Below are 72089 nucleotides of genomic sequence, written 5' to 3' on the forward strand. Positions count from 1 at the left end.
CCCGAGAAGGATCGTCGCAACTTGGTCAACATAACATGGTGGGCGCATTTGGGTAAAAGGCCAATTAAGAGTGATGGGACAGAAAGCTGATGACAGTTGAATCCAAATTAAGTTGACAACCAATAACAGTCACAAAGTACATTCAGCTTTATCAGTAACAATCATTCGGCACGTCAATCAAGAATTAAAGTTGTCCCATCTATACAACCGGGAGAGAGAAGTCGCCTTTCACCATTAATGCCCTATAAATACCAAGTAGATTCTTCAGAAAAGGGGTTGATCGGTTGACGAGTTAACCAGTTGCTTTTGTTCATAGTTTTCTTTTCCATTTTACGGCGGAGCAAAAGAAGAGTGGTGGCACCGGAGATCGCCCAGGAAAACGAGAGAGAGAACCTTGGGGCGTAAGAGCAGAAAGCAGGTCAACTCTCGCGGGAGCGAGAATATCTTTAGAGCACGAGTAGAAACAGTGTAAACGCCTAGTAGCAAGAAATTGCTACCAGGCTCTTTATTATACTTGTGTTGTTATTTTGTACTTCATCTTCATATCTATTCAATGGAAGTTCTATTTCTACATCTGCTCACTCTCTTAATACGTATGAGTAGCTAAACTAGTTGAATGGGTTGAGAAGAACTAAGCTAACATGACCTAGGAAGTTCATTACTTGCGATTGTCTTGTTTTATGCTGTGCAAAATACCCTTTAGAGTTACTCGAGAGAGAGTCTAAAGAAAGAACCTAATGTCTCGAGAGAGCTAGGTTAGAATCTGGACTCGAAAGAGCAAGATTAGGCTTGCATAAACAAGAGATAGGGACTTGGAGATAAGCTCTATTTGTCAACTTGCATCGCATGCATCCTAGGAATGGGAATGATATTATGTGGTCACATATTTGTGTGAATGTCATGTTGTCATCGCATAAATAGAGATAGAGGTTTATGTGTAAACCCTGTAGACTTATTGCATGCATTCGAGCCTTAGAAGTCGTGGTATTCGCACCGAGAGGTGGTTTACTGTTGTATGCATGTTGCATGATCGCAAAGCATGAACACATTCTAGGGAGTGTTAATCAAAATCTTTCTCAACCCGTTTACTGCATATTCATCGCATTTCCCGTTTACCAACCCTTTTCAAACTCTGCCGCATTTGTTATTTATTTTTAATCAACGCAATCAACAACCAAACACTTTATTTATTTTCCCGATTACCGCAAAGTTTTCATCAAAAATTATCAACGCAATCTATTTTCACAAGTCCCTGTGTTCGACCCTAAACTTACTAGGAAACTCAGAGCTATTTACACTTGAATTTCGCTGGGAAAACTTGAGTGCACAACGCAATTCTATCAACGCATATCATCCATATTTTCATTCAATAAAATAACGCATCAGCATGTCACCTACACGGACACATTGAATCGTTGTGTTTGTATCAAATACAAAGTGGGTCATATCCATAGTGTCACCAAGATAAGGTACCCAACCTTATCTCTATACTGTAGACCCTTTAGTTGTATCTTGAACATTAATCCTTGTATGTCTCTACATACTGTTCAAGACTCATAACACAACCTAGGATGTTAATTTATTGGATTTAAAGTTATTAAGATAAAACTAATACGACCCAATCAATAACTTTTATTGAAATAACATCGATAATTCTTTATTGATAACAGTCGATTATCTACATTTACTATCTACAAGTTTTAGGACATAAACCCCAACATTTATAAACACTTAGAAATTTAATCCAAACGAGCCCTAAGAAAGTTGAAACAATGTGTTAATTTCCATGAAGAAAATCAAATAAAAAAAGGTATGAGTTACAGTAGAAGTACAAAAAAGAGTTTAGAGAGATCTTACTATTGAGGCTGATGCCCTAAATCTCGTAGGGTCTTATAGTTTGTAAATGTTTTGAGCAAACTCATTGTATATTTAATAAAATTTATGATATTTTATTCCATATTTTAGTTGCATTAACCACAAACCAATAAGCTAACATCCAAGGTTATCTTGTAGCTTAAACATGTATGTAGAGACATACAGATGGATCATGTTTAAGTGATAACCTAAATGGTCTGTAGTAGATAGATAAGGTTGGATACTTTAACCTTGTGACACTATGAGTATGGCCCGCTTTGTAGGTGTTAAATTGTTGTAAAGTGCTACAAATGATCTAATCCCGATCATTCGTGTATAAACGTGTTAACGGGGATATTCTATACAAATGAGTTTATATAAGACCGAACCACGAAATGTTTAGTCTCATTATATAATGTCGTTCATAATAGAGACTTACATTCACCAAGATGATCATAGGTAATATGACCTGAATTCTAAGTGAGTTGTGAACTCCTACTATGAGGGTGGTTCTTTGATTTGTATGGATGAGAGTGGCCAAATCGTCGACTCAATAAGTCTACCATTTTGGGGATTCGTCTGATTGAGGAGTTGGGAACACAACTACACAAGAAGGAATTCACTCCTTCCCAGAGGTCGAGGTAACTAGATAAATTGCTCCCTTAAAAGCTGATTCTGGGGGCTTGAACAATGTGGCGCCACCCTCTCCTGGCCCGAGAGGGGTTTAGTCATAGTTAGACTATGATCTATTGTTCATTAGAGGGATCAGTGGTACTTATAGAGTTAGAAGTAACTATAGGGACAAAACGGTAATTTTAGCCCAACTGTACTTACGAGCAATTTGTAAAGGGTCATCGTACTGTTGATTGGTTATATCCAATGGACACAAAAATATATCTATAGTGTGAAGAGTGCAGCTGTCGATCTTTAATGGAGTACCCGACAGTTAACGAATGATGAATAATTTAATTAAAGAGTTTGATTAATTATTCATGTACCATTAGAGCTTCAAGCTACAGGTCCATGAGGTCCCCTTAGTAGCTCAATAAGATTAAATGAGCTTTTGCAAAACCGACATTAAAGGACTTTAATAACACTATCTTTAAATTCGGTTTAAAATCGACATTAAAACCCGAAATTCTTCTAGTGAAATTAAACTACCCAAACATTGACAATTCAGCTTTTGCAAAATCCACAACTCAAAACGATCACTTCTTGACATGCAATCTTTACACAATATATAAACACATATGAACATAAAATAGATAAATTAAAATGCAAGCTTATAGGTCATGTGTTAGAAATCCCTAGGCCCGAAAATATTAGCTTCTTCAAGAAATGAAATCTCATAGACTCATATAGAGTGTGAAGTTCCTTGGCAACTACACAAGAAATCTGACTAAAATATAAAGAATAAAACAATGAAAAAGAAAACCGAAGCAGAAGTAATAAAACAAACGAACATTCTTGAGTTGCAACTCCATGGCTATGTGAGGCATTTCATCGAACAGTTTAGGAGCATAAACAGAACATCCACACTACTCATGACCCAACATCTTGGTTAATCATGAACATAATGAATGGTGAGTTTGAATGAGAAAGAAAGGGATAATATCATAAATCCATCCAAAATCTCAACCTAAACTCAACAAAGGAAACCTATGAAAGACAGACAAAAAAAAAAAAAAAAAAAAAAAAAAAAAAACCAAACTCCACGTAAGAACGCCATAAACATAGAAAAAAAGGTTAAAAAAAATCCTAGATGAATACCGAAACACAAATAGAAAAACAAGAAGCAAGAGGCGGCGGAGAAAAAATGTTTGCAATTCATATTAAATGGAAGAACAATCATCTTGGGTTTAAAAATTTGAAAAAAATGAAAGAAAAAAAAACTAATAATCATCGGTTGGCGGCGAGGAGCTACGGTGGAAGATGGGCGACGAAACTTGGGTGGCGGGAACAATGAAAAAAAAAGGAACATTGTGAAAGCAGAAGGGAGAAAATTGGGGCTGAACTCGAAATGGAGAAAGAAGGTGAATGGAGCTAGAACGATGGAGTGGAGGCGAGCGAGGTACTTTGCACACAGATTTGGAACCCAGATCTTGAATGGCGCAGCTTCGAATTTCTTCCTCGCCGTTTACGTATTTTCTTCTCTCTTGGTGTTATGCGACTGCTTTGTATGTTTGTTTCACGATGAAGCCGTAAAGATCGAAGATGCTCTTATTTTCAAAATTGCCACCGGAGCCTTTTCTGGATGGGCGGGGCACTGCCCATCAACATGTATATTTTTCTTGATGGGCATTACCCATCAAGAATGACCACATCCGCGCGAAAAATTCTAATAGCGCGCAAATTAAATATTTATTTTGGCGGGTAGATTCGTTGATATTCCTTGCACATCGAGTAAAGCTCTCTCTTGATGGTCTCTACCATCGAGAAATAAAAAAATGGAAATTCACCATTTTAACGAAACTTAATATTGAGTGAAAATTTAATTTTCAAAATAAAGAGGGAATCAATTTTTTTAGTTGGAGAATCCCACATTAGAAAATTTGGTATTTGAAGTCTCTTTTATGTATTCCAATCTTGTATTTTATGGGCTCCAAAGGGTACCCATGTTTTTTAGGGAGTGAGGAGATAGATCAATGTGGGTTCGTTGGACATCACACACACGTGCCGCCGTCCGGTCGGTATGGCAAGGCGAGTGATGATTATTGTTAATAAAAAATATTATTTTATTTCTTTATTATTATTATTATTATTTTAATTGGAAAAAAGGGGGAAACGATCCGTTCATCCTGTTCCGTTTCGTCCGCCCATCCGTAACGTTTCAGCAGTTCATAACACACAGAATTCATTTTCTTAATTCCCTACTTCATTTTCCTCTCCTCCTCCATCTTAGCTTTCCGAGCAGTGAGTTTAGAAAGGGAGGACAACGTAGCAATTTTCAAACCTGCTTGCACACTTGGGCAGAGTCGCGACACGTCTTAAAGAGTTGAGCTCCGTGACTCATCCTATAACGAGTTTCTGTTTTGTAGGAAAATATCAAACTATATTGTATCAAGAAAAGTATTTTTCTTGATGTTCGTTTGCCTTGACTATCAATAAAACAAAATTTCGTGCATCAAGAAAGGCCAAAATTGTAATCGTCCAATAACAAACTTCTAATGGTTCTCAAAAGCGTTTTTATGTACAAGTTTGTTTGGTTTGACTATATGTTGAAAGTGTTTATATTAATGTTAAATTACTATATAAGACGACTATTAAACATTTAAACTAATAATTTTAATTTTGTATTTAAAAATACTTTCATTAGCCAATTTTTTTTTATATAGAATATGATCGGCTGAGTTGATTTTTAGAGTTAGTCGTGTGGAGTTGAATGTCAGAAGCGGTCGCTAAAGATGATTGTCGATGGTGGTAGTCGTTGAAGGTGGTTGTCAGACTTTAGTCGTTTTGAGATGGTTGTCGAAGCAGGTCGCTAGAATGAGGTGACAGTAGTCGTTGACAGCGGTTGTTGTTGGAGTTGGGTGTCGAAGGTGGTCATCAGAGCATGTCGTCGGTGATGATTGTCACTAAAGTTGGTAATGGGCAGATGGAGTCATTTGAAATATTGGAGGGAGAAAAAAAGAAAAAGAGAGAAAGATAGAATTCCTCAATACATTTGCAAACTTCAATAGTAAACATTATTGAAAATAGTGGAGTTGAGATATTTAACCCTAACTAGTAAAGTTGATCGGCCAAACATCGAGTTGGGTTAATACTCTACTCAACTCAACTCAACCTAAGTTAATGCCTCAAACATCTCATTAAGTACTAAAAGTGTAACATTTTGAAACGTAAAAATCAAATATAAACTATATCCAAAATTTAATGACAAAAAAAAAAAATTATTATTTTATTATGGATCTACTATTGAATGAGGAAAAATACTTGGGTTCTCCCTGTGCTATACCTATCTCTATACATTCTAGAGAGTTTGCCTAATAAGAAACTGTCACATGGTAGTTTTATATTTTTTTCTCTAGAAAAATGATTTAAAATATTTTTGTTTTATGTATATAAAAATGCAAAATATGAAATTAGGAGCAACCTGCTCTTGAATTAGACTTTAACCTTGAATAAGTTAGTAATTACAGGTGAAGACCGTTTACAACAATTTATTTCCTATCATGTAAACTCCTTGTTAAAACTCAATGGAGTTTTATTTAAACATATACAGAACAATAAATAAATGATCAAATGTGCTTCTAAATTACATAAACTTAAACATAACAGAATAAAACTCGATACTTCAATTCAATAGAATTTGTTTACGATTGTGTAACTGATAAATTGTTACAAATTTTTAATCCCTTTAACTAAATTGTTACCTACTAAATTTTAGAGACTAAATCGTTATAAGTACATAGACTTATTGGAATAAATGGTATGTGACTCTTCGTTAAGGGTGCATCCTTTCAATTTCATAAGTTGTGTTTGTTTATTAAGAGATACATCTTTTTAATAAATAACCAAATTGAAGAAATGACACAATCATTTTGATGACCACAAATTAGTTTATATATATGGTATTATGGTATTTCTTCAAATTGATTGTTCATGTTTTCCATCAGCATTTTTCTTCCTTAAAAAAATTATCTCCATCTCAAAATTTATTGAAGTTCGATATCCACAAAGTATAGTTGTGGAAGTGGTCTTACTTTCATAGAAAAGGTAATGTGTTCTATCTTGGGAGATAATTACTCTCTAAAATCAAGCACTAAAGTGAGTAAATTTGTCTTAAAAGATGACCTAAATTCATTAGACTCAGATACTTTTTTTATACAACTTTTATGGTTTTGTGTGTGAATTCACATAACAAAACTAAGTTATTCCATACTAAAATTTAGTAGTTAAATTGTTGGGGCTACTGGACAAACGACTAAAATAAAATGGCATTTTAAAAAAATGGTCAAACAAGTTTTTCTTGGTAAAAATGATCAAACTACTAATTCTAATAGTATTTAAATAGAAAATACACCTACTACTAAATCCCTAAGATTATGATATATTTCAAAGAAAAATCTAACAAGAAGATCCAATAAACTCAACCACCCAAAATCTCATAAATTTGACATTCGAATATACATTTACTATGAAGAGATAAATTTAGTTATAAAAATAATAATAACATAAAAATTTCTTAGAGATACAAGAATCTAAAAAACATAATGATTTTGATCAACAAGTAATAGTTCAATATTTAGACATGAAATAAGCAAATATATGGTATTCAAAATAACTATCAAATGAAGTCTAATGAGCCTCATAAATACATTCTACTCATAAACAATTAAAATTTTGTAATATGTTGCCACACATACTAAAAGCAACTGAAATCTTATTGTATAATGCAAATACATTGTAATATCTAGAATCTTTTCCTATTTTGCCACATCCCTTATACTAAAAATAACTTAAACCTTGCATGCATGCCTTGTAATAACTAAATTATTTATGGAATTATGCAAATACAAATACTATGTACTAAAAGACCATCAATTGAATTTGAATCATGCAAATACAAATAATATGTACTAAAAGACCATCAATCGAATCTCATGAATACTCTCTACTAAAGACCTAAAATCTAAAGTCTAAATCAAAATTTAAGCAACTTATTGTCCTTCTTAACTTTTCATGGTGCCTACATTAGATTCACCTCCACCAAATTCACTCATTTCTCCATTACAACCTCTCATGTCGCCTATCCTACTACAAACTCTTCCTTAGAAATATCAATTCTTTTCAAATCTCCAACTCATCTTTCATTCCAATAGTCATAGATTTAGAAATCTCTCAAATTAATATGCAAAAATACCATGAACCAATCTATAAACGCTAATAAAAAAAATATATCATACATACCTTAATTTTGAATATATTTTGAGAATGTCAATTTAATGACAAATAATCAATCAATATCATTTACGTAGAACTGATCTTGAAAAACTACACATACAGAAATAAAAAGAGACTTTTTTTCATATAATCTATCATAAACAAGGATAGAATTGATCCTAACTTTTAAAGAAAAAGAGAAGTTGATAAACATAATCGGGAGAATAAAATGCATAGAAGTCACTGCATTGCTTTTAAAAATAAAAAAAAAAACAAAAAACAAAAACAAAAACAACACATAACTTTTTTATGTGTGTTTAAACCACCCTTAATATTTTAAAACAAAAAAAAATAAAGTAACTAAATCTACTTAACAAATGTAAAAATTATCTAAATTTATGGGGAGATATTCATCTTCCTTATTTTATGCCACCCTGAAATTGAAGGGTAAAATAGAAAAATTAAGTGCAAGGATAGGACCATCTACACACTGCAATGGCCATAAATTTGAAATTTTAAAAATTGGGCATTTATCCGAGTGAGGGTCTTCTTTTCGTCATTATGCACAATTTCTCTAAATTGTTTACCTAAAAAAAGTACAAAGACCACAAATTATTTTTAAGAAAAAAAAATATTTTTTTATCTCTAGATTTTGAGTATAGTTTCTATTTGGTCATTATATTTTCAAATGTTAAATATTTGGCCTTTAAGTTTTAAGTTTTGTTTCAATTTAGTTCCTAAATTTCAAAATGTTATAATTTATCCTTGACATTTGAGTTTTATTTCAATTTGGTCCCTAGGTTTCAAGATTTTATATTTTTAACCTTAATTTTTCATTAAATACTCATTTTCAATCATCGACGTCAATTTCTATTAATTAATTAAAAATAATTATGAAGTGAAATTTTGAATTTAATTCTAAAAGTGGTAAAAAAAAATAGTGAAATTCAATTAATTATAATTCTTTTAATGATTCTTAATTTATTAACATAAATTAATATTAAAGACGGAAAATGAGTATTTAGTGAATAATCGAGATTAAAAGTAGACATTTTAAAAAATAGGGATCAAATTGAAGCAAAACTCAAATGTCAAAAGTAAAATTGTAACATTTTGAAATTTATGAACGGAATTGAAACTAAACTCAAAATTTAAAGATTAAATATATAACATTTTGAAATTCAGTAACTAAATAGAAACTAGACCCAAAACCTAGGGACCAAAAAAATATTTTTTCTTTATTTTTAATAAAAATTAGTCAATGCAATTAGCTACTCTAAATATATACCCAAGTCGGAGTCGATTAGTTGTTGGGTCTACAATAAAGAGTTAATAAATTATAAAATTGATGTTTTTCAATCGTGGATGACACAAACTCGATTCTCGGACCAAACAAGTAGTTAGACATCTCCTTCAACTCGCTATTCATTGAAGCAAACATACCTAAAAGAACATGAGTAATTAGATTGTCACTTTTTGATTTATATCTCTTACAACTAAGAATATAAAATGGTGACAAATCCAATAAATTTTGCAAGGTAAAAAGGAGGAACATTGGGGCGTGGGCAGATGAGGAAGGAAAGGAGGGATATGTTGGGGGAAGGCAACAATGCGATAGGGCATATGGATGGACACATGGGGGCGTCGGCTTCCAAACGAGGCAAAATGAGATTCTATGCGTATTATCAGGACGACATGTCGTACCCCTTATAGATTTGACTTTATTCATCCCATTAACGACACAGCGTTGTTATGGAGTCACACCAATCAAAATTTTGTCTGCCCAAAAGAAAAAAAAAACGATTTTGGCTTTTGGATTAAGGCAAAGGGTCACATGAACCAACCAACTTTTTCTTTTTTTCTTTTTTTTCTTTTTTTTGCTCTATTGGTAAACTTGGTGGAGTTTTTGGCAATCTTAATTTGATGGGTTTTTTTTTTTTTGTGCGTTTAAGGAGACAAGAGATACGATTTTGTGGAGTATAGTGGGGGAGATGACTTTTTCACTTCAGGTTCAAAAGAAAATACAAGCAACTCATTTTAATCAACATAAAAAAACAATCAATTTATTTATATATATATATATATATTTATATATATTTTATATATATATATAATATATATATATATATATCATGTGATAACCATTAGATCCTCGAGATTGAGACACGTGGTTAGGCTTGATAGACCCTGCACGAGCCAAGTAACGTGATGTGTCAGACGATACATCAAGGGAATAAAAAGTCAAAATGAGCGGTATACTTGAGGGTTGTTCTGTAACTATGATTAAACAATAAAATGGATTACACAAAAGTAAATGCAATCCAAGATGCATCTATGTCTAATTATTTTAGGGCAAATATCAATGACACTCCAGAACTTTAGAGGTTGTATCAGTTTAAATCTCAAATTAATAATTGTGTCGATTTAAACTCTAAACTTTCATAAATGTAACAATTTGAAACTTGAAATTTATTATGTTTTATTTTGATACACCTATGGAAGTTTAGGAATTAAATTGTTATACTTATGGAAGTTCAGGTATTAGATTGATACAATTACTAATTTGATATTTAAATTATGCAATCTCAAAAGTTAAAGGTTTAAATTGATAAAATCCCAAAATTGAGAGATATAAATGCATATCCACCTATTTTTCATATTTATTCTCACTAATAAAGTTCTCAAAAAGGGAGAGAGAGAAGGTTCTTCTTGAGGTACACTTGAGAGAGAATCTAGGAAAATTTTATGTACGAAAACAATTCCCATGTAGGATGGGTAGACTCGAACTTATTTTATGGCTTCTTTGTTGGAGGTGCCTATACCAGATGGGTTTGCGACAATAATTTTTAAAATCCATAAAGTATGGATTTTGCATCTGAAATATTATTTTGGTCCTACATTTTTAAGAGTATTCTATTTTTTTTATTTTTATTTTTTTTTTTAGATTCACTTAAAAAGTGTTTTTATAAAATTCATTTTTATTTAAATATTTTTTATAAAAATGGATTAAAATACGCTTATAAAACTATTTTGACAGGTTGTCAAACACTCTAATTTCTTTTCAAATGATTTATTTTTTTAAATTAAACGTTTGAAAATGTATTCCAAATACACCTTTAGTCTATTTAGGTCTTACAATTTTATCAATTGGATATAATTCCATAGATAAAGGCACAAATTACCCTCCCAAAAGTTAATGGTTAAATTTTTCACTCATGTAATTGTCAAATTTACAAAAAAAAAAAAAAAAAAAAAAAAAAAAGGATCCGTTAAGTTTTAAATAGAGGTTTAAAAAAATACGTTTGAGTTTTAATACTTTCGTGGAAGTAACAATTCAATGCTTTAGTTCGTAACAATTTAGTTTTTATGTTTTCAAATTTGTAACAAAGTATCCTTATTGTTAAAATTTAATAAAATTTCTTCTATACGTACATGAATAAACTACTAAATAGTGACTAATTGTGTCATAAATTTACTACAATGACCCAATATATACTAAAGGTTTGACACCTAATTTTGATGAGTTTTTTTATGGTTGGTTTAAACTGATATTTAAATTGTTACAAATTAAAGTTTAATGACTCCATTTGGTAACTATTTTATTTTTTAAAATTAAGTTTATGGACACTACTTCCACCTCTAAATTTCTCCATTTGTTATCTACTTTTCACCTATTGTTTAAAAAATAAACCAAAATTTGAGAACTTAAAAAAAGAGCTTTCAGAAAGTTATTTTTGTTTTTGGAATTTGGCTAAGAATTCATCATTGTACTTAAGAAATATGCAAATTACTGTAAGAAATGTGGATGAAACAAACTTAATCTTTAAAAATGAAAACAAAAAGTCAAATGGTTACTAAACGAGACCTAAATTATTAGTTTTATGTGGTAAAAGACTACATACTTTGATATCGGTCGTTAGTTTACTTCTAATTAAGGGAGGTTGTGGCTTATAACGTGTGAATAAATTTTATAGCTATATTTGAATCACATCAAGTCAAGTTATGCCTAAAATGATATGCGATGAATAAGAATAACACAAGTTATTGATGATTTTGGACTAAAAGAGTAATAAAAGCGATTTGACCCATAAAGTAACAAAATTCGAGTCAAAAGTAGCATCCTAAGACCAACACGAGTCTAGGGGAGAAGATTAGTTTGGGCCTAGGAGATAAACAATTATCCTAATGTAGCTCCGAACTCTAGAGGATAACCTACGTTATCTCTTTATATAAATACATCATCACAATTTCAAAGAAAGTAAGACAATTCTCATTCTCAATTCCTAAAGCTTTTGCACCCTCTCACTATCTGTCTTAAGCATCCGTGTCACACATACCAATCTGCAGGTTTTCTTTTGTTTTACAAGTCACAATTCTTCTACCCCTAAACAAATTTACCATTGTAATTATCACAAGAATGTCAAAAAATTTCTGTGTCCATATTTTGACATTAATGATAGAGTTATAAGTAAACACGTAATGACTACTCGTTCATTTTTATTAATTAAAATAAAAGTATTGAGCCATATATTACATTGTAAAATGACCGTAAGAAGTCATAAATGATTCTATTTATAAGTTTAAAAAATTAATATATATATATATACTTTGAAAGTGAATTAATCAACATGATGTTATATACATATATAAAATTAATGATTAAATAGATGTACTAAAACTTTTTAACTATCAAAATGAAATAAAACTAGAAATTCAATGATTAAAGTAAAAAATTTAAACATAAAATTGTTTCCAAAATAAAATTTAAGCACATATACCTTTTCTGCTATTGGTAGAAGGAAAAATTATTAAGGAGGGATTAATCATTTTTTAAAATACAACAAATTTGAGGTGGAGATTTAAACGTTGAATGAAGAACTAAATATCTTTTAGCTTAGCATTTAGCGATTAATCTACGATTTAAATTTTGTTTTCACTCTTATATACTGCCATATTTTTTATGTTGTGCAAATAGTACTTAATACTATTTTGTCCAATATACCATTTTATTGTACAAGCTATATATATATATATATATATATATATATAATTACTCTAGAAGATGATTGTTTTGCTAAATAATAATAATTGTTAGGAGTAGATTTGGACTAAAGGGCATAATCAACTTCACGTAATTTGCTAACTATCTGATCAAGAAAATAGCGAAACTCGAACTAGAAAATCATACCCTAATACTCAATTATGCATGGAAAGTGAGGAGTCTGGTCCAAGACCCAAATTGACCTGCTTGGTCTCGGTCGCAACCTCATCTTTGGCCAAGAATGAGGTTGTGGCCGATCTTCCTTGTTTGATGAATGGGGCATGTTCCAACCTAGTTGGGTCTCAGGAAAATGATAGTTTGGGTCAAAGATCCAAACTAACCTCCTCAATCTCGACCTCGATCAAGGATGAGGTCGAGGCTTAGCTTTCCACTTGATGAACGGGACATGCTAAATGCATGTCATGATCCATTTGACTCAGGAATTGAATTAATCTAATATGTATATGGACGTCTTTGGTCAAAATTTCATTATAAATACATCATTAACTTCAAAAAAAGTAAGTTAATTCTCATCTAAAAACTCTTAAGTTAATTCTCATCTAAAAGCTCTTGTAACAACCAAAAGTCTTTTACTGTCTTAAGCATCAGAGACATTATGGTAAGTACCATACCGGTGTCTAAACTTTCCTTGTTTTGCAAGTTACATGTTTCCTAAATTATTATTTCATCATTGTCGTCACGTAAAGGTCAGATACATTTTTTTTTTTTGTCTAGATTTTGACATCAACCATAATAAAGTGGAATCTAATATCTTAACTTTCTTTTCAACGCAGGAAAATGCATATTTGATATTACCACATAGTCTCTTAAAAGTTAAAAATCAAATTCAATAAAAAAAAAAATATCAAAGAGGAGACATGACACAGGCATTTTAATAATGATGTTAGTGATAATTATTGTTTCTTTTTCCTTTAATACATAACAGATCCAAAAAAGATATTTTAGCCATCCATCACAATTAGTATACTAACATGTGTTACTTTAGTCCCTAGGCCACATGAGTATTGTTCATTAAATAAGCAAAAACTATATATATCTGTGAAATTTCTAATAAGAATTGTTATTTGACAGTAAAAAATAATTCATCATTGAACTTTTAAATTGATGTATATTTAGTATCAATATATTTAAAAGACTACTATGCCAAAAAAAAACTTTCAATTGAGTATCTATTTAATAAGTCATGGTCGTTAACTACATCAATTTAATGTTTATGCCTAAAATTAGTACACTACGTAATCTCTAAAATATTGTTGGCATGTCATATAAATGTTAAACTTTAGCATTAATAACAAGGATGTTCAATACAAATTGTAAGTTTATATCTCATTTGATAACAATTTCGTTTTTATTTTTTATTATTCAATTTTTGAAGAAGGTGTGTTTCCTTATTATTTATTAACTATGGCATTTAACCCTATTATGAGAGAGTAGTTTGAGACATTCCACCAAGCAAAGTTGGTACAAGCAAGCACGTCAACACGTCCGGAGCAAGCACGTTGACCTTAGATTTTAAAAACATTTTCATAAGTAGATAATAAAACAAAAAAGAAATCATAAAATATATTTATAAGCATAATTTTCAAACATTAAAAAATCAAATGATTATCAAACATGATCTTAGTGATCTAGTAATAAGTGATGAGAAGCACATGGAAAATGAACAAACACAATATCTAAAAGTTTATTAATCAAATAAAAACTATTTAAAGTAGGGTGATATTTTTTTAAAAATTCGTTTGGGTGCATATTATATAATTTTATGTTATATAACTATTTTATATTTAATCTTGAAAAAGAGAAAAAGAGAAACAAGAAACACAAAATAATTTTTCTAACAAATTTTTATTTTTGTTTCTTCTTCTAAAGAAAAAATAAACATAAATAATTATCAAACACATTCACGTTTCTAATTCTTACAAAACATGTAACAAAAAAATAAGATGAAACAAAAAACATAAATGTTATGAAATGGAGTCTTAATGACCAAATCTACAATTTAATTCAGACTTCTTCAACTTTGTAAATTAAAATGAAATACGTTTATTAGCCCATGTATAACTATTTCTATTATACATTTCTAATGTTTTTTTTTTTCTGAAAAATGATATATTCATAATGTTATCCTACAAAAAAAAATAATAATAAATGGAGCATAAACCAAAGAATGAAATTTTAGTATAGAGATAAACCTAATGTTTTTTAAATTTTGGTTGCAAATAAGTAATATACATTACATTTTTCCATAAAAAAATTCAAATTTGATAGAAAATTGATGTGATTGATTACGTGGAGAAGAAGAGGCAATTCAATTTTTATCGATGAAGTTGATGGTCTATCATACATTTGAAATGTGTGGAATAGGAAAAACTCTCTAGTAGTTGTGGAATCTAACTCGTTTAGGTTATCTAGCTCCTAAACCATTTAGAATATGATTTATATTGAGATTATCTCTTTTGTTGAGGGGGTTCTTGCTATTATTATTCGGGTCCATGTTTCTTTTTTTCGTTATATCTCTAGAGAAGAGAACAAAACTGCTCATAACCTAGTAGCTTTGACATCTTCTTTTAGATTGTTCGGGTTTTAAAAAGAAGTCTTTCTTCCTACCATTTTGTCCCTTCTTGAGAGGGTTTGATGTTTTGGTCTTGTTGATGGTTTTTTCTTTTTTAGAAAATCCAAAAAAATAAATAAATAAATAAAAGATTGATCGATGAAGTTTGAATAGTAAGACATAAATGGAATCTAAGTCTATGAATAGCCCCAAAGTCCAAAGACATGGAGGCGAAGGCCCACCCACAATCCCAACAAGGCCAACCAAAACGGAGTTTTCCCAATCCTCTTCCCGATTGGGGATATCTTTCCGCCTTATGAAATTACCATTTTAACCCAATGTAATGATCATTTCTTTAAAGTTTAAATACTAATTTAATCTTTTATACTATTGACGTTTGTTCATTCTGATACTTATACTTTCGACTTTAGTTCGTTTTGAACTCTATATTTTTAAAATATTTATTTTGGTCTTTGTACTTTCAGCTTTGGTTTATTTTTGTCTTTCAAAATGAATCAAAGTGAAAAATATAGAGATCAAAATAGTATTTAAACATTCTTTTTATCATTAATGTTAGGGAAAGGTTTGGAGCACTTGAGGCATTAAACTGGTTATTATAATCATATCCTTACGTGACATTTTAGTCTATGAATCATATCATTATGCATCAATTTAGTTAATGAACTTTAATAAGTTGATAATTTAGTTCTTGTAGTTTACAATTTATAATGATATAGTGTTTATCATGAACAAGACTATTCAAATGTTATGAAATTTAACTTTAAAAAATGTTATGAAATTTATTACATATGTAAATTGATAAACTGATTAAGGGTAAGTTCGTTTGTCAATTATAAAGATTAAGGTCTCATCAGGATTGTGTTTGTTGGAATAAAAAATGATTGGGAGAGAATATTAAATGTTTTAGATCATTTGGTAAATTTAATTATTTATTAGTTTATCTAAAATCACTTTTCAAATTATGGTTAGGTTCAAAATCACACTACTAATAACTTTTGAATTTAACTTATCCCTCATTTTTCTAAATTACGGATATATCATTTTGTGGTCTTTTCTTCACAACATTTAAATTGATTCAATTTTTTTATAACAATTTTTTGTTTAACTTTTATAAAATAATTTAGATGGAAGTAACTTTATTTTTAATTTAAAGCATGTCAAATTTTAAAAATAATTTACTTACAGTAAATTTGATATAAAGTATCAAAATAAAATAATATGTCTACTTCAGTCATTATAACTAAATCACAACTATTAATTTATCAAACACTATAATATACTTTTTTCAAATTTAAATTGAAATTTATCAAATAATATTTTTACTTCACGATAGAGTTAATTTTTCTCAAAGCACTATTGCGATAAATTATTTTGAAAACTACAACAATTCCAAACTAATCGTAAGTCTATAGGTAATCAAGATTGACAATTAAATTTGATGAGATTTTCATTATAGAAACTAAACTGTTACAAATTTGAAAATATAAAAATGCTCTAAATTATTACATGCTAAAGATCAATGACTAAGTGATTACTGACTTTTACAATGACAAATTCATTAAAAAACAAATTTCGGAAACTAAGGTTATGTTCTATAACTATTTTGTTTTTTTTGTTTTTTTTTAAATTAAGCTTCATTTTCAATTTTCTTCCTTTGTTATCCATATTTTATCAATGATTTAAAAAATCAAGTCAAAATTTGAAAACTAAAAGTACTTTTTAAAAGTTGTTTTTGTTTTTTGACTTTGGCTCATAATTAAATTATTGTATTTAAAAAAAATGCAAATCACATTAAGTAATTGAAGAGAAAATAGGCTTGATTTTCAAAAACCAAAATTAAAAAAAAAAAAAAAAAAAAAAACAAAATGGTTACCAATTAGGGTCTAAATAGTTGTTTTTATGAAATTTTAGGAATCAAAAGTGATTTGTTATCATAATTTTATGTTAAGTTACAAATTTAACCCCTAAAATTTGAGGTGTGTATTTGATCCCTAAATTTTTAAAATTACAAATTTTGTCCTTTGAATTTTTCAAAATTTACTGACCTACTTAATACAAAATTGAAAGTTTAGAGTTTACTAAAAATTCAAATATACAATTGAATTAATTTTTAAGATTTCGAAGAAGGTAATTAGTTTTTTTTTAAAAAAATTCTTTTGTATATAATTAGGCACGGTACTGGGTTGTGATTATTTTGTTTTCCTCGGTTCTAACTTGATATATACAAAAACTAAAAATAAAAAATAAAAAAACAAGAAGAGTACATCTTGATTTTGAAGGTTCGACGTTGGCTTTGTTCTTCTCTCTCTCTCTCTCTCTATATATATATATATATATATATTAATTAATAGTCTCTTAATATTGTTTATAATTTGTAGGTTTTATATGAATGAATATATACATAACAAATAATCGAAATAATATTTATGTATTTATTACAAAATCGATAATTTAAAAACATAAAAAGGAACGTAGAGATAAAGAAAATCAATACATAGATATACGTGATTCACTAACGGTGTGTTACCTACGTCTACGAATAGAGAAAAAACAATATTATTAAGGAGAATGTTTTCAGAAAATTGCATCAAACGGTGCCTCTAGGATTACCCGTACTTGATTGTTTGAAGTGTCAACAAATAAATTCAAGACATTCCAATAATATTATTGATGAGACTATAAAATAATTTAGCATTTTTTTTAAAAAAAAATTATAAACAATATTACTTTTTACTAAATGAGATTAAATGACAAAACATTGATTATTAATTTGATGGTACATTGAGGTCGGGTAAATAAGTACACGAGTGAACAACAGTTAAATTTGGACCATTTTAACTATTTCAAATCATTACTTGATAATATTTAAATTAAATGTATAAAATGATGCCTAACTTTATAGGTAATTATTAAGTCCGTCTTAAATAAATTTTTTATTTTTAAAACTATCCTTCATGTATTAGAAATTTTTAATTAAAAAATTTGTTAAAATTTATAAATGAAATGTGTTGATATAGAACCAACTCAATTTTCCATTAATGTATTTGAAATATGAATATATTACTTTAGTGACATGTTCATCACCCCTTAACCTTAATATTTTAAGTTATTTGTTTTATGGGCAATTTAAATTCTCATGGAGTGGCGATCTAAATTATTGTGTTTATTTTACGATATTGTAAGATGTCCTAACATTTTGAGATTCACAAACATCTTAAGATGCTCTTACGCTGGAGTGTATTTTGAGTTTGGATGTCCTCCTGAAATATGGATATTCGAGATTTTCATGCTGAGGATATTCCCATTTTACTTTTTTTTTCACTTAATATATATATATATATAGTATTTATTACTTTTCTCTAAGCAAGGTATTCAAATTAATATTTGTTTCATAAAGAATCTTAAAGTATTATATATTATTTAGTTACGAAGAGTACCATATAAAAACAATACAGATTGTATTAATCTAAAAAATTGAAAAAAACAAATATATGTTATATAAATTTTAATTATGTTAAATGAGTTATAAATTAATATAGTCATAAAGTAATTTTTGGAACATTATGTAAATTTATGACATTTATAAGAGTAGAAATTCTACGAAACAAATATAGTTATCAAAGTATTCATAGATTACTGCAAAGATATTCAAACAAAACAAGCATAGTTATCTAAAGATGACATTTGTACTATCGAATATCTATAATTTCGGATATCTAAAGATTTAAATTATCTATATTCCCAAAAAGAACAAACGACCCCTAAGAGTAATAATATATAGGTGAAAATGAAATGTAAATCTACATATCATAAGTTGTAGAACTATAGCATTTATTTGATAAAAGTAACCACGATGTGGCTGACAGTTATATTTCATAATTATGAGAGACTTGCAAATTATTGAATTCACACATCCAATAGTTATTATCGACTATGGGTGTTCAAAAAATTCAATCAACCACAAAATGAACTTAGCACAATGGTAATTAGTATAACCTTCCTCTCTAAAGGTTGAAGGTTCAATCTCACATCCCTTGTACTAAAAAAATATAATCAACTCAATCCAATTCATATAGTTTAGATTGAGTTATTAACTTCATTATTTAATAAAAGTCATTTAGGTTGAATAAACTTACAACCCACTTGATTGAGTTTGGTCTAAACAATGTTTCAACTCAACCCACGAACACCCCCGACAATCTACTAAATAGTTTTAAGGTTTAAAAATTATTTTGATCCATATACTTTTAGTTTTTGTTTATGTTGATCCTTATATTTTTAAATTTAATATTTTAAAAGTACGAATATCAAAATAATAAAAAATAAAAAATATATCGATAAAAATAAATATTTTAATAGCACAAATATCTAAATCAACTAAAGATAAAACGTCCATGAACTAAACCTAGTTTTAGAATTTTAGGCTAAAACTGAAGTAAGAATAAACAAAATGGCTCAGAAAATACAAAAGAAGTTATAAGTCTAAAATCCAGCTCGAATGTATGTACTATAATTTAATTTTATATTTTAGAAAAGCGAATTATGATCCCAGTGATAGTTGAATCAATCTAAAATTATTGTCAAAACAATAAAATAAACCTTTTTTACAACAAAAAACATAAAATAATTAATTATACATAAATTAAAGATGGGGTTACGTCCAAACTATTGGATAATTATGGAATATAATCAAAGATGGGCAATTTAGTGGTGGGATAATGTCTTTTCAACGGTTGACTGATAATAAAAAGCAAAAGTAGTTTATGTTTATCGTGAATATTTAATCCTCAATGGCCAGAAAAAAGAAAAAAGAAAAAAAAACTATTTTAATTCAAGTTAATCGTGATGGAAAAATCAAATCATCAACTTTTAAAAATTAATAATTGATATGTCGAATTGTGTTTGAATTTTTTTAAAAAAAAAGTATTTAAAAAGTTTTTTAATATAATAATTACGTAAATAGATCGACTAATTTATCTCCACCTAATCTAAACATTAAATTATATTTGAACTGTAAAAAAAATCATTTTAATTTTTTAGTACAACAATTATATAGATGAAGGTTGAATTTCTGATTTAAAACAACTTTTAATTATTGTTGAACTCGATTTTACTTTGACAAATTCAACTTAGATTTGAGATATAATGTTGGTGTATAGTTTATGTCTCCCATTTTTATCTTATAATCCTCCTCAAAACCAAACTTTTTGGTACTAATATTTTTTTAATGTTGTAAATTTCTTCTAATTATGTTTTTTTAAAATTATAGTCAAATTATAATACTGAAAATTAGTTTTTTTTTTTTAAAAAAAAATTAGGTTTGTTTTAAAACTTCTAAAATTGTTCGAAGTGGTAAAAAGTAATATATATATATATATATATATATATATAGGTAGTAGATTGACTATAGTTTTAAAAAACATTATTTCCAAAACTTAATTTTGTTTTGAAACCTTTAACCATGGTTTTCAGTTTTTTTAATTGAACATTTTTATCCTTAGGTAAATTTTAGAATAAAAATAAAATTATTTAAAAAAAAAACACTGGACTTATTTTTTTAAAACAGTTAGTAGGCAACAAAACAAATAATTCAATAGTAAAAATATGTTTATAAGCTAATCTTCTTTCGGGAGAAAAAAAAAAGCTTATCAAACATGGGCTTAAAAATTGAAATAAAATATAATTGCTAAAAACATTTTTAAAAAAATAGAGGTTAGACAAAAATACATTTGAATTTCATCTCTATTAAGAAGAAAACCCCACAATTCAATTCCCAAATAATAATAATAATAACAACAATAACAATAATCATAATATAAAGAAGTTTCCACATAGTGTGGTTATTGAAATTACTTAAACTAGATCATTTTTAAACGGTTAAAAAATGTTTCAAGTATAATAAAATATCTATCTATACATAAGTTGGTTCATTTTCCTTTATTTGAAAATGACCCTAAAATAAACTCATTGAATTTATATTTCAACAATTAAAAAAAAAGGTAAATTGTAAAATCCACCCATAAAATATGATGTCAATTACAATTATACATTCAAACTTTCAATTATAAAAATTTAATCTTCAAACTTATACAAATTTAAAATTAGATCCTCAAATTTATATAATAATAGAAATTGTAACAATTCTATAAGTTGATGATTCATTTTTTTATCATTTGGTAGTCTAATTTCTATAATTATTGTAAATTTGAGGGTTCAATTCTTATACTTATATAAGTTTGAGGGCTTAATTTTTATAAATAAAAGTTTGAGGGTATAATTACAATTAAACTATGTATTAGAGATAGTTTTTGCAATTTACTCAAGAAAATACATTTATATATAAGTGGAACTCTTCTACTCACTTTGACTTCTATTTTGTTTAAGTTTTGTCATACTAAGAATAAAAAGAGTATAAAATACATGCGTATAAAAACTCATTTTTATTTAAATATTTTTTATAAAAACTTATTAAAATGATTTTTTTTTTATAAATTAAACACTTGAAAATGTGTTCTAAATATACTTTTAATCTCGGAGACGACGTGTTAAATTTATCTACAACTATATATATATATATAGTAAATGATATTGGAGATGAGTTTAGTGTCAATTTTCAAATGATTCTAATAAAAATATATTTTAAAGAACCAATTTAAAAATATTTGGTAGAATTTAACATGTTTAATTAAAAAACATAAAAGAAAAGACAAAATTATTGGCAATTAGATGGGAGAAAAGGGATTGGTTTTTGGAAGAGTTTATGATAATCCAACCTGTCAGGGAAAGACGATGAGAGAAGGAAGGAACTAGAGAGGTGGGTGGGATCTTGTTTTTTTCCCTCGAAGATAAGAGGAAATAAAAAAATAAAATAATAAAAAAAATTCTAATTAAAAAAAAAAGAAGAAAAAGAAAAAGAAAAAAAGTCTGTGGCTAGAATTTGCGCATCAATTTGCTGTATCCCTCGTCCCTACTCCATTAACCAATCCACTTCAACCCCATTTTTCTCCCTCATTCCTTTTCATAGGCTTTTGTTCTCAACTTGTTTCAGAAATTTTTTTCCCTAAAATTTTAGATTCATTTCATGCACCCCACCAAAAAAACAATTCTCTCCCACATTTTAAGTAAATATAATTAAATGAAGTTAATTTTTTTTTTTTTTTAAAAAAAACCCCAACTTTACAAAATTGTAGTATCGTTTTTCATCATGAATTTCAAATAAAAATGAGACTTGAAATGGTGTGATGGTGACTTAAAAAGAAATTTTAGGTTGTTGATTTATTCTAAAATGTACTTGACCTCAATTTGTTTAATATTGTACCTAATTACTGTTAGAAAATTTAGATCGTTATTTTGTCGCTCATGACTTAGCTTACAATTCAACGATATGGTTTGAAGACCACCTTCCATAGGCAAATTATGCTTCGATTGGTGATTTGTTGGTTTTTTGAGTTGTTTTGTTTTGTTTTGTTTCTTTCTCTCTCTCTTTTTTAATAATATGTTGAATGGGGAAGATTGAACCTTTAACTACGTGGTTATACTATCATTTGATATTAGTTGTGCTATGTTCATTTTGATAGTTATTTGTTTATTTATTTATTTTTGTCTTTTTTATTGAAAAATTATTTATTACATCAACCAAATTGTCTAACAAAAAAAACTAGTTTATAAAAAAGTCTAAGAGTGAGACTTTAATTTTCGAAATTATACAAATGTTTCTAAAACAATGATTTTATATATATATATATAATTTGTTGAATAAAAAATTATAAGGAATTAGAAAGTGAAATATTTTAATGGGATTCTCCGAGTCCTTCTCGTTTCTCTATGTTAATCCTTCCAACAGTGCCAAAAAAAGCGAAGGGGAAAAAATATAAGGTAAAGAAGCATTTTTTAAAAAAAAAAGGGAGAAAAAAAAAAAAAAACTCTGAGACTCACAGAAGAGAGAGAGAAGGAAGATGGATATGGTTCATTGGTGAGTGACAGAAAAAGGGTACGTGTTTTTCTGGGTTGTTGGATTGGTTGCTTTTTATTTTGTGAGATGTCAGGTGGCGGTTGCAGCATAGTTTGGTTCAGAAGAGATCTCAGGGTTGAAGATAACCCAGCTCTTACTGCCGCCGTCAGGGCTGGCGCCGTCGTCGCCGTCTTCATCTGGGCTCCGGAGGAAGAAGGTCACTATTATCCCGGCAGAGTCTCCCGATGGTGGCTCAAACAAAGCTTAGCCCATCTTGATTCCTCTCTTAGAAGCCTTGGTACTTTTCTTCTCACTAAGAGATCCACCAACACCATTTCTGCTTTGCTTGACGTCGTTAAAGCCACTGGTGCTTCTCATCTCTTCTTCAATCACTTATACGGTCTGTTCTTCTTCTTCTTCTCCTTCTCCTTCTTCTTCGCTTCAATTTCAAATCCTTTCTTGTTTGTTTGTTCGTTTCTATTAGCCTTTTCTAGAATTGATTTTTTTGTTCTTCGATGTGCTTGGAATAATTGTATAGTGATCTAATCTTGCTTCTGTTTGTAGTTTTTTTTTTCTTTTTTAAATGATGAAGATGTTTTATTGATATGTGGGTGACATTAGTTGAGATTTTTATTCATCTGCTTGTCAATTGTTATTAATTACTAGGCGAACTCTGCTTATTTTTTTTTATATAGATTGTCTTCTTGGACTGCTACTTTAAGTGTTTGAGTTTTCATAGAATTGGAAAGAAGGAAGGGTTCTTAAATGGTTGTGATGTGAATAGTTCTTCCTTTAGAATTGGTAACTTATGGTGTTTTCTTTGACATCGTGATAATGATTTGGAAATACATTTCTTATGAAAGCAAATTTGTTTTGTTAGATCCTCTGTCGCTCATTCGGGATCATCGAGCTAAGGAGGTTTTATCTGCCCAAGGGATTGGTGTGAGGTCCTACAATGCGGATTTACTGTACGAGCCATGGGATGTTAAGGATGCCAATGGCAATCCATTTACTACCTTTGCTGGTTTCTGGGAGAGATGTCTCAGCATGCCTTGTGATCCAGAGGCGCCACTACTCCCACCTAAGAGAATAATTTCAGGTTGCTTTTCTATACTCTAGTTTAAATCTTGTGTTTACTTCATTTTTTTTTTTCTTATCAAATATTTGATTGATCGGTAACTTTCTAGTTGTCGTGTTTGTTTGTTCTACATGATGGTTTTCACAAGAGAGAACAATCTTTCTAATCGTGATTCTAAAATATTTGCTTATCCATTTTTATTTTGAAGTTTGAAGAGTAATAAAGCAGCTGGTCCTCGTCCTTTCTATTATATCAAATGTGTTTTGGGTACCACGAAGTTGCATGGTTGGTTTCACATAATTGGTGGAAAACAGATACAATCACTCTTTTCCTACATAATTTTACACTCTTATACAAGAGAGTCCGGTCATCCTGCTTTAATTTTTGAGGACTATTTTACTCGAAGTTCCAAATCGTGATGTTATTTCTTTCATTTGTTGAATCATTAAGGCTTCTGGTTAGACTAATAAGAAAGTAGTATTGCTTGTTACATGTTTGGGTGGCTCGTTCTGGCTTATTATTAAGTTGGTGAATAAACATAGAATAGCATTTGAGAACAACGGCGTTACATGTTGAAATTTTGTTGTCTGATCGAGAAAACAAATAGCCAATGGAGAGAGGCGCTAGGTTTATGCAATTTATTTTATTTGCTTATTTTTTAATTTTTTGAGAGATAAAACAGATTAGATAGCTAACCCGAAACAACAAGGTCAACCTTTTGCGATTCTTTGTCAAGAGAACTTAAATATAGAGTCATCAAACTACTTTTCAGGTTGATATTCTCTTCTGGAGTACTTCTTATCCTTCTAAGAGATTGTTACTTGCAAACTAGTAGACCATGGAAAGGAGGATTCTTCTGAATCTCCGATGTAGATGGTCAAAAGCCACCAATTCCTTTAAGAGTAAAAACTTTTTGGTATGGTTGGGCTTTCCGTGGAACTAAATCATTACATATTTTCACATTTGAAGTATGTGCTTGTTGTTCATTCATTGTTTCTACTTTGGGAATGTAGCATTTTGTGGGAACTTCGACACCACCCCCCCCCAATATATTGCTTCTATCTCTTCTATCTAAGGCATGTATATGTTGCTGTTTTGTGAACATCATCTGTCTTAAATGTTCACTCTACATGTTCTCTTTGCTCCTTTAGGGGATGCATCTAGGTGCCCATGTGACACGTTGGTATTTGAAGATGAATCAGAGAAGGGAAGTAATGCACTTCTCGCCCGAGCATGGTCTCCTGGATGGAGCAATGCAGATAAAGCTTTGACCACATTCATCAATGGACCATTACTTGAATACTCAAAAAACCGTAGGAAGGCGGATAGTGCAACCACCTCATTTCTGTCTCCCCATTTGCATTTCGGAGAGGTAAGTGTGAGAAAAGTGTTCCATCTTGTTCGAATGAAGCAGGTCTTATGGGCCAATGAAGGAAACAAAGCCGGCGAAGAGAGTGTCAACTTGTTTCTCAAGTCTATTGGGCTCAGAGAATATTCCAGATACATGAGTTTCAACCATCCGTACAGTCATGAAAGGCCTCTTCTTGGTCATCTTAAATTCTTCCCCTGGGTTGTAGATGAAGGCTATTTTAAGGCATGGAGGCAAGGAAGAACTGGTTATCCATTAGTGGATGCTGGTATGAGGGAATTGTGGGCTACGGGGTGGCTGCACGATCGGATCCGAGTTGTTGTTTCTAGTTTCTTTGTGAAGGTTCTGCAGCTTCCTTGGAGATGGGGAATGAAGTATTTCTGGGATACTCTCTTGGATGCGGACCTAGAGAGTGATGCGCTCGGTTGGCAATACATATCTGGAACACTTCCTGACAGCCGTGAATTTGATCGCATTGACAATCCACAGGTGCACACACTTTTAGAGTTCTTCCTCAAATGTTCACATGTATCCTCTGAATTTATCTAAAAGCTAATATCTTCCTACTCCTTTGTGCAAAGAAGTTTCTTATTGAAGGTTTTAGAAATGAAATTTCCAAAAATGGTCTTATTTTATAACTGGAACTTTTGCTATCCTCTGCAATGGACTAGACTTAAGTCCTCAATTTGCTTGCCTGTGCTCTTGTATTACATGTGTTTATGAAAGCAATTATTTGTACTAATATTTGGTTTTCTACAGCTGGAGGGTTATAAGTTTGACCCAAATGGAGAATATGTCCGGAGATGGCTTCCTGAACTTTCAAGATTGCCCACTGAATGGATTCATCACCCATGGAATGCACCAGAATCTGTGCTCCAAGCTGCTGGGATCGAGCTTGGATCAAACTACCCTCTTCCCATCATAGGACTGGATGCAGCTAAAGCTAGGTTGGAAGAAGCGCTGTCAGAGATGTGGCAACAAGAAGCGGCTTCAAGGGCTGCGATTGAGAATGGAACTGAAGAGGGACTTGGGGACTCTTCTGAGTCGATCCCAATTGCGTTTCCTCAAGACATAGCAATGGAGGAGGAAGACCTTGAGCCTGCAAGGATTAACGCTCATACAGTTCGGTGCTACGAGGATCAGATGGTCCCAAGCATGACTAGTTCGGTGAGATTAGAAGATGAACCTTCTTTGAATATTCAAAGTACAGCAGAAGATGGTAGAGCAGAAGTACCTACAAATGCAAATCTACCCCAAGAGCCCACCAGAGATGCAGTAAACCCAAGAGCTCTACCAACTGCTCCGACACAGACTCGACATCCCTATACCGCAGGTATAGCCCTAAGAACTTCTGTTGAAGACTCCACTGCAGAGTCTTCTTCCAGTAGTGATGTTAGAAGAGAGAGAGATGGAGGTGTGGTTCCGGTTTGGTCTCCACCAAGTTCAAGTTACACGGAGCAGTTTGTGGTTGATGAAAATGGCATTGGAACAAGCTCTTCATTCCTGCAGGGGCATCAACAGACTCATCAAATAATCAATTGGAGGCGACTATCTCAGACTGGGTAACAACTTGTGAATCATATGCAGTAGAGCAGATAAAATGTTCATTTCTCTGATGGCCATATATCCCACAAGAAGTTGTTGGTAGCTTGGACTTCTTTTTCCGTCTCGAAATTCTTCTAGCAAAAAATATGAACGTTGCGCTGCATAATCATCATCCTATAATATGAAAATTCATGTTTGTTACAGTTGTTTCTGTGTCATTGACATGATTCAATGGGCTTTTCTTTAACAGGTGAGTGGCAAATATGGGAAAACTAGCAGATAGAGGAGGACAATGCAATTTCACTCAATGCTATTCTATAAAGGGTGGTCAAGTCAGCCAGATGGTGAACCAGCAACGAACTAACATGTTCTACTTTCTCCACCAATCTGACTTGACCATTGGTCACTGTCATGTGTATGAAATTCCTAACTGATAGATGCAGTTCATCTGCTGATTGTCATCTCCCTCCCTCTCCCTCTCGCGCTCTTTCCGTTATTACGGTTGTATCATAAGTCTTGCTATGCTGTATAGTGAAAGTTGTAATTTGTGTAGCTGTAACACAAGGGTAGAGAATTGAAATAGCGATTGTCGTCGTCTTTGAATAAACTCAAGTTTGCGACTAGCCCGGATTCTTGTAAGCCTATGCTTAAGCTATGGAAATGTTTCTCTATCTTGCTTGCCTTTAAAGTTCAGATGCCTAACTCTTTCTTTGTAAACAAAAAGAAGAAAGTTGTGAGATTCTTTCTCGGTTTTTATCTGCTCAAGGCTGCCCCATGGTCATTTTCATATGGCACTGAGCAATTGGATCTAGATGAGGAGATTGCACTCATTTTATTTACTAAGATAAATGCTGATCACCATCTTTGCAAGACACCATTTTTCTCTTGATGAAGGTTTGAGATGTTTGAAAAGACAATGTTCTTGTTCTTCCGAATCTTATGGGGTTGAAAACTTGATAAATGTCTTCTTAATCTTGTACACAGTGTCTTCATGGGTTAGATTAAGTTGGATTGGGGCATTTTCAAAACCAATTTAATTATTTGGGTTGTAATTTTTTCAAAGGTATTGAATTAAATGTGGGGTGGGAGAATCAAACATCTAACCTCGAGGTTGAAGCATTATACCTTGAGTTACGCTCATTTTGGCATTGTAAAATTTTCAATCCGAAGAACCTTTATTAAATAATGAACCTAATCTAACCTAACAATGTAATTATTATTTTAAGAAAAATAAAATGTCAATATGTAAAAAAAAAAAATAAAAAATAAAAAATAAAAAATAAAAAATTAAAAAATTAAAAAATTAAAAAAATTATTTCCAATATTGAAATCAAAGATAAACGATTAAATTTCAATGTAAATTACGAAAAGTTACTTTCTAAAGAAAAAAAAATGTCTTTAAAAGTTGTTAGAGAATAAATAATCCAAAAATAATAACTAAATTAAAATGAATATATGCATGTATAATTATATTGTAAGTAAACAAGATATTTTAAATATTAATAATCACTTTAGCTTGATTCACATAAAGTTAAACTAATTTTTAGGTGAATCCATAAACTAATCCAATATATCAAGTTTTCATTTATTTAAATGCAAAATCAATTAAAATGAGTTGAAAATTCAATCCAAACCAAACGAGTTGGGTTTGCTTGATTGAATTTCTCGAGTCATTGAATTTTTCTTTAAAAAAAAAAAAAAGGAAAAGGAAAGAATCATCTTCTCACAAATGACTTAAAAATGAATAAAGTTCAATATGACATAGCTTTGTTCGACTATGTTTTATGCTTGGTCCGAGAAATTTTCTTTTTCTTTTCAACAAAATGCATAATATAGCTTCTTTTTTTTTTTTTCCTTTTACAGGCCAAAAAGCCTATATTCCCTCAACCATTAGTTGTTTGATTAAGGTATAGTTTAGAATTGTTGTAGCCTAATAAATTTCAGATTAAAATATAGAAAGTTAGCTTATAGTGATCCAAAAATTAGTACAAATTTGTTGCAAAATAATTGTAATAACCAAAATAAACATGTATTTTCGTTAAGCATGAGACATGAGTTGTATTCATTTTTAACTTCAAAATGTTTGTAAGTTAATTATATACAGATTTATACAATTTAATAAAAAAAATGCATGTTCTAAAAACACCTATAAGTAAAAACTTAGAGATCAAAAAGGTAATTTTACCTTTACTATAAATGATTTTATATCTTACATTTTTATAGAATGGTTTAAATATTTAAAAGTGATTATACTCATCGTAAATATGTTTTCTTTCTTCTACCATATATATTGAAGATTTTCAGTTAAACATCTAAAATTCAATTTTTTTGGATAATTTCTTCAAAATTAAATTTTAAGTTAATCCAAGAATATTAAAGCTTTAATTTATTAATTAAGATGGAATATTATTCTAAAAGTTATTTCAACACACTATTAATCAATCTTCTTGGACATTTTTTTTTTGCAAATATTCAACATTTGAAAGAAAAATAAAGCATCAAATGAACTGCACAATTTGAGGAGGGGGAGGCATCAGATTCCATTCTGGGACCACTAAGAGAAAGTCAACACTTAAATTACCTCAAAAATCATTTTTTTTTTCTTTTTTATTAAGTTCCCTTTATTATAACTTTGAGCTACGTTGAGCCAATTCTAGATATTTTAATTCATTTATATTCTCTACTTAGTGAGATCCTAGAAACTTTAAACATATGAATTAGTGTCAATATAATTTTGTTTTTAAATTTTTAGGCTTGTTTCTATTTTATTTTTAAATTTTAGGTTTGTTTTCCTCTCAAAATTTTAATTATAATTATGATTTTCACGTTAGTTAAAAGAAACACTTGAATTTCTAATCAAATTATAAAAGTAAATAAAAGTTTTGATTTTTCTTTTTTGAAAGTTTACAAAACTTGTCTTGGATTTTGAAAACGTTATTAAAAAATGATAACAAAACATAAAAATTTATAAATTATTGAGGGTTGTTCAAGACAAGGCTCAAAGTCCATGGGCAGTCTAGCCCAAAAAGTATTCAGAAAAGAGCATAAGAGAACATGCATCCCAAAAGAGGTATGTCAATGCTTTGGGATTTGGGTCCACTAGCCTAGCCGGTAAATATATAACAATCGAAAAATAAACGAGTTGAGGTTGATTTGACACTCTACAACCTTGAACGCCGTAACATCCCCGACACTACCTGCCATCACACACGAACATGTGTTAGAGGATAGACTTATAAATAGCCCTTTCAACCACCCTACAAGGAGGGTAAGTAATCTCAAAAGGAGAGCGACAACCTTATTGTAGGATCAGTTTGGCAATCCTAAATAGGGTGAATAGGGTTTATAAAACTAATTTTTTTTTTTTTCAAACATGAACCCAAATTAAGCAAGTTAATACACTTTATGATAGTAAGTAAATTAAACAATAATTTCATGCAAATAATTTAAATCCAAAGCAATCAAGAAATTAATAATAATACTTTGAGCACCAATTAGTATAAGAGTAATTGGTAGTAAAGGAGGTTTGTTATTATCAATGTATTAATTAATTAGAGATTAAAGTCCAAAAAACTAACAATTTCTCTTTTATTACTAAACATTCACTTCTTGTACTAACTTAGGCATCAAGTGTAGTAGGCTCAGCACTATATCGATATGAAGATCTCTTACGAAGATCAACTTGACTAGATCAAGACCAGACTACAGAAAAACGGGTTATAGGTCAAGACCATCAGGCACCCACAAAGCAACTCAAGACGAATGAGATCCTAGCGCCAACATAAGTGAAGACGACGGTATTTATAAACTCAAATTTAAAAACCTTGATAGTTAAGAAATAGGTCTAAATTATTAAACTTCAAATAATAGAATTAAATATTCGTTCTGATCTCCTCCCATTCATGTACTTGTCGATTTAACCTGCCAAAATAAGAAAGTATTGGTCTCATAGAATTAAAATGAGAACATCGAGAATAACTTCATTAAAATTTAATTAATTATTTTTTTTCTTTACAAATTGTGATTTAGAGTAATGTAGAATTAGATTCGAGGTTTGATAGGCAAGAAATAAAAAAGATATTAGTATAATTTCCACAAAAATGAGAGGCTTGAGAATAATAATATGTTTGTGTTGGGTTGCTTTGAAGGAAATTGTGATTTCATACAACAATTTTGCATGCTAAACATGTGCTAAATTTCTTTTTGTAATATTGGCTATATAATTAAAACAATAGCACTTAGATTCTTTCAAAAATAAATAAAAAAATAAATAAAACTAACTTATTTGGATCAAAGTAAATAAGAGAATACCATATATATAAACAAAATTATTTAGGCCTCGTTTAGTAACGATTTTATTTTTTATTTTTGTTCTTGAAAATTAAACCTATGAACAATACTTTTACTTCCAAATTTCTTCATTTGTTATCTACTTTTCACTAATAGTTTAAAAATTCAAGCCAAAATTTGAGAATAAAGAAAAAATAGCTTTCTAAAAATTATTTTTTGTTTTTGGAATTTGGTTAAGAGTCCAAACATTGTACTTAAGAAATATGCAAATCATTGTAAAAAATATGAATGAAATAAACTTAATTTTCAAAAACAAAAATAATAAACAAATGGTTACCAAATGAAATCTCAATCGTTTGAGTAGTTTCGCCTCACCATCAGACAAAAATTTAGCTTGTGGCAATACTTTCATCTACAATCAACGAATACCACAACAAATTTTGATACAAACATTATTTTAGTCTCTAAACTATAAGGCTTGTGTCTATTTGATAGAACTTTTAAAAGTATCTAATAGATCTTTAAAAGTTTGATAATTTAAGTCCCGTTTTTGTTTTTGAAAATTGAGTCTATGGACATTACTTCTACCCGAAATTTCTTCCTTTGTTATCTACTTTTCGCCCATGGTTTAAAAAAACTTAGTCAAATTTTGAGAACTAAAAAAAATTAGCTTTCAAAAAGTTGTTTTTGTTTTTATAATTTGGCTAAAAATTCAATCATTGTACTCAAGAAAGATGTAAATCATGGTCAGAAATATAGATGAAATAGACTTAATTTTCAAAAACAAAAACAAAAAATTAAATGGTTACCAAACGGGGTCTTATTAAGTAAAACATATATATCTAATTGATTAAGCTTTCAATTTTGTGTCAAACAAATCTTTGAATTTAAATTTTGTCTAATCGATTTTTTAAATATTTAACAAATTTTAAGACTTACAAATCTACTTGGCACAAAATTGAAAATTTCAAGTTTCATTAGACAAACTTTTAAATTTGGACATATTAAATATAAAATTGAAAATTCATAAATTTATTACTAATTAGACACAAACCTCTAAGTTCAAGAACTAAAACTGGACATATTAAATATAAAATGAATGTTCATAAATTTAACTAAAAAGGTACATATAAGATCGTTAGAGGCTAAAAAATATGTTTTGAAAATTCAGTAATAAAAAATACATATTTTTCAAAAACTCGGATAATGAAATGGTAATTTTTCCTTTTACTTTAGCTTTTGCGAAAATTGAAAAAGAACATTCATTCGACCAATGTTAGCGAGATAAAAATAAGAAAGTGGTAAAATTATAACCCAAAATAATATGAAAAGAATTTTTGACATAGAAAAAGAAAACAATATGAAAGGACTTGAGTTTTCAGATTTTTGAATTAACAATAAGATGATTGTGGCTCAAGCTTTGACTCGCTCAACCGACCGTCTAGTCAATTCTCCTTTCTCACGCGCTTTTGATTATTTGTGGATTTGTTTCAACTCATGACGTCATTATTTGTTCTTATTTTGCCAAATCAGCTCCCTCCCTAATGGATAGTTTCTCTCTTTTAAAGTTTAGATTTTTCCATTTACTATTTTTATTATTTATTCTATTATTTTTGTTCTTATTCTTAATATAACCATCTTCTGTTAAACCAGCCATTTACTCCCTACAATTTTAACTAATTTCAATCTCGTCCTTATAACTCCAAAACTATTATTTTTATTCCTTTTTTTATTATTATTCTTGATATTTTTTTCAATGATATAACATTATAACCAATTAAACTATGCTCAAATTGTCACTTCCTTTTGATTTACCCTTTCTCTGTTTGATCAAATCTCTTATTTCTTATTATTAGAAGTTATTGTGTGTTTTATAAATATTAAATGAAAAATAATAACCTATTTCACTAGTTTTTTTTCACTCCATCAACATTTTTCTCCAAAAAAAATTATATTTGCTTGTTAGCTTGAGACCATCCAACAACCAAGAACAAATAGTATTCAAAATTTTATATTAACATATTCTTAAAACTATATAAAAAAGATATTTGCTCAATTGTAACGTGTCATATTCATTCACAAGATAAATAATGGTCCATATTTAACTATTTTTCTTAAGAATATATATATATATATCATAAAACTCACCATATATAAATTTGACCGTTAGTGTATTTAATATTATTTGTTATAGTGTTTTATATTAAGTTATTATGCTATTATGTTATATAACTTCTATTTATTTCCTATATTGAAAAGTTCCCTCAATATCTTTTTAATAGTATTAAGTGTATGGTTGTAGGCCATAATCTAATCAACATTGCAACTTTCCATCTATTTTTCTATCTCTCTATTTTTCTTGATATAGCCACCGGTGAATCTGGAGCTCGAACTCCTCTTTAACTTTATGTTCTTTATAATATATATATATATTGACATAATATTAATATTAGTAGTTGGCATAGTGATAAATATGACATCAAAACCCTTTTAGACCTAGTTTCAAGCCCCACTTTTTATATTTATTTTTTCAGATTTTCCTTCCTTAATAGCCATTCGATTATTTATTATATAAATTCAAGGGTTGTCACTTATTTGATATGTTTATTATTAGTTACGTGAATAGCATTCTCTTCTTTTGTTTCTTTTCAATTATGTCATCGTCTACTAAATATAATTATGTCGTAGTTTTGTTTAGGTAATCTAATCACTGTTTTAATATTAGTTTGACCCATTGAAAGATCATAAGCATATTTGGTGGCAAACGGAAGAGTTCACTTAGCTTTTTCCTTTCCAGAATTGATGATTGAAAACTTGACGAAATGCTAATAATAGATCAGTACAAGTTTAATTAAACAAATCCATTTAGATTATTATAATTTAATTTATAATTAATTAATTACTGACTTGTATTAATTCATGTTAAATTAAAATGAAATAAATATGGAAAGCGAGTGGAATAGGAAGTTTCTTGGTTGCCTTCACACTTGGCCTGGCCAAGTCCCCGGTGGTCGGTGACTTTGTCTGCAATGGCACTGCCACGTGTCAAAGTCATGTACTTAACCGAGACATGCGGAGTTATTGCATGTTTCTCCTAATTTGTTATTAAAACAGTATTGTAAAATGTTGATAAAAACATAAAATTAAAAAATATCAAATTACTTCAAAGTCCAATCATTTAAATTAACTAGTCAAATTGAGCACATGGTTTCTATATCTAAAGAGTGTTGTTCAATCTTCCATCCTATATTTGAATCGAAAAAAATTAAATTAATAAAAATCTACTCAAATTTTTAATATCGTTCGTCGTTTCACAATTATAAAAGTGGGAGCATCGAATTATATAAGATAGTAATTAATACATTGAACTATATCTAAATGGATAATTCAAAGAAAAGTTAATTAGAAAAAAAAATGAGCTAAGAATGGCACAAACTCCATTTCTTTACTTATTAAATGATCTAACAAATACAAATCAATGACTAATCTAAACTTACCTTATCGATAAATATTATTATTTTTAGTATGTTTGAATCTTCGGTTGATGTAACATTGTAAATAAAAAAGTGATTTTTTTTTTAAATAAAATTTTAATAGAATTCAAGATCTTTAATGAGATGTTTCAAAGTTGAAGAACTCACTCAAAGAGAGGGATAAAAGAGAAGGTTGATAAAAATTATATAAGTTCATGATATTTATTTAGTTTTTTATTTTTGACTTTGTGATTGATGGTACAAATATTATGTTTACATCACAAAAAAATCAATAGGTACAAGTAGTGTTTATACGTTTATTTTTTTTTTTTTAAAACGAAAAACCAAAATTCAGTTTGATAATTATTTAGTTTTATGCTTTTTATTTTTGACATCTAAACTTATAAACACTACTTCCACCTATAAATTTCTTTGATTTGTTATTCACTTTTCATCAATATTTTAAAAAATATCCCAAAATTTGAAAAAAAAAAAAATCAAGAAGTAGTTTTGTTTTAAAAATTTCTCTAAAATGTAAGTGTTTCCTCCAAAAATAAAAAATAAAAAAAATCAAATTCATAGTAAGAAATTTAAGAGAAAATAAACATATTTAAAAAATAGAAAACAAAAAAAAAACAAAAAATTTAAAATAAATGAATATTATTTTAAATGACAAAACTGTTGAAATATCTACAAATGATAGATACATATAGTGTGGTCTATTACGGTTTATCATACATACACGGTTAAACTTTCTTATATTTGTAAATATTTTAATTTAATTTTTTAAATTTGAAAATAACCTAAAAAGATATTAAATAAAATAAAAGAAAAAGTGTAAATGATTAAGGAGAGAGAGAAAGGAAACAAAAAGTAAACAATAGAAAAGAAGAAAGTCAACATAGAAGAAAGTCCTAGTCCCACTTTGTGGGCAGCATTTTTTTCTTTCTTTCTTTTTTTTTTTTTAAATTAAAAAATAAGTAAAAATTCATCATTTGAACCTATAACCTTCTAATCATATAATAATACTTTTATTTAATTTAACAAAGTTTATTATTTTTAAAAAATGATTATGATTAATTTGCTTAGTTAGACTTCGAAAACGGTTGCATATGCAAATAATGGTAGTGGAAACAAAGGCATCCTCCGATTCTTCGGCCTCTTTCAAACTTTCTCTTAAATTAGTAAATTAATTTTGCTTTTTCAAAGAAAATTAAAAAAGGTTGTATTTTGATGTTCGCTCTCCTTTTTCTCTCTCCCTTTGTCATTATAATTCTTTTTATTCAAATTGAAGAACCAAAAACTGCAACAATAACAAATAACCAAAATCAACGACAAGAAGCTGAAGCCTGAAGCAGCGCCGCACACAAGGAGCAGCAAAACCAAACCCCAGTTTTTTTTCCCCCCTTCTTTTTTCTGCTTTAATTTGATAATTCAAGAGGAATTTCAGATACTCTCTGGTAACCCCTTTCATTATTTATTTTGTTTTTACTTCTTTTGTTTGGCTTTTCACAGAGTTTTAGGGTTGTGTTTTAAGGGTTTTCTTTCTTATTTCTCCTTTTGGATTCTTAATTTTTTGGAATTTCATGGTGCAGTTGCTGAATTTTGGAACTGGGTTTCATTCGAATTTTCTTTTTGGATTGGATTGTTGGAGGAATAGATGTTGAGAAATTAGCAGAAAGGGGATTTTCGAATTTGACTTATGGATAAACTATGCTGTTTTAATGCTTCATATTCTGGGGTAAGGACAGCCTCTTTATTATTATTTTTCTTTCATTCTTCAATTGTAATTGTATTGTTTCATTCTAACCACAGAAAATTTGTGTTCAATTTTGTATGTTCTTGCTCTGTCCTTGTGTTTGGGGACTTCTTCTTTTTAGCAACAGAATTCTTGTAATTCTATCAAAATTCTTTATGAACTAGGTAGATTTATGGATCAATTCTTCAGGTGGTTGAGGAAATTCTTATAATTCTACCAAAGTCTGTATGATCAAGGCATAATGCATAGGTTTAGTTTTCTATATGTTGAGGGAATTGGTTTAGTTTCTTGTCCTCAAGCTGATGCTGCCCCAAATGAATGATATTTTGAATAGGATACACGGAAGGATTGGTATACTAGTGGCGTCTTAGTTGCTATACTGAATCCCCTACCAAAGAAAACTAAACGGGAAAACACGTGGGGATGGGGTTCTGTTATTAAGTTGAATAAATGTTTTCTTTTCAAATCTGTAATCCAAATGAATTTGTTTTTAGATTCTCGTACTTCGTTCTGCATTATGTGAATTTTACTTTTGTTGACAATTTGATCATGTAGATTAGATCCGCATTGAATTATGGTAAAGGAAGAAGTCATGAGGGGATAATCAAGTATGGGTTCTGCCTGGTTAAAGGGAAAGCTAATCATCCCATGGAAGATTACCATGTTGCTAAGTTTGTTCAGATTCAAGAACATGAATTGGGGCTCTTTGCGATATACGATGGCCATTTAGGAGAAAGTGTGCCTGCCTACTTACAAAAGCATTTGTTTCCTAACATCTTGAAAGAGGTAGGATGTTAGCTTGAAAACTTCTAAGTTAACCATTCATATTACTGCTCTTCCTCTGGTTTTTACTTTCACTTTTTTCATTATAGGAAGAGTTTTGGGTTGACCCCAACAGCTCCATCTCAAAAGCATATGAGAAGACTGACCAAGCGATTCTATCCCACAGCTCTGACTTGGGTCGTGGTGGATCAACTGCTGTTACTGCTATTCTGATTAATGGTCAAAGACTGTGGGTGGCCAATGTTGGAGATTCACGTGCAGTTCTTTCTAGAGGGGGTGAAGCTGTACAGATGACCATCGATCATGAGCCGAATACAGAACGGCGCCTCATTGAGAATAAAGGTGGCTTCGTTTCAAACATGCCAGGTAAATTTGTATTGGTGCCACAATATGCAATTGTTTGTTTTCCTTTGGAATTCTTTTATCTGAAGAATCTGTTTAGGTTGGGTTCCTCTCCATTGTTATGTGTTAACTGCTTCATTCTTGATGAACTACCAATAGTGGTTGAGATGTTTAGAGATTTTAAAACAGCCAGCCAATTTTACCACCCCAGTTAAAAGTTTAATTGATCATGAAGGTTAAAATTGTTACTGAAATTCCATGTCCCATAATCGAAGAGTAAAATTTAAAATTGTTTAAAGCCTATAATTTTTTGCTCCTTTTCTTTATCTAAATTGCACCACTTTATCATTCTTTTTAATCTTCTGAAAAGTTTATAAATAGCTTGCACTCACGACCACGTTATTAATTTATGAAAAAAAATCATGAGAAGAATCAAAGTTTGGGATGACTTGTATGAATCTTACTTTTAACTGTTTTGGGCAATTTTGACAAACACAACCAAACAACACAACATTTGATAAGTGCTTTTAATTAATTTTCACATTTTCAAAATTCATGCCAAACTAATATTAATGATGGTCAAGATTTTAGCCACATTGATGGGAGAGAAAATTAGGAGTCCTTTAATGTAGGATTCAAATTTAGAAACTTTTATTTTGACATCTCACGAAATTCTAGTGTTGCAAGAAACTGAGTCGTTGGGTTTAATTTTGCCCTTTTACGCGTTTTGTACTGTCCTCATCCGTTTATGATTTTTGAATGATTTAAATCACTATTTTTAGGGCTTGTTTGGATTGTATCAAGAAAAGGTATTTTTCGACAAACTCATTTTTATTTAGATACTTTTGATTAAAAAATGATTAAAATACACTTGAAAAGCTATTTTGAGTGGTTATCAAACACTTCATTTCTTCCAACATGACTTATTTTTTAAATTAAACACTTCAAAATTTATTCCAACCATACCCTTAGCATCATAGTCAGAAACGGGGATCACTGATAATTAGTACTTTGTCTTTTGCAACTTTTAAAGTACCGAATATTGAAATAGAGAGGAGTTGTTTTATTTCTTTTCTGAGAAAAATTGTGAGTTGTTGTAATCAAGGTTGGTTCAATAAACGTTCGAATTCATGCTCTTTTTTTTCCATCATGTTCTTGTTGTGTTAAGAATGTTGATATAATTTTAAATTTACCATAACCTACCAACTCAAGTTTTTGGTTGATTGATGATTTAATATGTTATAAGTTTGGAGGTCCTGAGTTTAAACCCCTATAAGGTTATTTCCTCCCCCAATTAATATTGTACTCCACTTATTGGGCTTTCAACAAATTTTCAAGCCCACAAGTGAGATGGAGTGTTAAAGTGTTGATATAATATTAAGTTTACCATAACCCATCAGTTTAAGTTTTTGAATTCATTCGTGATTACGTGTCAAATTTCTTGTAAAAACAGGAGACGTACCTCGAGTGAACGGCCAATTAGCAGTTTCACGAGCATTTGGAGACAAGAGTCTCAAATCTCACTTGCGATCAGATCCTGACATACGTGATGTTAATGTAGATGCCAACACGGACATATTAATTCTCGCCAGTGACGGTCTTTGGAAGGTGCTATTATCAGCTTCCTTTCCTTAGACTCTTTTTGCATTAACACCTATACATTTACAGCAGCAAAGGGTGCAAAACCAATGGAGAACAAATTTCTTGTTCTAGAATCATCCCATTTTTATCTACATTTTCTTTCTTCTTATGAATGTGAATGAAACAGGTCATGGCCAATCAAGAAGCAGTCGATATTGCTCGAAGAATTAAAGACCCATTGAAGGCTGCTAAGCAGTTAATAACTGAGGCTCTGGAGAAAGAAAGTAAAGATGATATATCATGCATTGTGGTTAGATTTAGGTGATTTTAGCCTTTAAAATTTTTTCTCCCTTCCAGATTAAGTATATACCCCAAATAAGATTTTCCTTTTATGCAATGGAAATTTACGTATTAGGCCAACAAAGTATATATACATGTTACGGGTAATCCTTTGCAAAGAATACGATATTTATCGCCCGAAAGAAAAGGAGTGACAGAAACCGTTATTTGTAAATTTGATTAGGCTGATTATGTTTATATTTTTTTTTATATATATATATATATATATATATATTTTCTGAAGTTGAATTTGGAGTTTTGATGTATAATATTGTCTTATTATATGTAAGGACAACGAAACCTTGTAGTCCAAGGATATGTCCTCATGTTTGGTTTCACTCTTCAGGGTGTTTGCCTGTTTTTTAATTTTCAATTTTTTCTCTCTCACTAAATGTGATGTGTGAGCAGTGGCAGCTGTTTAATGAGATGAGATTCTATTATTATAGAGAGGAAATAGTCTATTTCTCTCTATCTTTCTATGTTGTTTTTTTAGTCCAATGTGGTAAATCACAAATCTTTTAGTCACTAACACATATTGGTGTCTGTTGAACTATGCTTGCTTTGGCCATTTTTTTACGTCTCTCAATAAAATTTATTAAGAAGATGGTGGTATAGAAGATTTTGATTAAGTTGTTACTTTTGATATATATTGATTGAGAACAATTTGGAGACTAAAATTGTATTTGTCCCTTTTTTTAAAAAAATCGAACTTCATTAAAAAAATACCAAACCACCAACACAATCCTCATGGAGAATAGAGAACGACCAATTCGGGAAACAAGATTCCCTATCGGTCTCATATATTTCTTAAACAGAAGAAGGTAGGCCACAAAAATAATCAAGAACGAGAAACTAAATATAAACATAAGAAATAACATATCCACGAAATGCAATCTCAACCGTGGCTTCAATAACGTTTTTTTGTCTTCGAAAGATCAGTTGATGACTTATTTAGCACACAAATGATCTTGATTGAATCAAATTCAACAATAACACATCCACGAAATGCAATCTCAATCGTGGCTTCAATAACGTTTTTTTGTCTTTGAAAGATCAGTTGATTACTTATTTAGAACACAAATGATCTCAATTGAATCAAATTCAACAATGAAGGACTGCTTCTAAAACCTAGACATCGGGATAAATTACAACAACCCTAATATGATGGCATCACCTCCACCTTTAAGTGCTTTGATAAGCTAACCATCTTAAAAATGGTTAAACCCAACTCAACTAGGAGATCCCCAAGAGTCACAAACCACCCACTCTAATCCACCATAAGTTTTTTTCATTGCTCCATAAGGCATCCGCATTGAGCTTCTAGCAACCTTGGGGGGGGGGGGGGGGATTCTCTCAAACCTTATCGGTGCGAGGAACACATTCCCCCACCAAGACTGAGGAGAGAGTTATCAACCAGGTTAATCACCTGAGGGATATTAGACTTTTTACAACAAGAATCTAAGGAGAGAAGGTGATTTCCATGGTTCTATATACTCCACATCACACAAACATCTTTCGGAAGATCATATTTTCTAAGCTTGCTCACCAACCACTTCCAGGAATCCATAGTAGACCACTCATCTGTAAACCCCTAAACTCGATTTACTAGTTAATTATGCTTAAGTCCTCCTAATTATGTGTTTAATGTTATTGTGAGTCTATGTTTATGATAGTTGCAATGTTTGTAATAATATGAAGGTGTAAAAGCATGTATGTGATGTTAAGGGAGAAGAAAATATTCTAAATGTTAAATGTTGAGCTTTCGGGCATGAAAGGGATTAACAGTCAGAAGAAAAATGGAAGGTCCATGCGACAAAGTCATGTCAAATCATGCATTTCCCAAAATGCTATGTGACCAAGTGTTTAATGAAGGAAGATTGTGACTAAGTATAGCCATAAAGTAGGCGAAGATCATGAAGAAAAGTCAGGTTAGCTGTCAAATATGATGTTGGCCAAGGTAGGTAGGAGTATGCAACCAACTTCATCTAAGGTTAGAGAAGGCTAGTATAGGCTGCATGTTAGTGGCGGAGTTGCCTAGACAAGTACTCCAAATGAGATGCTAAGGCAGAATGCTAGGATGATCGCAAGGTAGTTAGCGGCCAAGGTTGGTAGACAAGATTTCCATGGACAAATGCGATGATGGCCCACTCTGTTGATATGAAGGTATGCTAAGAAAGTAAAGATTGACTATGCAGTGTTTGCCAAGGACACCTAAGACGAGGTGATGCGATCATGACTATGATTATGCTAAAATTAGTTTTGCAAAATTTCCAACGCCTAAGAAGAAGGTGATATCATTTGCAGCTCTCAAAGTATTAGGGGATTACTGAACAAGCTTGAAGGAACTTGAAGTTTTCCAGCCAAATCAAGAGGATTTAACGCTCATATTCTAAGGTAAACATGTTAATAAATTTTTTAGCACATTAATGGAAAGAAACTTAGTTAATTGTGTTGGGGATGATTCCCTAAACTCTCGTGTCCTGTAGTTTGCAAACACAGTTTTGAACAAATACTTGTGATGTATAATATATGATATTTTCTTCACTTATTGTCTTTGAACATTAGATATTTTATTTGTTTTACCACAAACCAATAAACTAAAATCCCTGGTTATCATTATGTAACTTATGTATGTGGAGACATACATGTGGATCATGTCTTAAGTGATAACCAAAATGGTCTTAGTATATGGATATAGGAGGGAAACTTTATCTTGGTAACGCTACGGATGCGGTCCGCTTTGTAGAATAGTTACAAGTGTTGTGACTTGCTACAGATGGTCTGATCCTGATCATTCATGTGGGGACATGCGAGCGGGGGCATCCTATACAAAGAGTTTACATAAGACCTGACCACGAAGTGCTAACGTCTCGTTATATAATGCTATTCATGACAGAGATTTCACTTCACTAGGATGACCATAGGTAACATGACCTCAATCCTAAGTGAGTTGGGAATTCATGCCATTGAGGGCGGTCCTTTGATTTGCATGCGTGCGAGTGGCCAAGTCGCCGACTCAAACCTACCACTTTGGGGATTCGTCTGATTTGGAAGCTGGGAACTTAGCTACACAAGATGGAATTCATTCCTTTCCAAAGTAGGGATAAGTAGATAGATTGCTCCCTTTTCATGGTTCGAGATGTGTCCACACATAGTAAGACTATGTTGTATTATTCAATAGAGGGATCAGTGGTACTTAAGAAGTTAGATGTCACTACATGGGCAAAATGGTAAATTGGCCCAGCTATACTTATGAGCATCTATGAAGGATTATCGTACTTTTGATTGTTTATATCCGATGGACACATAATTATATCTATGGTAAGAAGAGTTCAACTGTCGATCTTTAGTGGAATGCCTGACAGTTAACGGATGGTGGATCTTGTGGCTAAAAAGTTTAGTTAGCTATTCATGTAACGTTGGAGCTTTGAGTCATAGGTCCATAAAGTTCCCTTGGTAGCTCAATGGATTTAAGTTGAGAATCAGTTTTTGGGTCAGTTTGAAATGTTCAACTTGACAAGAGGGAGTTCGATTATATATGATATGATTGAACTGGTTAATTATATATGATATGATTGACTTTATGTATGAGATACTACATTAATTGGAGGAAAATAGATATAAATATGATTTATATCTTGTGGAGGAGAAAACACTATGGTTTATATGTGATATTAAACTATAGGTTGATGGTTATAATATGATTATATTTATTATTTTTAATTGGACAATTATGGGATAATTGTGCCAGCATTTTCTCCATAACCGTGTGATAGTGGGAGGTTTCATTCAGTTTTCGTAACTGAAGAATAAAATGAAAATCATTTTCATTTTGCAAAGAGATCACATAATTCGCTCACGAGTTGTATACAACCTATCACATAGCAAACCGAGTGACTACACGATAGCTCAACGTTGCTACACGATCGTATACACGTGCGTCTCTTTCTAAACGATCACATAAGTTTTTCTAAATGATCGTCTAGCAATTGAGCATTTACTAAACGATCGTCTATACGATCGTAGCCTATTTACTATATGATCGTGTACTTTTTTCTAAACGATCAAGCATTGTTTATACGACAAATGCAGCCTTCTCACACTTGCTTGGTCGTTGTATACGATCTTCATTCCTTCTTCCCTCTACCAAATCCAACAGAGCCTACACTTTTGGATTCTCACACCGAGAATACCGAGGTTCTAAGTGGTGGTGTCATCCCCATTGTTGTGTTCGTTTGGAGGCTGTTCGTGAGTAGACGACCGAGTTTTGGTGAATGATTGCTTGGACGATCCAGCGAGATCGAAAGGAGCAGTCCATTGTCTGAGAGCAAGATTTCGGTGAAGAAAGGTTCTTCAATTGGTATGTTTTCTTGTTCTCTTGTTATTTAGTTCTCAAAGCATGCTAGTAATTTATTGTTAATTGCATATCTATTCTATTAGAATGTAAATGTGGTAATTCTGTCACAATATATTTGGAACGATCCGCTTCCGCTCAGAAGTATTCTTGCATAAGAGTTCCTTCAAATTGATGACTGGAATTAGAATTATAAGATTTAAAAGATTGGAATCTGAAATGATGCTATGGATGAATGAACAGGCAGCTGCAAACGAAGAGTAAACAAACAGTTAGCTTGCCGAGGTATGCGACAACATGCATGGGTGTGAAGTAAGGCATGCGGAGATTGATTGACGCATAGACACATAAGTGTGTTCTCATGACCATTGAGCACCCAATAGAGAGGGTAGCCAGTCTTTAGCCAAGAAGAAGGTAAAATGGCTAAGTATAAGTAATGCAATGAACTCAGCCATGATGCGGTAAGATTTATGTATGGGATAATGATAAGTTAAGTGTTATGTTAAGCTCAAAAGGGAGTTAATGATATTAACCAAGGGACCTCTTCTTATTACAGGACAAATGCAAGTGGGAGAGGTTTACAGACCCCTTGGATAAGTAGCTTAAGATAGTGAGTGATAAGTTTTTACAATGTTTTCCAATGCTAGTTATGAATGAATTTCAATATATGGACAGTTCATAAGAAGTTTTATATCATGATTTTCTTAACGCATTCCTTAAAATGAATATTGATTGCATGATCCATGTTTTTAAATGATGAAGTTATCTATGAGTTCAACATGCATTTTTTTCAGTAAGTCTATGCCCATGTTTTATAAGCATATATGATGTTACAAGGCACTTTGCGATGACATACAATTTATGAAGTATGATCAGCTCAAATGAGTATTCTGTTTTATGTTCATTAAATTTTTTCAATGTTTACGCCTTGTATGAACCCTACTCCGATGTTGGTATCGAAGGTATGGTAAGATACCTAGATTTCAGTTATGTTAGGAATCCTTGACACCGAAGGTATGGTAAGGTGGTTAGGACCCAATCCAGCCCTATGTCCACGTATGACTTAGCTATTGATGTTGAGATTGAGTAAAAGGGCTTTCTCTCAACTCAGGCTGGGAGGTGATTGAGCAAAAGGGCTTTCACTCCAGTGTAGGCTAACGTAGTAGGGATTGAGCAAAAAGGCTTTCCTCTATGTTTAGACAATGGAGTAGTGGCATTTTATAGTATGATATTGATAAGCTTTATTTTAGGGTTTTTATTTGATATGATTTTATGTTTTCTAGTTATATTTTCTAAACCCTGATTATGATCATGTAAATGTTTATGAAAGCATGTTTATATTATTTATGAACGTATGTTTTCCTAGTTAGTCACTCGCTGAGTTTTCAAGCTCACTTTTTAAATGTTTTCCTCCCCAGGTAGCAGTTGACGTCCCGAAACCGAGTAGATCTGTCAGTCAGTCATTGAACAGGATTTCTCGGGAAACTTGAGAACTAATTGGTCCACTATGTTTGTTTAACCTTAGTTTTTTCTGTATATGTCATGAGGATTTAGGGTACAGTTGGTCAAAGATTACAAACTCAAATGTTTTATATCGTTATGTCTGTTATGTAAATAAATATGAATTTCTATGCACTGTAGCACCTGAGTTATAAGTTGGTGTTGAAGTTATGCATACATTGAGTATAAGTTTTGAACTTTATATCAGGTTAACAGATGCTTAGAAAACAGGATTATAGGAGTATGTTAGGCAGTAGTTGTCATAAGAGTTTTAATAATTGCTGCTTTCACATCTCTTCTCGGATTAAGAGGGTAATATGGGGAAGGGTGTGACATCATCTCTATAATCAGAAAACGAGCCAAATAAATAAGAAAAAAAGCACACCACACTTTTGGGAAAATTTACACCTCCAAAAAACATGACTAGAAGTCTCCTTGGAATTTCTAAAAAAACAAACATAATGTGTTAATATCATCCCCATTTTTTAATGTTATCACGAGTTGGGAGAGAGTCGATAATTTATGATTCTCCAAGCACAAATCTTAACCCTCAAAACCGCCTTAATATTCTAGAAAACCTTCAAAAGAGGGTCTTTCCTACCCGTCGAAGAGGAGACTCTACTATGACAGGAGTTAAGCATAGAGGCAAAGTTGTTAGCACTCCCGACAAAGAAAAGAACTTTATTGTCCCAACTCCAAATAATTTCAACTTTTGAGCGACCATTCCTCGGGGGGAAGGAGGGGTGTTAAGAATGTCTTCAACATCCGAAACTAGGAAATTTTCCTTAACAATTGAAGCCTTCCAGCCTAACTAGTCATCAATTAAATATTTCACTTTTTTCCCTCTGAGGTCATCGCTAACCCAAAGAGGTTTACAATTGCCTTCTCTGCTAATCGTAGGATCTTTTTTTTATTGAGATGTGGGCTTCATTCCCCACTTTCCATCTGAAGCCATTTGAGAAGAGATCCCTATCCCAAATGATATTTCTCCAAGTCAAGCAGGGGTTATTCCCAAGAAAGGCCTTTATAAACATCTTTAAAATATCTGTTGCTCAGGGTTTTAGAGAGCAAACTATTAAAGTTCCTTAGAATTCTCCATCTATACTTTGCAAGCATGGCCTGATTAAACAAATTAATATCTTTTTAACTCATGCCATCTTTTTTTTCTTAGTAGAATACTACTACGGTTAATATCTTTGCAGATTCCAACAGGAAACCTAAAGCAACTCATAGTGTATATAGGAAGAACTTGAACGATAGACATAATGAGCACTTTTTTGCCTCACAAAGAGAAAATACGCTCCTCCCAATTCTCAACCACCACACCTGATTCTTCACTTTCTAAAATATTTTATTTTTGTCTCTCCCGCTTGAGAAAGCATCCCCAAATACTGGCCCAGTGAGTCAAGTTTTGAACTTCAACTTGCTAAGCGTTTTAGCCAAATCTGCCTTGATATTCCTGCTTGTCATGACGGAGGACTTGTCAAGATTAATAGTTTAACCAGTTGTTTCTTCATAGACCAGAAGAATCTCTTTTATCTTCGTACAATCACTTTGCGTAGCCCTGAAGAATATGAGGCTATCATCTACAGAAAAGATATGGGTGAGTGGGGGGCATAATTTAGAAAATACGTAAACCATTTAGTTTATAGAGAAAGACTTCCCTATCCATGATGGCCAACACCCGCTTAGCACAGAGAGGAAACAAATATAGAGAAAGATGATGTCCTTACCTCAAACCTCTTCTAGGCTCAAATTCATTATAAGGAGAGTCATTGACTAAGACAGAGAAACTAATAGAATTCAAACAATTCATAATTCGAACAATCCATCTATCATCAAACCTCATATTGGCCATGATTTTCTTGATAAAAACCCATCCCACCCTATCATAGGCTTTGCTCATGTCCAACTTCATTGCAACATACCCATCTTTTCCTACCTTTTGTCATTGATGGCATGCATACATTCAAAACCAAGAACCTCATTATCCAAAATAAGACGACCCGACACGAAGCTGATCGAGTTGAGGAGATAACTTTATCAAGAATCTTTTTCATTCTGTTAGCAAGAGCTTTAGATATCATCTTATAGATCACATTACAGAGACTAATAGGCCTAAAATTCTTTAGTCCTTTCGGATTTTTACCTTTAGAAACTAAAGTAATAAAAGTCTTGTTGATGGGATTTTCACTTACCTCCTCGTTAAGAACACTAAGGCAAATATTCACTGTTTCATCACCAACAATGTCCTAATACTTTTGAAAAAATATTACATGAGCTTCATCAGGACCAGGAGCTTTTGATGGATTCATGCTTCTAAAAATAGCTTTGATTTCACCCTTTGTAAAAGGTTTTATCAACTCCAAACTCTCAGTGTCTGAGACCCGCCTTCGAACCCATCCAAAATCCTATCAAACTTTGACACATATATTTTAATATTTTATTCATGATGGTATGTCAATAAGCTACATAACACTACAAGAAAAAGGTACTCTCCTAACGCCTAACATCATCGGGAAATAGCCAAAAACAAGTCGGGAGATCATCTCCTGATGCTGTTGGCGTTGTTGGGAGTATAGTCGAAAAATCCCTCTCGAAAGACTTACTCCCAACGTCGGTCCCCACCCTGTCGAGAGTTTAAGCTAACTCCTGACGCCATATATACAACATTGGGAGTTAGTTTAAACTCTCGATGGGGTGGCTACCAGCGTCGGGAGTTCATCGTGTATGAATTGCTCATTAATCTTCTGATGAGTTGTTTAACCGTCAGAAGATTCTTTTTTTTTTTTTTAGAATATTCATAATTAAATTTAATTATTTTTAATGTTGATCTTCATAACCTAAAATTTAGAACCCTAATCAATAATAATTAAGCAAAGAAAAAACTTTCACATACATTAAAAAAACAACCAAAATTGTTGTTAATATTGTTGTTACATATAAGAGAGATAGGAGCACTAGAGAATAATTAATGTTTACATATACAGGGAGTACAAGAGTGTGTTTACATGTAGCTTCTGACCCTCAAAAGCACCTCCAAAGTATCAAATTTACCTACAATATAATTAAGTCAAGATATTAGATTATATTATCAACCAATAAATCCTGCAAACAATTCTAAGACCCCAAACAAGCCCAAATTATTAACATTTCACACCACCCTCCATAAACACACAAAAACAACAAACTTACACTTATTAACAATTCAACCTACTTCATTGAATCTTACAAACAATTCTAAGACACTAAAGCTTCATTTAGAGCTCCAGAACAAGTTTAACTAAGCTCAACTCACCCCATACAACATTCAAAATTCATAAATTTCAAACCAACACACAAAATCTCATGTATAAGATGCAACACAAGTAAAGCTAAGCTCAACCCACCCCACACAACATTCAAACTTCACCGACTTCAATCAAACACATAAAAACTCCATTTAGATCTTCAAAACAAGTAAAGCTAAGCTCAACCCACCCCTTACAACATTCAAACTTCATAAACTTCAATCAAACACACAAAAACTCTATTTAGATCTTCAAAACAAGTAAACCTAAGCTTGGCTACCAAAACATTCAAACTAATCTCAACCCACCCCGTAACATTCAAGCTTAGCTACCAGAACTGCAAGATAGCCAATAATTTATTATCATAAAGCTAATAGTAAGATATAACTATTTTGCTACCATAACTGCAAGATAGTAACATATTAGGCAATTAGAACTTTGAAATAATCATATCAATACTTTTTATGATTTGTTCTGAGTCTTTTATAAATGGTTGACACTAGGCTTAAAAGTATCAACTTTATTGTTTCACCCATTTTTCTTACATTTCCTATTACTGCTTACTTAGTGGGAGATGGGGTGTAAATTGTAATTTGGACTTTTTTTTTTTTTTTTTTTTTTTTTTTTTTTGTCAATTTAACACACAGCTTTTTGTGTATAAACTGATTGGTCTCATTGAATTCATTATGTTTAATAGAATATAAACAAAAAGTCTGCACAATTTGTAGATTTTGTTTATACCTTGAAAATTTGTTGACTCATATGCTTTGGTGGTCACTCAACTTACTAGACTTCCACCTATTTTACTTTTTCATTTTACATTATTAAAGTATTGAATCCCTAAATATCAGGGATTAGTTAGGGATTAGAGTTAGTAATGACAGTTTTAATGGAACAAATGTGTTTTTGGGAAGTAAATTGATCTATAATCAATCATATTCATTATAAAAAAGGATATTGGGCTTATTATTATTTAATTAAGTGAAGCCAAAGAAGAGAATATCATTCCATGTAACAATACCTAAGTAATTAGTCAAAATTTAAATCTTAGAAAAACAATTATCAAATCAAATAAATAAAACTTTCAAGCTAAAACAAGAAACAACACAAATCCCTCATAAATCAACAAAAAAAAAAAAAAAAAAAAAAACAAGTTCTAATCACATAGATATACACCATAATCGAAATACCCTAAAACAAAAAGATTAAAAAAATTAAACGAAAACATATCCATCAATTGCACATGAAATTAATAAGAGGAAAACACATGAGTAAAAGAGAAAAGAAAGAATAATGTGGAAGAAACAAAATGAAACTTTACCTCGCTGTCAGCCGAGAAGCAAGTCGAGAGGGAGGCGACAGATAAACAGACAAACAAACGACAAATGACAAATGAATGGACAATAGACGAAAGGACGAATGAGACTCTTAGCGACAACAGCTCTGATCTTTGCTAGGGTTTAAGATGAAGAAGAAAGTATATCTGCAAACTGAATTGCAGATATGAGGTTTTTAAAACCCATCTCCCGACAGGCTATCGTGAGCAATCAAATGTTTGGTCCAAACTCCTAACTTGTTCATTAATGCATCGGGCAATCGGGTCGAACTCCTACATGTTCATTAATGCGTCAGGAAATGGGTTCAATCTCCCAACACGTGTTTCTTATCCGTCGGACGAATTCTCGACGACACGTATACAACGTCGGGAGTTGTCGATAAATCTCGACGCCCCCTTTGCATAGTCGGGAGTGATCCTCTCTTCCGACAATTGATCTCCCAACTGTTGTTTTAGGCGTTGAGAGAGTCTCTTTTTTAGTGTAAAGATCTATTTGTTTAATTTAAATAGAAGTCCTTAAGAAAGGTTACAAAAAATGAGTGTATCAAGGAAGAGAAAGTGTAAGTTTAATTGAAATAAAAATCTATGTAAATTACGTAATATGTGATTCTAGTTCAAAATAGTCGTGACGTGAATGATCGTGAAAACGACTGAATAACAAAGGAAAAACCTAAGAAAACGATTTTTGGGATCAATATTGATGAATCATAATTACAACTATTAAAAAGTACTATGTCAGTTATGTTAGCTTTTAAAGTATGAGTTCTTGAATATGATATATAATGATATATACTATACTTTTTTAAAGTATATAATAAACATAAGATAGGATAGTCGATACATATTAACGTATAAATATACATAATACATAAATATATAAAAGGTTAGATGTTGAGTTTACAGAGCCCTAGCCCAGTCGAACTAAACAGCTCAAGCCCACATAAATTAGTAATCGCCACAGAAGTTTATTGAAATTACCAAATTACCCCCACAAAAACCATCGTCTAGGGTTTCAAACGCTCTATAAATTCATCATCAGCTTCGATTGGAAGCCATTCATTCACAATTGAACATCTTCTTCAGTCTCGAAGTTTCTCGCATTAGGGTTACGTTTTAGGGTTTCATTCTTGAAATTAAAGGTAGTGGGTTGATTTCATTTGGGGGTTAAATTCGCCTCTTCTTTCGGCTACAAGTTCTGAGATCTTTCGATCGGTTTCTTGATGGCTTTGTTCTGGAGGCGTATATTGATTCTCTAAGTTATGGGGATTTTCTTTAGTCCAGATTTTGTGTGCTATCACATCTCTGGTTCTCCCCTACTTAGGTACATTTCATGAAATCCCTCGATTTTGATCTCAACCTTTTACCAAACTAGCATTGTTTTCGTTTTTTTTTTTTTTTTTTATGGTTTACTTGATTGTTGTATAATGACTTTGATGGATGGAGAGGACATAGGGCTATGGGTTCTAACAATTTCATGGATGTCAATTAGAGTATTTTAAACATTTTTATAGGACTGGCATTGTGCAGAAAGGGAAGTTGGATTGGATTATGGCAAGCAATACAACCCAAAAAACTGAGACCATTTGGGTTGATTTGGATTAGGTCTGATGAAGTTTGGATTCAACTCGAAAAACTGTGAGTTTTCTTCTTGCCTTCTGCACAGATTTGTTTCGGAACAAACAACTCCAATGAGAAGAAGATAATAAGTAATGGAGTTTTAGAGAGGAAAAAGCACTAGATTTGTGAGAGACTTGAAAAGTAATCTTTAAAAAAAGTTTGAAAATGATTATATAACTTATTTTCGAAGAACAAGTTATTAAGTTAGGCTAATTGATGTATACTGTAAGATTTTGAATTTTGTCTAATGAAACTCACTAATTTTTTTGTCTACAAGTTTGTAAATTTTAATAAAATTAAAATTTAGGAGCGACTTTTAAAATTTTGCAAAGTTTTTATAATTGAAAGTCTTGAATTAGATGTCTTTTTGCAAAATCATATCAAATAAAGTTTTGATACATTTTGACGTCATTATAGTAAATAAAGCAATAATTTAATTTAATTGAGGTAAAAGATACTTTGTAATAATCTAGTCCGTGTATTTTTAATTTTGTAACAAAACAATTTAATCCTGAAATTTTAGTGGATAACAATTTTATCCTTGTAGTTTTAAATTCAAAACAATTTAGTCCATAACAGTAAATAAATTTGTCAAAATTAAATGTCAATTATTATTATTTTTTTGATATTTTTTATGTAGGCTTTGTATTTTTCTCTAATTAGTTTATCAATTTATTTATACAAGAAATCTTATTAAATCTCAACTCTAATTTCTCTACAATTAAGATTAAATTGTTACAAACATTAAAGAGGTTTGGGGACTAATTTGTTATATAATAAGATTTGGGGATTAAATTCTTACCTAATAAGGTTTTTGAGACTAAATTGTTATGAAGTAAGATTTTGGGACTAAATTGTTATCTTAAAATTTAGTTCCAAGGATTCAGGGATTCATATTTATTTAAACACTTATAATAGTAAAAATTTATTAAAATATACTTTGAGTGGCTATCATCTTAAACACTTTCGTACTTTGAGGAGTTGTCATGTTTCAATTTATTCTTTAAACACATTTTAAATGGTCACAAATCAAAATAGGAGAAAAGTTTGGAGATTAAAAATAATTTTTAACCTTTAATTTAATAATTCTCAACAAGGGAAGATTTTAGTCCTACAAATTCTTGATTTCTCTTCCACAATAGGGAGGTTCCCATTCCAATTGATTCTAGAAAAATAACTGCACATGGTCAGGAATTACTCCTAGTCTATGGATGAACCACCAATATTCTTATATTTTTGGGAAGAATGCACTACAGAAGTTAATCATCAGGATCAAATTGTGACAATTTCAATTTAGAATGATCGGTCCAGTATTACTTATAAAAATGTACCTCGAATAAAAATTAAATAAGAATATCCCAAAATCCGATTCCTTTTACCTTGCAGAAAATTGAACAGAACCACGTTTGATGTAGGTAGCACTTTAAGCGTAATAACTTTGGCCCACATGAAACCGAATCGGATTCATTAATGGATGGTGGAGAATGAATAGGAAAATCGGTCTGACAGAATTTAGGAAGAACAAACCCCTTAGAATGGAGAACTCCATTCTTCCCCTTTCTACTTATTTTTTCTGCCAGAGACACCCATTTCTGCATAAAAGAATTGGAAACTCGAGAAGCTATGAACATCAAGAGCTAGAAGGCTGAAGAACAAAGCTTACCCGTCTTAACTAACTTGATCCAATTCCAAAGCTTTTTTCTGCCAATTCTTTCACCGACCCTCTGCCAAATGCCATCCTGTTGCAACTTCACCGAGTCAAGAAATCGATGTTTACGTTCTACCTTCATCAAATGTGGACTTCGATCCACCACCACAGACCTTAAAGATGGTTCCATTATACATTGCTGGGTTCCCAAAACTCAGGATCAACACCGTCCCAACCTCCTCCTCATCCATGGCTTTGGGACCAATGCATTATGGCAATGGGGGAACGCCATACGCCTCTTCACCTCTCACTTCAATGTGTATGTGCCAGACCTCGTCTTCTTTGGGGACTCGATCACGACTCGGCCAGAGCGGTCTGATTCGTTCCAAGCCGAGTGCATCATGCGAGTAATGGCTGCCAACTCAGTGCAGAAGCTGAGCCTCATTGGATTGAGCTACGGTGGGTTCGTTGGATATTGCTTGGCAGCGAGATACAGGGAGGTGGTGGAGAGGGTGGTGATATGTGGTGCAGGAGTTTGTATGGAAGAGAAGGACTTGAGGGAAGGGTTGTTCAGAATCTCGGACTTGGAGGAGGCAGCCAACATTTTGGTGCCCCAAGATCCTAAGAAATTGAAGGAGTTGGTGAAGTTTGCCCTCTTCAGGCCTCCTCCACTGCGATTGCTGCCCTCTTGTTTACTCGCCGATTTCATTCAAGTATGGAGTCTCTAATCAGCTACTCTTTTTCGCATTCTGTCAATTAATTAACAAACCCATTGCTTTAATGGAGGAATATCTAAAGCATTTAGAAGTATTAGGAGGGTGTCTGAAATGTTGAATTGATTATAATAGTTTATTGTAGGTTATAATAATTGGAAACACCAATTACTATAATTAGAATCCCATCAAATATGGAGTGAACTAAATAGCCCACTCCACCCACTTGCTCAGTGTTTTTTTCTAAAAAGAGTGTTAGATACCACCTACCAAGAAGACTTATACACAATAACTACGAAGACTAAAATTGTATGCGAGATAAAGAAGTTACAATATACCAAGCCCTTTAAGAGGGTTATTTCTCCCCTAAATTCCCACAATGAAAATTCTTACTAAAATGATCTACACCCTCTAATGTGTCCAACTCCTATTTATAACCAAGACATTTTCAGTTACTACCCATAATATCCTTTTAATCTTACTCGTACACCCTTAATACTCTCAAAGGGTGTTCTTCGAGCACTTCCACCCTCTCATCCTAAAGTATAGGTTTTGGAATCTTCAAATTCATTTTGTGACTATTGCTTCTTGGCGCAGGCTATGTGCAGTGAATATGTAGAAGAAAAGAGAGAGTTAATCAAAGCTATTCCAAAAGACAGGAGACTATCAGACATCCCCAAGATCCAGCAGGCTGGTGTCATCTTCTTATATGCATTCATTTCATTTCATTTCATTTTTTCAAGTTTTTTCTTTTCTCCTAAATCATGAGCAAAATAACCTCTGATTTGAAGCAGCCAACATTGATAATTTGGGGAGAGGGTGACAAGGTATTCCCATTAGAAATGGGCTACAGGCTAAAAAGGTAAAGTCTTTGAGATGCTTTCTTGAATAAATTCCCTTTTTTTTTTTTGGTTACTCTTTCTAAATCTATAAGCACTGAAATGTTAGGCATTTGGAGGAGAGCGCTCAACTGGTAGTAATCAAGAATGCAGGGCATGCTTGTGATTTGGAAAAGCCTAAGGAGTACTATCAGCACTTGAAGTCCTTCCTTGGCATCAAGCAGCAAAACCATAAATGAGTTTCAAGTACAATTTGTATTGAACAGATTGGTCAAGAGCCTGCTTCTATATCATTAAATTGTTACTGATTTGGTAAGATTGAATTTTGGTAAACAAATACTTGTTCTCACATTGACTACTTCAGTAGTAAAAAGACTACTTACTCACCTATAAATAGTTAAGGAGACAGGAGGTAGATGTACCTTATCATAATTGTGCTGATAAATAAAGGAATAAAGGCTACTCTATCGAAATTGAAGCGTGTTATAATGATTAATATTTAAATGAGAAAACGTATCTTTAGCTATGGCAATTTAACGAAAGGAGTATGTTTAAAATTACCCAAAAAGTACATTATAAATTAAAAAAGTTATATGCAGAAGGATGTTAAGAAAGCTGGCAGAAACAGAGTATAAATCAAATAGAAAATACTGCACAACAAAGTGTGAAGAATCAGTGAGTACATTTATAAAAGTATAGCAAAAGAAAAGTAAGTGAATCGAATAATTTATATATTGATAGAAAGAAGTTCATGTGAAGAGAAATTATAAAGAAAACACATCAAAATCATTAGATAAAAATAAGTCTTCTAGATACTTCTATTTTTTTTCCAAAACATATTCCTGAAAATATCTTTAAGTATACCAAAATGTCACTGCTATCAAACTGAAAGATAGACCGCGATAGACTCTATCACTGAGCAATAGAAATCTATCGAGTGACATTTTGCTTCATTTGAAAATAAGTTTGCTTATTTGCTTTATTTGAAAATAATCCATATCCTAATGATAGTCGAAAATATTTAAATATCACAGGGTAGAGGTTTTTAAGATTTAGAACTACTTTTCCTATCATGAGATAGTGGATAAAGGTAATCTTATCCTATCAACCATCATAAGGTAGCCACGTGAACTAAAGGTGATTGGCCACTTTTTCGTCCCTAAGAAAGTCTAAGATATTTCCCCCCTAATATTTCATGACAACTAATCTTTTTGTCGATAACTACAATGTTGTATCCATAAATCTGTCGGAAATTTGATCAGTCTTAGGAATAGGAACAAATCAATCGTTCTGGGAGAGGAGGTGGAAAGAAAATTAAACAGGTTGGAAAGATAAGAACAGGAAAAATATGAGAAACAAATCAATAAAGAACATACAGATACACATTGTTTAAAAAAGAAAGAAAAAAGAACAGACCACCTTCCAAAACAGGATTCAAATGTGTTGTGTTTAAAACAGAAAATAGAATACAGAGCTAATAATTGTCAGTGAGCCCTATTGTGCCCTATCAACATGCCCAAATAACATTTAATAATAATAAGTTAATAACTACTGCATGTACCATTGTTCAACACTTCAACCACAGGAACCAAGTGTCGTGTTGATTAACTCTGCAAACAGAATATTTTATCATTTTTGTAAGTGATTGACTGACTGGTGCTGTGTTAAGTTTGAATCAAATTCAGCATGCATAACACAGTGTACCTAGAAATGAGAAAATAAGTGTTAAAAATGTCGTAGGGATTGTCTCACGAACAAAATTGAAATAAACTTACCTCTACCTAAAGTTCATCAGCATTGGACTGTTCTCTTGTCAACTGAACAAATATAAAGTCACCCACTGCGATAAAAAAGCCTAAGTTTCTAATTGAAAGTTAACTCCTACCTAAACTAGATTCAAATGGCAATTCGTAAGCTTTTGATTAACTTGGGAAGACCAACTCTAGGAGAAGCCATGAGACACCAACTATTTACAATCTGATCGTGCCTCATTCTATGTTCTCCTTAATTCAGAACACGGACTCACTGGATATGTTAATTGATTTTTATAACTACAGAAGATAAAGGTCAAAACCTTAACTAATTCCAATCTGAATTCAATATATTTGTTAATTTGATTCTTGTCAACCGAGAAGAGATCAAGGGTTGAAACCAGCGCTATGGAGTGAGATATTAATATGAAACCAAAGAAAGAAAGAAAGACATAGAGAATACATACCACCTTCGTCTGGAAGATCGGAAGTCCACAGGGTTAGATTGTCCCTAAGGAGCTGCATAATAAGGGTACTGTCCTTGTAGGATTCCTCATTGAGACTGTCAAGTTCTGCAATAGCCTCATCAAAAGCCTGCTTAGCAAGGTGGCAGGCCCTGTAAGGATATGACACAGTTATTTAAAAGAATAGAATCAAAGGAGAGAGAGAAGATTGGAGAAAGGAAGATTTCCACCCTTCCTTGTGGTGAAGTAAAGTCCCCAAAATTATCTCATGGTGTCACTATGCAGAAGCTACTGTACCCAGTAAAGCTTTCCTCATAATGACACAAATTAGTGGTAGTTTTTTAAAGACCAAACAAGTGAAATGATGATAATATAGGTTTCTCAAGCCTTCCCATTCATTTAGTAAACTTCCAAAATGGAAATGTCTCCTTGATAAACTGAAAGAACTTTTTGCAATAGTAATTACCATGGTCGGTAATAAAATAATTCCTCGTTTTTTTTTTCTTCTCTCGTTTTGTTGGGGAGTAGTGCCAGTAGATGACAGAAGAAAGAATAAAGGAGAGATGTTAACCTTTCAGGAGAATTCAATATCTCATAATAGAAAACAGAGAAGTTCAGAGCCAAGCCAAGTCTTATAGGATGAGTTGGAGACAAATCAGAGTTAGCAATTGCAGAAGCAGCCTGCACAATGCAGAAACGATCAATTGATATCATTTCCATGGAATTTTAGAAAACAAAAATAGAAATAGGAAAATATAGAGCAATGAAAATGTTTTTCCAGGAATACAGGAAATAAACTTGCCTCGTAAGACTTTAATGACTGATCCGCAACCTGTTTACACTCATCACCGGATTTAAACTCAGCCAAATACCGACAATAATCTCCTTTCCTATAGCAGAAAATAGAGGGAAAACATGGTAAAAACCATGATAATCATGTGAAAGTAAGCATATTAATTGCACCAAAATCAATACATAAACTGCACAGGTATGGTATCTCTCTTCATGAAAACAATAAACTATTTAAGGAGTAAAAACAGTAATTTAGCGATAGCATAAAATAAAGGAGGTCGAGGGAAATCCCCTTAATGAAGTCAAACAAAGATAATAAAACTGACCTATTTGTTATGAGCAAACATATTAATTCATCACAATTGCGCATAATTAGCTTATTTCACACCGTCCTGTTACTTCTACAACATATATCCAACCGTCCTGCATATTAAAGTGTTCTTCATCTCTATATTTAAGTTGACCGGGAACACTAAAAATATCACATCTTATGGTTGAATTCAGTAGATTCTCCAGCTGAGGAACGTGGAAGGAGATGCTGGTCAAAGATTGACAATATGTCACTGCATATTCTGGAGGGCTCATCTTCAACCCGATGCCTGTAACTAATTATCTGTTCCACATTCTTCTCGTTATGTTAGGTAGTTTCCTTCTGTTCAATTGAAGACAAAATACACCAGGAAGCTCGTCTTTCTTATAGCTACCAGATAGCAGATTTTTCTCTTCCACTGTCAATTCCACGTTTAACTTTGCAACTTTCTTCATTTCCTCGACCATTTCTGAAGCATGAAAAAGGCAATGATCCGAACTGTTAGATTCAGTAAACACAAAAAGATGAAGCCTCAAAATAGTATTATACAATGAATGAAGGTAGATGTCTTAGTTGATCACGTTGGCATTCCATCAATATCTCTACAAATCCCGTCAACATTGAAACCAAGAGCGTGAACAATTATCATCTCATTATTGCCAAACTACGATAAGAACATTATAAACGACCAGTGAGAAAATTAAAATGCCTTGTTATAACCAGAACTTTCTAAGCCAGATCGAAATTCCAGATTTAGGCGCCATGATGCCCCAACCCACAAACAACAAATCCTGATTCTACTACTTTTCATTTGAAATTATTATAAATAACTCAATGGATCAGCGACCGATTGCAAATGATGCACACCTAATTAAGTTCGTCGTCAATTCCTACGGCAAAATTACATCCAGACCATACAACGAACAAAATATAGCCCTAGATAAAGTCGCAAGAACAAAAAAGTGATTAAGCGCCATATATATTGCGGATCTACAGTCTCAAATAATCAAAACAACAGTAATCTCTAAGTTAACTGAATCAATCGAGTGAATTAGCAAATAAATACATGATTAAGGAATTGATTGTAGAGAGAAACAGTACGTGCCTTCATATCCCTCAGCTTGCTCTGCCAATCTAGCCAAGTAAACGAGTAGTTCTCTCTCTTTTGCCATCGCTTCTATGTCTCTCTCCTTCTGTAGCTTCTCCAACTGAAACTGAAATCTTGGCTTCGAATTTGCCGCTGCAGAATTTGGGCTCTGCTGCTTTGTACTTTGGCTATGGACGTTGAACTGAGTTCCTCATTTTTCCTATTAATCTTTCGTACTATCATGGCAAGTTAGAATGAGCCTGGGATTTCGAAAGCTCTTTGCTTGAAACGTGTGATATTGGCGCGCGTGTATAGTGAAATCAGCCGTTGGATCAAATTGCAGTTTTGGAAGACGGTCCCCATGAAAGGGATGTGACGTTGACCGTAAGTTGCGTGACGGCTGGGTGATGTAAGGATCGATGGGGGATGTTTTGTGGAGCCCGTCGCATCCGTAACGTTCTTTCGTTTGATACGGTATCCAGTTGTAAATTTTAAATTTCCTGTACTAAAAAATAAAATAAATTTCCTTTATTATTTTGGCTTGATATGTATTCTTTTTTTCCATCAATCTTTTTTATTTTTTATTTTCAATATTCAAGGTCAAACTTTTAAGACACTAGGTTTAGTTCCAAAACCTAGAGATTATTGATCCATATTTGGGATGCAAAGTTACAAAAATGAAGTTTTTCGATATATGTATAAAAAATAAAAAGATGAAATTTTCGACAAATGTGCAAAGTGCAATAGTGAATGTTATTGAAGTTGGTAGAGTTGAGTCTAACACTTATGAAGTCGGTGGACCAAACAATTCCTTAGGTTAAAAATGTTTTTGACCTTTCAGATTTTTTTAAAAATAGAAATATCGATTTAGTTCTTATACTTTTTCTTTTGGCAAAGGTATCATATTGCTAAAAAGAGAATTTGTACCTCACAGTCTGAGGTCAAGTTACAAACAAAATACAACCAAAATAAAAGAAAATCGACAATGCCAAAACTCTATCAAACACAAATATAAAACACATTCAACTCAAGAAAAAGTGTTCAAGGAGAAGAATCTTTTTAAGTCACTTCAATAAAAGCCCCAAGCTAAAAATAATAAAGGAAAACCTCAGTCTTAACTATCTAACTAAACTACTGGAGATGATGCAAGGTAGCTCTATAAACACATATATTATGCTCACGCCAAATATAATAAATACCAACACTCCGAGCGACTCTCAATTTTGTACTAACTTAGTTCTTGAATTTAGCATGTAACAATTTAGTTAGTATATTTTCAAATTTGTAACAATTTAGTTTATATCATGAAAAGCTTGTGAATCTTCATTGTCAATTGTGATCATGTAACAAACTAATCTTTATAATTTATGAACAAAATTGACATTTAATCTCTTTGTCAATCTTATATATTCCATTAAATCTAAATAACATTCTCACAATAGACTAAATTGTTACAAATTGTAAAGTAGGTTGAATAATTTGATACTTATTAAATTTTAGGAACTAAATTATAGGAAACAAATCGTTACAAATTCAATTTTAAAAACTAAAGTATTACTTATATACAAGTTCAAGGACCAACGTGATTTTTAACATTTACTTTTTAATTTGCTTAATTCAACAATAATAGAGTAGGAAAAATCGAACCTCTACAATAAAAATTGAAAATCTAAGTCAAATCAAGCATAACTACACAATAATTGACGTGTACATTTAATAAAAAATAATTAAAAAATTACTTTTTTAATCCACAAATTTCAGTTTTTTAAATGAACAAACCGAATTTCTAAAAGAAAGTTTCATAGAAAAAACCCACCTCACAAGCAATATTTTACAAATATCCCAAATTCTAATTATATTTCATAATTAGTTTTCTCCATATATTTTGGACTGTACATTCGCTCTCATATTAAAATTGTATTTTTTTAGAATACAAATATTAAAAAAAATCAAACTTCAATTAATATTAATTATTTAGAGATTTTATTTTTTTGAATAATCATTAATTTTACTATATATCATAATTAATTATGGATTCACATTTCATGTTTTCTTATTTTATTTTATTAACTAGTATAATATACATCCCTAAAAAATTAAGGAATATGATATGTTGATTACACGTTTATGGTCAGAATCACTTTTCTTCTTGCATTCGACGATGGGTTCTTGTTTATTTCAAATATACGTAGAGTTATTCCAAATGCATGTAGAACAAGTATAGATTTGATGTTGATATATAATATATACTCCATATTTAAACTTTAGTATTGTTTCTGTTGAGATATATATTCCATATATTTGATCATATATACACATGCATATTTAGTTATTTTGCAAATATATACTTTTTTTCTTATATATATATATATATTTCAGATTTTGATTTAAAATTTAAAGTCTCCAATTTCACTGAACTACGTTTAATGTAGAATTATGGTTATAAATCTTCGTTTTTATTTGTTGTTCATTATATATGTATATGTACGAGGTTTATTTAAAACATATAAGAGATCATTCCAAATGCATTTAGAACAAGTATTATTTAAAGGTGTTATATAATATATGCTCCATATTTAATTTTAGTCTTATTTCAATTGAGATATATATTCTACATAAATTTTCATATATACACATTGTGTATCTAATTATTTTGGAATTATATACTTCATATTATATAATAATGATGCTAACAAGATAAATTATGCCACAAATAATGATAGATGACATCGTCAAAATATTTAAAATAAACTTATATTATTTAAAATTGAAAATAAAATATACGTATAAACCACATATATACTATGTACTATAGGACAAGTGACTGTCATGTGTGATTATAACTCTACGATAGGGAGTGAAACCATTCAATCGATGAAGCTAGCTTGATTCGACTGTTCCAATCGACAAGTCATCTCTTGAATTCCAAAATCCCGAAAACACACACACAAAAAAAGCAGTTTATTGCAAAAGAAAACACGGGAAAATGAAGCACATGAGAAAAAAAATTATAGCTTTAGGTTATTAGTGTAATTAGACATATTTAACTAGCCTATTAATGTAGAATGTCCTTTCTAAAAATAGGTTTAAAATGTCTTGGAGGTATTTTTGTACAATCCTTAGGATGGGCTCCCATGGGGGACAGACGATTCAACACGTCCCATTTATTTTCTTTCTGGGCCGGGCCCAATATTTTTGGGCGATTTCAATATGCTCATTCAGGTAATCTCTTGAACAAATATTGATTAATTCTTGTACTAATAAATTAATTAAGAAGAACATTAAAGAGTTAATTTCATCATTCTAGTGGAGAAACACACGAGAGGATTCAAGCAGATTGGTACAGTGTGGTCCATATTTTTTTAATACAATAATGGTAGAGATGAGAAATCGAATTCTGATTTTGAAAAAAATATGAATAATTTTGGAAAAATATATTTGATTCTTTCATTTTAAATAATCTAAATATCTAGATATTTTATGTTATGAGAAAAATAAATATTGTTTTAAAAAGTCATAGGCAAATTTTGTCATTTTCAAAATTAAATAAAGAAAAGATTTGTTTTTTGAAATAAAAAAAAGGGAAAAAAAGAATTGAGACATTGAATCATTCAAATTGAAAACATGACATTATCTAAGTATTTAATATAAATATGATAATTTATTTTGATTTAACATAAGAAATAGTTTGATAGTGTCATCAACCTTGATTTAAAAGATTAAATGTATCCCTTTTACATATATTTTTTTCTTTTTTTTAAAAAAAAATATATATTTAGACCTCACCTTCCTTATTAAACAAGTTTGAGAGAATTTAAAGCCATAATTCATATATACTAAGCACCGTTTTGAGAATAATTTTGTTAGTTGTTTAAAACTTATAATTCGTTTCAGCCTGATTTTGTAGTAATGGTTTTTACCTTTGTTAAAAGAAAGTGTTTCAATTTTAGTTAAATTCTAAAAACAAAAACTAATTTTTAAGACCACATTTAGTAATCATTTGGTTTTTAATTTCTGAAAATCAAGTATGCAAATACTCATTCCACCTCTAAATTTCTTGTTTTGGTATCTACTTTTTACCAATGTCATTTTCATAAACCAAGCCAAATTCTATAAACTAAAAAATGTAGATCCCGTTTGACAACCATTTCGTTTTTTGTTTTTGGTTTTTGAAAATGAAGTCTATTTCCTCCCCATTTCTTACAATGATTTGTATATTTCTTAAGTACAATGATTGAATTTTTAACTAAATTTCAGAAACAAAAACAAGTTTTTAAAAGCTATTTTTTTTTAATTTTCAAATTTTGGTTTGATTTTTTAAACCATTAGTAAAAAGTAGATAACAATAGAAGAAATTTAGAGGTGGAAAAAATGTCTAAAGGGTTAATTTTAAAAAACAAAAACCAAAAACCAAATTGATATGAAAACCCTTAGATTTGAAAATTAGGAACCCCAAATGTTGAACCCTCTTATATCAAATTCTAAAACCCCTAATCAATTTGACAATAATCCCAAAGGGAAGGATTAAATTGGGATTACCTTTTGATCCAAGACCAAGCGATAAGGAGAACTAATTCCTTATTTCAAGTTTGAACACTCCACAAGCAAGATGATCAGACTTACTTAAATGTTCTTGGCATGCAACCTTGAATCAAAAATTGCAAAAGTGGCGATGAAACTCTGTCATCTACTTGAGAATTTTCATTCATAGAAAACCTTAAAAACTCAAATCATATCAAAGAGAGAGGTTATAAACCACCACGGTATTAATGTTAAGCGCTGCACTATGAGTTATTGACCTAGAAGTATCATGTGAGCTATATGATATTATTAATATTATTTGTTGGTGCTCTGATCTTTGTCTACATCAATTCGTTGTCGTTGTGTATTCACATGAACTTGATCTTCGACCCATTTTCTCAATCTGATCTCACTTTCGAGCTGACTTACATAAGAAATTCTTGCACTAGTATGACACCGAGCCTACCATACTCTGATACCTAACTTTAGCACAAAGAGTGCATAGATTAGTTAAGCACACAAGAAGAGGTCAACAATCTTCTTTTGAGATTACTTGTTCTTCTTCTTTGAAGTCGTTGAATGCAACTATTTACAAGTCTTTGCTCTAACGCTTGCCTTTGGTTATTTGTAACACCGACAATTTTAGGATTGTTTTCGATGTTCGAGGTTATATGTTTTTACTAGCTTGGCTGGTCGGCCCAAACTTCGAGACACCAACTTTTTTCTTTGAGGACGCATGTTCTCCTATTTCTCCTTATAGTACGCTATGGGCTTGAACTTGTCCGTGGCCTTTAGATTTGGTCTTGGACAATTCTTAACGTTATTATTATTAGTATTATTATTTTCATATCTTTTTCTTCGTCTTCTACATTCTTCATAATTGCCAAATTAGAATGTGTAGAAAATTCAACTGAAGATTAAGATACGAGAGGGTGGTGGCAATGGAATTTTTTCTTTTTCAATTCAAAGATAAGAATATTATCAAGCATAAAATATTGACAAACACAACCACCTAGGTAGCTTTTTACTGACTAAGTAAATGCAGAATTTGAATTTCACGATATTCAAATTTTAGTATTGAGAAAAAAAAAACAAAGTGTTGACAAAGGAAAATACATGAAATAATTTAGAGACCCCGAGCCATAACAATGTTATTTTATAGTTTTATGTTGGTCAAAATGGGGTAATTTTGAATTATTGGCCATTTTTTTTTTTAAAACCAGGGGTCGTTTGATAATTGATTTTCTACTCTAATTTGTTCTTATGAAAAGTAATTTATGTTTGGATTAATGGTTAAAATTAAACTTGTGAAATGATAAAAGCATAATTCAAACTTAACCTAAAGTTGAGTAACATAATTGAAAACTACCGTTTATGTTACTTATACGACTATTTTAGGAATATTGTCATACTAATTTTAAAGTCTTTATTTTAATGGAAAACTTGATAAAAATGTTATTAGGAAAAAAAAGATAAAAATTAAAATCTTTGAAATTTCAGAGGCATTATTAAACTTTACCTTTAATTCAAGAATATTTGGTTTAATTTCAACTTTCGGTTAACCTTTTGGTTCATCACACATTTTCGTGTGGTGGATGCAGATTCTAAAATCCACACGTAACTAATATTAATTTTAACCACTTCGTCAAAAACAAGAAACTATTATCCCTGCTAAAGAAAAACAAATAAAATAAAATAAAACTATCTAATCACTGCTTTCCATTCATGCAAGTTGCTAATCAATTTTTTCTAAATAACTAAAATAACAACAACAACAACAATAATAATAATAATTTTTTTCCCTAAAGACCCGTTTGGTAACTGTTTTATTTTTTTTTTAATTAAGTCTATAGACACTACTTCACTTCCTAATTTATTCATCTGTCATTTACTTTTTACCCATGATGTAAAAAACTAAGCCAAGATTTGAAAAATGAGCTTTTGAAATTTTGTTTTTGGTTTTTAAAAATGGACTAAGTTTTCCACCATTATACTTAAGAAATATACAAATCATAGTAAGAAATAAGAAGTGAGTGGACTTAATTGTCAAAAACCAAAAATCATGAATGAAATTGTTATCAAACGAGGTCTAAATTTTTAGAAAGTAACAATTTAATCTATAAACTTTAATTTGTAAAGATTTAGTCATGTACTTTCAATTTGGTAACAATTTAGTCTCCAAAATTTATTATGTAATGATTTTTCTTAAACTCTTAATTTATAACAATTTAGTCTCTAACATAAAAAATTTCATCACAAGTGTCAAAATTTATTATTTTATGATGTAGATTTTGTATTTTATAAAAGTATTGAGTATCTAATTAGTTTATCGATTTATTTATACAAAAAATCTCAAATCTTAACATTATTTTTTATGTTATAGATTAAATCGTTATAAATAAGAATTTAAGAACTAAATTGTTACTTCTACAAAAGTCTTTGGACTAAAAGTAAAAATCTAATCAATTATCGGTGTGAACATAGTAAATTACGTATACTCTTTATTTCTTTGAGTTGGAAAAACATCTCCATAATATTCATTATAAAAAAAAATGATTGGAAGGAATTTGTGTCCAACTCCTTAATTAATTACTATTAAACATCTTATAATTTACTGTTTGTTTTTTCTTAAACAAGATTTACTATTTACTATTTATTTTTTAAAATAAGATTTACTATTTTTTTAACTACAATTAAAATAGGAGAATTCAAATCATATACTTTCAAATTACTAGCACAATCGTAAATCAATTCAGGCATGTTTGTTGAATTAAGATTTACTATCTTTAACTACAAATAAAGAAAATTTAGCAAAACATAGGACAAGGGTGAAATTGTCAATTAACCAAAATCCTAAACCTAAAAGTACCAACAAAATCTTACCCAAATAATTTTGGTACTTTATTAACCTCAACTTATCAGACATTATAATAGCCAAGTCTTTTCAATGGTAGACAAATCCCTCATCCATTTTCTCCCTAAATTATGGATACTCACTCATGGTTTACTAATCATTAAAACTTAGAGAATTTTGCTTCATAATTTTATCAATCATATTTGTTACATGGAAATGTTGGTATATATAGAAAAAATTAATGATAATGTTTATAATTAAGCTTTGTATCAATGACTTGATTTTAATTTTTTACACATTTTCTAAATTCATGCTTTAAAAAAATGTTTTAAGTGACTAATGTATTATCCCAAACATAGTTTTTCAATAAGTTCAAATTCATATTCTTTGTTCCGATTCTAAATTTCTAAATGAACAAACAAATCTCGACATTTAAAAGATGACTATTTAAAAAAAAGTATATTTTTTCATCTTTTACTCTTTACATTAGGAAGTCAAGTAACTTCATTAAAAAAACTAGAAACATTTTCTTTTCCATTCAAACATGAGAATATTGACCAAAAAATATGGAAAAAAACGCAAAGATTTAGGATCGCAATTTTAGTATTGGAAAAAAAGTGTTGATTGCGAAAAAACGGGTCTTGTTGCAAAAATTATCTAGCTAGGCATCATATAGAGTTGAAAGAATATAATAAAGCAACCAAATGATTAATTATTATTATAATAATATCTATCTGTTATATTTGAAAATACTTTCAGTAATTTTATTATTTAAAATAATTACTTTTTTTAGTGGTAAATTTCAGAAATTATTGAGTTGAATGTATATAATGGTAATACTTGGATGTACCAATCTCTATGCTTCCCTCTCCTATCACTCACACCAAAAAATAATTAAAATATTTCAAACAATAAATAAGAATAATTCGCCACAGGTTAAATTATGATAAGATAATTTGATGAAATACATAAAGATAGGTACGTCCTGGGATGCACCTATATATATATTATTTATTTATTGAAAAAGAAAGCCAGACAAAGAAAGCTTCAAAATATTGACATGCACTTTTTTTAAAGGAAAAAAACACAATAATTTTGATAGCAATTGTTTTTGAAGAACAAAACTGTTTTTTTTTCCACATACAGCATATGGTCTATGCTTGGCATCTTCAAGAATGACTTTTATCTCAACTGAATTACATCCCTAATCTAATTCATCAGTACCTAACTTTAATTTGTGTAACTAGAAATTAATTTTTAAATCATAATAGGTAACTAAGTTATAAATCTAATCCTAAATTTTGAAGTTTGTGCCACTTGATCAGTAAATTTGGTAAAGTATTTGTTGGATATTTGGAAGAAAGTGAAATATTTGAATATTGAAACATAAAAAAAAAAAAGAATTTTATTGTGTAGATTAAATTCATGGTTAGAAACTTTCAAATTGAATTGATACTTCAAATTAGATAATATTTCATGTACAAATTTATCTTATATAAAATTTTGTGTTATCTATTGCGATACTGTCAAATCACTTTCTTTCTCTTTTTACTACTACGCCCTGTCTTATCTTATTTTGGGACCGCGGATTTCTTGACTTTCTTTCTGGTTGCTTCAATTTGAATGAGTTATGTTTGATTTTTGTCAAGTAATAACTCAATTGAGTTAAATTTGATAAATGATTTAATTTTTGTATTTATTTGATTTAATTTGAAAAGTTATTAGCCTATAATTAGCAACGTGTTTCTTCATTTTTTGTATCATACTTCAAATTGAAGAGTTCTCTCCTTTCTTTCTTTTCATCTTGAGTTGAGTTGATAATAAGTATCTAAGAGTTCTGCCAGATCTGTGTAATTCAAAGGTTGCAGTTCTTCCAGAGTTAGTCATTGTATCCTGCTAAGACAATCATTGTAGTATGCTAGCAACTCGTACAAAGCGAACAATTACCTTTAGGGAAATGCTAATCAGAAGTGTGTCTCGACTAGCTATTGACATCTTCACAATATATTGAGGTTCTTAGTTATATCAATTCACAAGCCTTATTACATTATTTAGCGTACTTTCAGATTTGAACTTTTATATTGTGTACCATGTGTGTACTGTATCTAGTTGATGTGTAATAGTTTGATAGTGTATACAATTTATATATATCATTTTCACAATAGTTTGATACAAATTTCAATTATGTGTTTAATAGAACTTTACATTTTTAAATTTTTATCTAATATATCCTTGAATTCTTTAAAAAAATAAATGAAAATTCAGGATTAAATGGTTTTGAAATTTTCTTAATGGGTTTTCAAAAATAGAACAATAAGAGAAACTATTTATACAAAATAACAAAATTTAATCTTTTTTTATAGAAGTTGATAGAAACGGATAGAAGTCTATTTTGAAACTACATGATAGACGTTGATAGAAGTCTATCAATGTCTATCAGTAATTTTTTTTACTTTTTCTATAAATAGTTTAACATTTGTTCTTTACGGGAAAATTTATTTTTTCCTTAACCTATTTATTTATTATTTTTATCGAATGTGTGACCTAACTCAATTCAATTTTATTAGTCACCTCTTTTCAAAACTTTAAGATGAACCACATATTTTTCTTAAATAGCTAAGGAAGGGTGTGGATCCAATGCAATATTATATCATCCACATATAATTAAAACGACTAATTATTATCCCCTAATGAATTAATCCTTACTTTTTATCCATGCAAGTTCCTAATTAAATTTATTGCAATCGGGTCGGTTTTCTCCCAATGGCCTTTATTATCATTAGTAGTATTATACCTTGAGATTTACATATTTAACTATAACGATTTGTTTGTTTCACACGGTTAGATTTCAAACAAATATTTAATATTTTCGTTTGTTTTTCATAATTTTATTTTTAAAAATTCGGATAATATTCAGTGGTCTTTAAAATTTATTTGACATGAATTTTTTTAGTAACCTCTATAATGGTAAGATTTCTATGTCGGAAAAATGAACAGTTAAAATATAGCCTAATTAATTAAGAAGTTAATATAAATTATTCATTGTTATTAATTTTATTTAATTATTAAATATAATTATATTATTTAGATTTAATAAAAGAAAATTTACATTTTAGAATATAAATATACAATGAAACTAATTATAATTCAATTATTGAATATAAAAAGTTTTGTAACCTCTTTCCTTTCTACAACTATAAAAGGTTCTCTCTATCTCTGGTTTTTTTTTTCTTCTCTTTCTTCATTTTTATGTTTCTCTTTCTTTTTCTTGTAGGTTCTCTCCTACACTCAATATAAGAACATTTTGAGTTTTTTTTCTCTATTTATTTTTATGTTTCTCTCTTCATTTTTTATTTTTATGTTATTTTTCAATTATAATATAGTATATTGCTAATCATTTCAATTTTTTAAGCAGTGTTGTTCAGCAACCTTCAAACTGGCTATGAGAGTTAAAATCTATTTTTTATGTTATATTGCACACCATGATTCTTCACATTCTTTGTATTTTTAGCAAAATTATAATTTTCATAATTTAAATGTAAAATGTGATAAAAATCTTGCATTGTATTCAAAATATAATTACATAAATGAATTAAAACTTCAAAATATCATATTAATTAATAGTTGATATTTTGTCAATTGTAATACATAAAATTTGTAAGATTGGAAAAAAAATTTACGGGAAATATTAACACTAATATAATATTTATAAAAAACAAATTAAGTAAAACATTTTAGAAATAGAAAAACAATTTACGGGAAATATTAACACTAATATAATATTTATAAAAAAACAAATTAAGTAAAACATTTTAGAAATAGAAAAATAACAATAAGAATAATGAATTGAAAAAGAAATAAATATAATCGATAATGATTTTTTTCTTTGAGAAAAACAATTATGATTATTTGATTTTAAGGCTTTGAAACTTTGTAATTTTGCGATTTTTTTCTATAACCTACACGATAAAGTGCTTTCACTAATTTTTTTTTCAAGAGAACTTATATCCATCTAATTTTAGTTTTTTCTTCTTTTTTTCTACCTAAAATTATTTTCTTATCGTGTCACTATAATAGTATTTTCAACCAATTATTGTTAAATTGCATGGTAAGTACGAACAATTAATATTTTAGATATATTCAACTTTATACTCGTAGAAAAATAACTTTAGTATTTGATAAAATAAAATGTTTTTTTGTGATATTAACGGACTTTACTCTCTTAAATAATATTTAAATATAAATTTTCTATTTTTTTTTTATTAAAAATACTAATTACATTAATAAATAAATTACTCCACATGCTCACACATTCACCTTAACATGAATAATTAACAACATTTTTTAGTCATAATCAAATATTCTTTTTAGACAGCTAAAAAAATAATTAAGTAATAATTTTAAAATAATAATATATCCTGTTTAAAAATGACTTATTTACCATCCATTGGATCACAAAAATTGAGTTTCATTTTAAAATTTTTTTATTTCTCATAATTTATTGATCCCAAGTCTTTTGTCATAATGAAAAAACATGAACCTTACTTTAAAAAAAATGTTCATAGATGTAAAAGCCTTATCTTTCTCCCTTGTCATTATCTTTTATTATTATTTTATAGTTGATGACATTACTTTCAAATAACAACGACAATAAAACTTTAGGACTAATATGAAAGAATTCATAGTTGAAATTGTGTATTTAACATTTTATAACAAGTTTTAAATTCAATATTTGATACGATAAAATTTAAACACCATGTGTAATGCACGTACTCAAAACTAGTTACATTAAAAAAAAAGAAGTATGCCATATTCCTCGATTAATATTATAATCATTTTTTTTTTAATAACAAAGATGAGATATGAAGATTTGAAACTTTAACCTCATTGAAAAGAGTATAGGTCAATTATATATTTATGTTAGTGGACCCAAATAACTTTGGTATTCTATTGACCTTAATTTAGACATTATAATAGCCAAGTCTTTTCGGTGGTGGACAAACATCTCATTCATTTTCTTTTTTCTGGATGACTAACATTCACTAGTGACCATGAATCATAAAAAACTAGACAATTTTGTCAGTTCAATAGGTAAAACATTTATTAAAAGAAAGAATAATAACTTTATATTA

The 72089-nt window shown here is 30.5% G+C and overlaps 4 protein-coding genes across 11 annotated transcripts; 3 read left to right on the forward strand and 1 right to left on the reverse strand.

The window, feature by feature from the left end:
- The first annotated feature begins 22794 nt into the window (after positions 1–22794).
- On the forward strand, positions 22795–28002 carry CRY1 (cryptochrome 1). Of its 5 annotated transcripts, none has more exons than XM_039041545.2 (5): positions 22795–23722; positions 24203–24421; positions 25552–26258; positions 26529–27331; positions 27565–28002. In XM_039041545.2, the coding sequence occupies exons 1-5, from the start codon at positions 23410–23412 to the stop codon at positions 27566–27568; spliced, it is 2046 nt and encodes a 681-aa protein (XP_038897473.1). In that variant the 5' UTR covers positions 22795–23409; the 3' UTR covers positions 27569–28002. The 5 variants fall into 5 exon arrangements, 3 of the variants coding, with proteins under 3 accessions (XP_038897473.1, XP_038897474.1, XP_038897472.1); XR_005483986.2 differs by having other exon boundaries at positions 23139–23722; positions 26529–27413; XR_005483987.2 differs by having other exon boundaries at positions 23141–23722; positions 26529–27409.
- An 8003-nt stretch (positions 28003–36005) lies between these two features.
- LOC120086978 (putative protein phosphatase 2C 10) lies at positions 36006–40219 on the forward strand. 2 transcript variants are annotated; one of them, XM_039043812.2, is made up of 6 exons: positions 36006–36537; positions 36673–36818; positions 37392–37622; positions 37709–37985; positions 39415–39569; positions 39730–40219. In XM_039043812.2, the coding sequence occupies exons 2-6, from the start codon at positions 36780–36782 to the stop codon at positions 39865–39867; spliced, it is 840 nt and encodes a 279-aa protein (XP_038899740.1). In that variant the 5' UTR covers positions 36006–36537; positions 36673–36779; the 3' UTR covers positions 39868–40219. The 2 variants fall into 2 exon arrangements, with proteins under 2 accessions (XP_038899740.1, XP_038899741.1); XM_039043813.2 differs by having other exon boundaries at positions 36186–36537; positions 37397–37622.
- Positions 40220–51735: 11516 nt separating this feature from the next.
- On the reverse strand, positions 51736–59884 carry LOC120085696 (14-3-3-like protein). 3 transcript variants are annotated; one of them, XM_039041839.2, is made up of 6 exons: positions 59601–59884; positions 58512–58964; positions 58196–58283; positions 57965–58074; positions 57397–57545; positions 51736–54375 (listed from the first exon to the last, which is right to left on the reverse strand). In XM_039041839.2, exons 2-6 carry the CDS (start codon positions 58553–58555, stop codon positions 54359–54361), a joined length of 408 nt encoding a protein of 135 aa, XP_038897767.1. In that variant the 5' UTR covers positions 58556–58964; positions 59601–59884; the 3' UTR covers positions 51736–54358. The 3 variants fall into 3 exon arrangements, with proteins under 3 accessions (XP_038897767.1, XP_038897765.1, XP_038897766.1); XM_039041837.2 differs by lacking the exon at positions 51736–54375 and adding an exon at positions 56519–56788; XM_039041838.2 differs by lacking the exon at positions 51736–54375 and adding an exon at positions 56519–56882.
- Positions 53710–55651, forward strand: LOC120085693 (alpha/beta-Hydrolases superfamily protein). The gene is made up of 4 exons (XM_039041836.2): positions 53710–54339; positions 54937–55029; positions 55134–55201; positions 55288–55651. Exons 1-4 carry the CDS (start codon positions 53710–53712, stop codon positions 55415–55417), a joined length of 921 nt encoding a protein of 306 aa, XP_038897764.1. The 3' UTR covers positions 55418–55651.
- Positions 59885–72089: the final 12205 nt, after the last annotated feature.

Source organism: Benincasa hispida, chromosome 9, assembly GCF_027475165.1.
Source record: "Benincasa hispida cultivar pf3 chromosome 9, pf3_genome.v1.1, whole genome shotgun sequence".
Classification (NCBI taxonomy): domain Eukaryota; kingdom Viridiplantae; phylum Streptophyta; class Magnoliopsida; order Cucurbitales; family Cucurbitaceae; genus Benincasa; species Benincasa hispida.

Bases quoted from the DNA above. Each gene is read 5' to 3' on its own strand.
- CRY1 (XM_039041545.2), top strand. From the start codon at position 23,410: ATGTCAGGTGGCGGTTGCAGCATAGTTTGGTTCAGAAGAGATCTCAGG. The intron at 23,723-24,202 runs GTCTGTTCTTCT...TTGTTTTGTTAG, and splicing joins CTTCTTCAATCACTTATACG to ATCCTCTGTCGCTCATTCGG. The intron at 26,259-26,528 runs GTGCACACACTT...GGTTTTCTACAG, and splicing joins ATCGCATTGACAATCCACAG to CTGGAGGGTTATAAGTTTGA.
- LOC120086978 (XM_039043812.2), top strand. From the start codon at position 36,780: ATGGATAAACTATGCTGTTTTAATGCTTCATATTCTGGG. The intron at 37,623-37,708 runs GTAGGATGTTAG...TTTTCATTATAG, and splicing joins TTCCTAACATCTTGAAAGAG to GAAGAGTTTTGGGTTGACCC. The intron at 39,570-39,729 runs GTGCTATTATCA...TGAATGAAACAG, and splicing joins CCAGTGACGGTCTTTGGAAG to GTCATGGCCAATCAAGAAGC.
- LOC120085693 (XM_039041836.2), top strand. From the start codon at position 53,710: ATGCCATCCTGTTGCAACTTCACCGAGTCAAGAAATCGATGTTTACGT. The intron at 54,340-54,936 runs GTATGGAGTCTC...TTCTTGGCGCAG, and splicing joins TACTCGCCGATTTCATTCAA to GCTATGTGCAGTGAATATGT. The intron at 55,202-55,287 runs GTAAAGTCTTTG...CTGAAATGTTAG, and splicing joins ATGGGCTACAGGCTAAAAAG to GCATTTGGAGGAGAGCGCTC.
- LOC120085696 (XM_039041837.2), bottom strand. From the start codon at position 58,555: ATGCGCAATTGTGATGAATTAATATGTTTGCTCATAACAAATAG. The intron at 58,284-58,511 runs GTCAGTTTTATT...TTTCTGCTATAG, and splicing joins TGTTTGCTCATAACAAATAG to GAAAGGAGATTATTGTCGGT. The intron at 58,075-58,195 runs GCAAGTTTATTT...TGCATTGTGCAG, and splicing joins AGTCATTAAAGTCTTACGAG to GCTGCTTCTGCAATTGCTAA.